General features: G+C 43.8%; 1 protein-coding gene across 1 annotated transcript; it reads left to right on the top strand.

The window, feature by feature from the left end:
• The first annotated feature begins 21,003 nt into the window (after positions 1-21,003).
• Positions 21,004-45,928, top strand: HADH (hydroxyacyl-CoA dehydrogenase). Its single transcript, XM_088479458.1, has 8 exons — positions 21,004-21,471; positions 32,665-32,793; positions 34,996-35,153; positions 35,952-36,078; positions 41,394-41,483; positions 41,787-41,859; positions 45,110-45,226; positions 45,558-45,928. Exons 1-8 carry the CDS (start codon positions 21,346-21,348, stop codon positions 45,674-45,676), a joined length of 939 nt encoding a protein of 312 aa, XP_088335584.1. The 5' UTR covers positions 21,004-21,345; the 3' UTR covers positions 45,677-45,928.
• The last annotated feature ends 21,476 nt before the right edge of the window (positions 45,929-67,404 follow it).

Raw genomic sequence — 67,404 nt, 5'->3', positions numbered from 1 at the left:
ATCGGCCGTCCATTACCGTCCCGCCGGCTTCCTCTGACTTTGCGGGCTGTAGGGCGACTGGTGCAGCGACGTGGGAGGAGCTGAGCATTCACCGTGATGCTGGTGTGTCGGGCGGCCTGGTGAGAGGGGATCAGAGTTCCTGTCATGGGCGCCGCCATGACACTTTCTCTTGTGGCAGTGCTTCCATCCCTGAGTGGTCTGGCCGGTCAGCTGATGCTGTGGACCTATCAGCAGGCTTCCAGGGGTATAAATCCGGCTCATGTTCTCCAGGTAATTGCCTGAACAACCATGGTCGCTTCTAGTGTAAACTAGTGGACTCTCGTTCCAGGTTCCCTTGCTTCCAGTGAGCTATTCCCAGAGCATTCTTCCGAGTAGCAGGGAGTCTAACACCTCAGCCTGTGTACAGTTACTATCGTCCTCCTCGCTATAGTGCCATTTTCCATCTCCGCCTGTGAACTGGTTATTTACCTCTATTGGAGCAGCAGAGCATCTAACACCTCCTCCTCGCTACAGTGCTTCTCCATTTCAGCCTGTAAAACTGGTTACATACCTGTATCCAAGCTGCAGAGCATCTAACACCTCAGCCTGCGTGCAGTTACCACCATCCTCCTCGCTACAGTACTTTTTCATCTCAGCCTGTAAACTGGTCACATACCAGTATTGGAGCAACAGCACGCCTACTTCGCAGTCTGTGTGCCCTTTGCCTATTCACTGCATCTCTCTTACCGGCAATCTGGTATAGTGTGCGCCCAGTCGCATCCCGTGGTGAGTTCTGCTATAGCAGCCAGTTAGACCAGTGTTACCTGTTGTCCTATCTACTAGCATTTCAAGTGCAAAACCCCAAGTCAGGGGTCCTACCCAGTTATTCCCCCATGTGCCCATTCCGGCACTTTCCTTTGGGCCACAGGTATCTGTTTCTCTATTCCCTGCGGGGCTTGGTCACGTAGTCAAAGGACCGCGACCTGCTTACAGGGTGCAGCTCAAGCCCATATCCCGCTTGGAGGGGTCACTGGCGAACACCTCCCAGTGGGTTAGATTCCGCACCATTGACTAGGTCTAGCCAACGACCAAGACCCGTGGATGGGGAGACCATGCGTCCAGGCCCCTCGCCTTCGCTTCCCGCAACCTCAGGCCTCGGCTTTCAATAACCCGCCTCCTAGCGTGACAATAGGACTATTTATAAACGATGAAGCGGGCACTCTTACAGGTCTTTCCCTGCTTTGTTATAAAAATACCGTCCCCTGTTAAGGAATTTAAATCTCCGGTGTCATCTTTACATTTATAATAGGGCACATTTATTATCTTCCCGTGCCACTTCTACAGAAAAGCGCATTCCTAGGAGAACATTCCTCAATGCAATAAGCAGCTTCAAACATAATCTGGGGGTTGCCTCAATTTCATGATCCATTTAATGGATAAAATTAAATACAGATTCATTTTATAGGGGAGTTTCCAAAAACCTAATGCACTAGGACAGTGGTTCTCAAACTCGGTCCTCAGTACCCCACACAGGTCACGTTTTCCATTTCACCCAGCACGTGCACAGGTGTAGTCATTACACACACTGATACATTTTAGAAGATTCACAAGTGGAGCTAATTATTTCACTTGTGATTTTGTGAGGAGACCAGGAAAACATGCACTGTTTGGGGTCCTGAGGACCGAGTTTGAGAACCTGTTGACTAGGAGTATGAATAGACACACAGCATTATAGGCAGTACTAGGGCCTTCGAGAGCCGACAAGGGCCCGGGTATTGAGGACGGCTTGTCCAAATATGAAAGGCACGGCCACGCCACTTTCCCTGTCACGTATCGTGGTCTTAGCCGCCCATACAGGGCTAAACATTCATTCATTGCTGTGTCTAAAACCTCCAACAGACAAACCCAGTGATTACTGCTCACCTGGCTGTTGACCTGGTCAGCCTGACCAATTAGCTGTTTCCACTCACTATATATTTCCAGGCTTAGGAAAGACTCATTGCCTGAACAACTGTGGGCCTAAAGCTGGCCACACACTAGACCAACTTTCATCCAACTAGTTGACTGGTTGGAATGAAAATCTGGTAACGTATGGGAGTAAATAATGAACAGCAATTTGCTCCTAAATGCCAGAAAACAGATGAAAATGGTCGTTCAGACAAGTTTATTAAATGTTTGATCTAAACAATTTAAACAACAGTTTTTGTTCATTTTCCGGTGTTTGGGAGCAAATAGCTGATTGTCACTTGCTTTCATACCTTACCAGATTTTCATTCCAACCAATCAACTAGTTGGCTGGTTGGATGTAAGTTGGTCTAGTGTGTGGCCAGCTTTATTCAGACCCGGACGCTAATTTGCGCTCGCTCGCTCTGAGCGATGGTCGTCCGTCTGTGCATTCGTATAAGTCGCAGTGCGCGTGCGCAAACTAGTATGAGCGATCAGATTTTACTCGCCCTGAAAAGACTAACCAGTAGAATGAGTGACAGATAGCGCCGTTTGAGGGTGGTAACAGGGGAAGGTTCTTGTGAACGGAGGAGTGGTGCTGCGAAAGCAGGCGTGTCTGACCATCAGAAATGAGTATGCATAATTAGCAAAGTAGCGTCATTGAACACGTCACTTGGTTGTTTTTTACCCTGAACTGCTCGCAGTGCTTGCGGGAGGGTAAGGTCTACCTCGAGCGCTGCGAGCAGCTCTGATGACTCTCGATGTTACAGATTAATCCTTCAAATACCGGAGATGACGTGTGTTGCGAGTGGCAAGGGGGCGTCTTTATACACTAGCAAGCGCTTATTGCCGGGGCTCGCTAAGACATAGAGAGCGTCCTTATGAGATGCAGTGCGAGCGCTTAATTTAAATATCCCTTTGTGCCAGCGAGTGGCCGCAATTTGCGAGCGGGTCTGAATCAGGCCCTGTGTCCTTCCTGTGGATCGTTCCAGGCTCAGTATCTCCTGTGTTTCCAGAGCTTTTTCCTGTGGATACTTTCCTTTCTGAAACTCAACCATTACCCACAAATAAGGAAAGATAAAGGTATCCCTTTAAGCAGGGAAACTGTTTGAAAGGAATGGAACGGGTATGTAATGCCGGCTGTCGAGATGCCTTCTGTCAGAATACAGACAGTGGCATCCCAATGGTTGGCATCCCGACTTACCCTCCCCTCTTCTCCCCCTAACCCTCCCTTATTGTAGCCTAAGCCCTCCTCACCCTGCACCGTAATCCTCCCCGTTAGTGCCTAAACCTAACCCCCGGTAGTGCCTAAACCTAACCCCTCCCCCCCCCAAAACCTAACCCCGCTACGTTTGGCGTCCTTCGACGTTCCATCGTCGAGATTAAGATAGGCGTTGGTATTTCAACGCCTATCTAAAGTCCCTTGCTAGGCTTACCCTGTGGGTATTGAGACCGGCGGCATCGCGGCTGCTGGTCTCATAACTACATCTTGTTTGAAGACTTAAGACCGTAGTGTTCTATGCCACTCTGTTATACACGCTGGAGAAATACCATAATGAGGCCAGAATTACACTGCAAGACAATTTTTTTTAATTGTGCATTCTCTTGTGCTTCAATACAACTGACAAAATACAAATATTCAGCATGCAAAGTTAAAAGAAAAAATTGAATATTGAAATGAATGAGTGTTTATCATCTACCAATCACTTATAGACGCAACTGTATTTGTGTTGTGAAAGGATTGAAATGCCTATAAACTTCATAAGCTGCTAAAGGTATTGTTTTTAGATCATTTGTTGTTGCGTTTACAACAAAATTGATTATAAAACCCATCATACTGCCTTAAAACTCATAGGGGTAAATTTACTAAAGTGAGAGTTTTTAGAAGTGAGTTTTAAAAGAGAAGTTGCCCATAGCAACCAATCAGATTCTACTTAACATTTAACTAGCACCTTCTAGAAGATAATAGCTAGAATCTGATTGGTTGCTATGGGCAACATCACTTCTAAAACTCACTTCTAAAAACTCTCACTTTAGTAAATTTACCCCATATTGTTAATAGATACTGTCATCTTAACACTTTTTCTAAAACATCATCTATAACTGGAATATTGTTTTTTTTGTTTTTGTCCTTGGTGGGCGAAAACGTAATTCACAAGTGTATCTTATTTGATGCCGCTGTTGCCGTAATTTGGCAATAACAAAAGAATGCACATAGCAATGCAAAGGACTGACCAAAATACAGCTGCTTGCTTATTATTGCCTTAGGATAAGTACACATTGGTGTCTGCAATGCATTTCTAAAAGCAGACATAAACTTTAATGCGTTTATGCATTTCATTTAATATGCAGTTTAGATGATAAGCTGTTTTTTTATGGAATTGTTTATTAATTTGGAGACATGTTTAAACGGATGTAGTATGTAATACCGCCGGCCGCATGGTTCTAATCCCGACAGCGGAAGCCCGGCAGGGGTGAAGGTCCAGATCGCTAATAAGGTAAGTATACCTAACCCTATTCTCCCCCCTAACCCTCCCTTACGGGTGCCTAACCCTAACCTCCCTCCCTAGTGCCTAACCCTAACCCCCCAGTACCCACAGCCTAAACCTAAGTCTCGCCCCGGGGGTGCCTAACCCTCCCTTCCCCTAGCCTAAACCTAACCCTCCCGGGGGGGTGCCTAACCCTAAGTCCCCCGGGAGCCCTGAAACGTAACCCTCCCCCCAGCGGCTGTTCGCGCCCGGCTTACCTTCATTCAGTATGCCGGGCGTTGGGCTCCCGGCGCAGGTCTAATAACATGCGTCGGGTTTTCGACGCCTGTCATTAGTACCTTGCCGGGATTTAGACCGTCTGCTTCCTGACTACATCCCGTTTAAACACTTGTCAACTGCATCTCATTGCATTTACAATGAATTATTAAGATGAAACTACATGTTCATGCATCAGACACACGGAAATGGAAGAAGCTTATGCAACGCAAGTTAAACACACGTGAAGATGTAAATATGTATTTTCTGTCCTTTTATTTTCATATCCGTTTCATGTCCTGAAATTGTGTTAAAAACCTTTGTTTATGATGCATTTTTAACAGCAGTGTTAAGGTAGCCTAAAGATATTAGTATTGTCCAGTAACATGGGAAAGGGCAATTACTTGCTAAATTATATGTGCTACATACATATGTTTCTAATTTTGAAGCTTTTACAATTATATTTCTAATGTAAAACAATGAAAATAAAAAGAATTACATGTAATCACTATGGTGTTAATGTATCTACACAGTTCTAGCCAATGCTTTTTTTCTAGGAAAAAGATACTGGTACTCACCTACCATTACTAGTTTTCAGCTAATTTTTTTATTCATTTCTTAAATGTTTTTACTGACTTCTTTCTGTTTCTGAAACTAGTTACAAAAATTTTAATTTATATTATACACACTAAAAAGTGTACCATCATAAGTAATGCAAGATAATAGTCCAGGCGCCAGTGGGGGTGTAAAGGTCTAACTCCCCTGCTGGTATTCAATGCTGCACACCTACAAGAGATTTTGCCACACCTCTATCAACAAAGAAGAAAAAAAAACAGAAGTAGTAGGTGGCGCTTATCATTCACAGCGGGATGCAATCGGGAAGCCGGCTGACATTATACCGACAGCCGGCTTCCCGACTGTCATATCCCGGCGAGGGTGAAATGACCGGCGTCTAGATGTAGACGCCGCTCAGTTAACCGATGCCGCGAGCGGACAGCTGCAGTGGGGGAGGGTTAGGTTTAGGGCTCCTGGGAGGGACTTAGGGTTAGACCCCCCCCCCCGGGAGGTTAGGGTTAGGCTAGGGGAGGAAGGGTTAGGGTTAGGCACCCCCCAGGGGACTTAGGTTTAAGCAGCGGGGAAGGGGGGGGATTAGGGTTAGGCACTTGGGGGGGAAGTTAGGGTTAGGCACCCCTAAGGGAGGGTTAGGGGGGTAGGTTAGGTTAGTCAGTACTTACCTGGGGACGATTGGGATTTCCAGCGCTGTCGGGCTGCCGCTGCCGGGATCTCTTCCTCTGTCGGCCTGACGCTGCCGGGATTCGAACTGCCGGCAATGCGGCCGGCGGTATTACATACCAATTCCTTCACAGCAAGGGATAGTATATCAATGTTTAAAGAATCAAAAATATTATGAGTAATAAACAATCAACAATTATAAAACTCCCTGGAGTTTTAATTACAATATAAAAGAAAATTACATACATCTAATAAAAATCAACAACTGCAAATTAGCTTGTGGAAGGCATCTTTCATAATTCAACCACTATAAGTGGGATCTCGCTATCCAACAGTCTTTGATATATAGCAATACTATTCTGCAAAAGTTCTTAGTAGAAACTTTGTATCGTTGGTAGATAGCAACAAATGTAGCAGGATGTTATAGCTAATAGAGCACTCACAGCCAGAAGTCAATGTTCCCAATGCTCTACAATACTCCAATAGTTGATTTAAAAATTAGGCGTATGGATATATAAATATTGAATAAAGGACAGTCCGAAGTCCCAGCCCTCCACAGTACTCACAATCATTATTGCTATATATCAAAGAATCTGTTGGATAGTTGCAATTTTATTGATGTATTTATAACCCCACTCCCGGGAGTTTTATAATTGTTGATTGTTTATTACTCATAATATTTTTGATTCAATAAACATTGATATACTATCCTTTGCTGTGAATAACAAGAGATATGGTAAGAACTTACCTTTGTTATCTCTGGTCCTGATTCAGAGCCGGACGCTACCCACAGCATATGCGAGCGGCCAAAAAGATGGTCACGATGGTCAAGACCATCGCGACCATTGGGCTTGCGGCGAGACCCTGCGGTAGGGTCTCGGTGACCGCAAGCCCTGGAGTGATTTTGGCTCTATCAGAGCCAAAATCACTCCCACTGACATCACTAGTGATGTCAGTGGGGCCGGACCCTGACGGTAGGCGTTCCCATGGGAACGCCTCCGTCTGGCAGCCATGCCCCCAGCACGCCCACCAAAGGGGGCGTGCTGTCAGTCACCATCGACAGCACGCCCCCTTTGGTGCGAGACCCGGAGCGACAGCTTGGCTGTCGCTGTCCGGGTCTCGCGCATGCGCACAACGGAGCTCCCTCCGTCGTGCGCATGCGCATTGGGTTAACATCGACCCACTTGTGAGCAGGTCTGAATGACCCCCGCTGTTTCTACGAGGTCCATAGGGTCCACAGGGTTGACCTTGGGGTATAGCTGGATCTGGATCCACGGGCACCACACAGTTAAAGTTTTGCTGCTCCCAGAAACAGAGTGTGAGGTGCGCCTTTCAACCAAGGAAAACAATGCTTCCAAACTGGCAGCTCCTATCAAGCAGGATCTGCTACCTGCTACAATATGGAAAAGCAAAAGGAAGTATGTAGGAGCGCTTGTTTGTGATGATAAACAATAGAGTTGGTATAACAAATATTTATTACCAGTTAATAAATTATGACAATGACAACAATAAAATAAAAAATTAGCACAACTCTGTGCAGTATTCAGACCGTCCTTAATTTTGCCCTATTGGAGCCAATCTGCTGCTTAAAAATGTGTCCGTTTCATGTGGGAACACTGGGCCTAATTCAGACCCACTCGCGAGCGCTCGCAAGCGGGTCGATGTTGGCCAAGTGCACATGCGCACGACGGAGGCGGCTCCGTCGTGCACATGCGCGAGTCCCGAATAACGACAGCCAAGCCGTCGTTATGGGTCTCGCACCAAAGGGGGCGTGCTGTCGATGGTGAGTGACAGCACACCCCCTTTTGTGGGCGTGCCGGGGGCGTGGCTGCCCAGACGGAGGCGTTCCCATGGGAACGCCTACCGTCTGTGGCCGGCCCCACTGACATCACTAGTGGGAGTGCTTTTGGCTCTGATAAAGCACTCCAAAAGCACTCCAGGGCTTGCGGCAGACAAGTCTTGACCATCAGATGGTCTTGCGGCAGATGGTCTTGCGGCAGATGGTCTTGACCATCGCGACCATCGTTTTAGCCGCTCACTATAGCTGTGGGTGGTCACTCACAGCTATGCGAGCGGCCAGGAGGCCGCTCTTAAATTCAAAGGGACGGCCCTGATTCAGAGCGAGCGCTCTGTCAGAGCGTCCGGCTCTGAATCAGGGCCACTATCAGAGCCAAAAGCACTCCCACTGACATCACTAGTGATGTCAGTGGGGCCGGCCCCAGACGGTAGGCGTTCCCATGGGAACGCCTCCGTCTGGGCAGCCACGCCCCCAGCACGCCCACTAAAGGGGGTGTGCTGTCAATCACCATTGACAGCACGCCCCCTTTAGTGTGAGACCCATAACGACGGCTTGGCCGTCGTTATTCGGGTCTCGCGCATGCGCACGATGGGGCCGCCTCCGTTGTGCTCATGCGCACTTGGCCAACATCGACCCGCTTGCGAGCGGGTCTGAATCAGGCCCACTGTTCCTAAAAATGGATACAATCCTGGTGTGTACAAGAATGGATAAAGTGTAACTTATTAGGTTACAGTGTGATATTACCAGCAATGGTGGAGTGACTGCAGCGGGGAGCGGTTTGATGAATAGGAATTAATGGTCCTATGAACACCAGGAGCAAGTGATGTGGAGGAAAAAGGTTAAAACCACTTGATGGCAGATATGTAGCTTGCAAATATATAGTTACCAATGGTGTCTCCAATGTCCACAGCCCCGAGTGGAGAGGTGCTATGATAGAGTCTCTGAAAGGAGATACAGCTCTACCACTCGTCAGCGGGAGCGTGGGTGCAGGCTCAGCAGGAGCGTGGATGCTGGCAGGCTGGAGACTGTGTTGCTCTATGCTCCGTAGCTGGCAGGATGCGTCACCTGTGCTGTGGCTTAAACAGCCACAGGGAAGGCTCTCTCCCCTGGCTAGCGTTTAACCGCCCGGACGCCGGTTCCCGTTTCCGGAATGGCACTCCCTGGTGGTCTAGTGGTCTCATGGGGTATGCCTCCTAGGAGGGGGATCCCACCGCCACTTAGCTAGCGCCTCCGGTCTATCCCTAGAGACCGGAGGCAGAAGACTGCACTTTAGAAGGCTGTACACTGCTTGCGGTGACCTGCGGCTTACCTCGTCCCCGGCGGCAGTCAAGGGAGAGCCCAGAGCTGGTGCTAGTGCAGACACTGGGGTCCTGCCGCAATCCACAGATCTGTACTGGCATAGCGGCACCAGCGGGGTTGGAGGACCGGCAGCTTAAACGTGCAATGGACAGTCTGAAACTGCCGCTCTGAAGAATGAAAAGAACAAAAATAATTAACTCTAAAATAAAGCTATGGGGCTGCCAAGCAGCCCCCCCTGCGTTAGGGTGACCCGACTCCGCCCGGGCACCAGCTAAAACTGAGGTGCCTGTGGCTGGGGCAGGGTATAGAGGAGGATGGACCCACTGCATCCTGGGAGCAGCAAAGCTTTAATTGCGTGGTGCCCGTGGATCCAGATCCAGCTATACCCCAAGGTCAACCCTGTGGACCCTATGGACCTCGTAGAAACAGCGGGGGTCATTCAGACCCGCTCACAAGTGGGTTGATGTTAACCCAATGCGCATGCGCACGACGGAGGGAGCTCCGTCGTGCGCATGCGCGAGACCCGGACAGCGACAGCCAAGCTGTCGCTCCGGGTCTCGCACCAAAGGGGGCGTGCTGTCGATGGTGACTGACAGCACGCCCCCTTTGGTGGGCGTGCCGGGGGCGTGGCTGCCAGACGGAGGCGTTCCCATGGGAACGCCTACCGTCAGGGTCCGGCCCCACTGACATCACTAGTGATGTCAGTGAGAGTGATTTTGGCTCTGATAGAGCCAAAATCACTCCAGGGCTTGCGGTCACCGAGACCCTACCGCAGGGTCTCGCCGCAAGCCCGATGGTCGCGATGGTCTTGACCATCGCGACCATCTTTTTGGCCGCTCGCATATGCTGTGGGTAGCGTCCGGCTCTGAATCAGGACCAGAGATAACAAAGGTAAGTTCTTACCATATCTCTTGTTATTCACAGCAAAGGATAGTATATCAATGTTTATTGAATCAAAAATATTATGAGTAATAAACAATCAACAATTATAAAACTCCCGGGAGTGGGGTTATAAATACATCAATAAAATTACAACTATCCAACAGATTCTTTGATATATAGCAATAATGATTGTGAGTACTGTGGAGGGCTGGGACTTCGGACTGTCCTTTATTCAATATTTATATATCCATACGCCTAATTTTTAAATCAACTATTGGAGTATTGTAGAGCATTGGGAACATTGACTTCTGGATCCCCTATGGAGCCTGAAGTAGAAAATAAGCACCACCTACTACTTGTTTTTTTTCATCAAAAAATAATTAAATTTTTTATGTGATCCACATTGTATCATGCCCAATTCTCGCCTGAGACTGGTGTGACACTTTTGTGTCAAAAGTTTAATCAAAAACAACCACCTGGTCTATCTAATAATTATTTAAACCTAATTTTTCCATATCAGAATTCATAATACCTTCGCCAACACCACTACTAAGATTTGATTCAAAGACTCATCAGTAAGGAGTTATTAGTTCTCCCTCCATAAAGCTTCACATTATAGGCCCGATTCTAAGTCACACACTGCCAATGTCGGACGCAGTGGAGCAATTTTTTCTTCTGTGCATGCATCCAGATAGCAGATGCACAGATTCAGAGCTACTGGAGAGGCACAGTCTCAGAATTGTGTTGAAAAATTAGAGAGCCTTCTTGGGTGGTGATAGGGAGGTAGCTTAGTGCACACAGAGATGGTGCATTTTATGGGCATGTTATGGGAGTACCGGTTGCATGTCTGTGAAAGTGATTGCATACACTTAAGAGGCCATACATGGATGGAGAAACTGCACTTGTCATAGGGTTGTTGAATGTTTTCGATGGTGCATCTAAAGACGCACCATTCGGTATTTCAGCATCTATGGATGTGGAAAGTGCTTGTCTCAGACCATGCACATTCAGACGCACGGATGTACATCAGGAAAGGATTTTGTAGCAGCTTTAGCATAAAGCCGCAGATGAGTGACCGCCAAAAGACGCAGATACAGACATAGCTGCGCCGACTCAGAATCAGCCCCTATATGTGAACTTACTTTAATCAGATTCATTTCTATCCTTAAAAATATCTATCCTAAAATGTAGCATTATAACATACCAAGCTAGAATGTGACAAATAAGAACACGGACTCAAGGCTTATTCTTTTTTATAATTTAATATGGAAAAATATCCACAATGCTTAAGTACAAAAACAGTGATATCTTATAATAAAATTACATAAAAAGAATATCACGCAAGACTCTATAATAGTGATAAAAATACAGAATACTTACACATACAGTATATATAAAGGAGGTGCAAAACAGTGTATAAATATAATGAATAGTATTATTGAGTTTTTGTCCAACATATAATCTAACTCGCTTTATATAACAATATCTTTTTTATTTTAAACTGTCACAGTATATGTAAAATAATATTTCACAGTATAGAGCATAAATATGCTAAAACCATTAAATAGATTTCATAAAATATATATATAACCAATTAATCAGTCCCAAAAATACTGACTGTTTTTGTAATATAAAGTGAGTACATGCAAAGCTTGCTCCAGTTATTATAGAAAGTGCATGCAGTCTTTAAACTTATATAGCAGCAGTTTGAGGTGGACAGTGGATTATTACTAGAAGTTTCGGTTCCTTTGTCTTGCCGCAGGGTAATACTAAGAATGAAGTGCAGTTCGCTTTTGTATACCAATAAGGACAGTGTCTAAGTTGCGGCTGCAGCTATGGCTGTTTACCTGCAATGTTTGGCTGCAGTGTATTTGAGCAGCTGTTCCAGTAGAAACAAATCCTGCACTTAGGTTCCAGCTAGCGAGCAGTGAATTCTTTGTTCCGCCCAGAGTAGTTCAGCATCTGCAGCACTCACCTATGCCTTTCATACCTTATATTATCCCTCCATCTCCCCCAGTGCCCACCCTTCTCTTGAATTCACTGGTCAGTTTCAGTGTCAAGCAGGGATTGATTAATAATGGGGCAGCTGGAGCTGCAGCTCCAGGCCCCCCCATCAAAATAGGCCTAAAGCAGGGGTGGGCAATAAGCGGCCCTCCAGCTGTTGTTGAACTACAAATCCCAGCATGCATTGCAACATTTTTAGCATGGCCAAATAGCAAACCTGTTGCAGTGCATCCTGGGATGTGTAGTTTTGCAACATCTGGGGGGCCGCTTATTGCCCACCCATAGCCTAAAGATATGCTCGCTGTGCTGCTGAAGACAGGAACTTATTTTTTTCCTGTTACCAGCAGTCAGTGACCGCCTGAAGCCCCACCCACTCAGACTTCGGTACAGGGGTACAAAGTGACATGTAATGGGGACACTATAGTGTGGCACATATTGTAGAACTGGTGATACTACAGTAGGATAGGGATGCTGAGAGGGGGTGGGATCACGTACTAATTTACCTGGGTCAGGCATTGTCTGTAGTGCCCAGCGAGCTGAGAAAGAGGTGAAATGTCCTAGTCCATAGTGCTCATCATAGGATTTTCGATTTATTTCCTCTGAGAGGCCTTGGCCCCACGTCCCCCTGTATCACTATCCCGCTTTATGTCTCAAGAGCCCTGACTGGGAGCACTGTAAAGATTAAAAAAAACAGATGGTGTGAAGGGGAAAAGTATTGGGATAGTTATATATGTATAGATTTGGGGGAGGTCTGATGCCATGTGGGGAGATTAGATGGGCATTTTAGGGGCATGTATCACAATATGGGGCAGACAGGGTAGCAGGTCCATCATAGCAGGAAGTGGGAGGCAGCAGCACACTGGCAGGTGTCACAAATGGAGAGTGACAGGAGGAAGTTCCGAAGCGCACCTCCGTGGACAGGTTCAAGGAGCCCCATCATCGGGAACGGGCAGGTGGCACCGCGTCCATCACTGCATTGCAGACTGTGCTGAAGGGTGTGGGGCGAGACAGGGTTGAGACTGAGGTGACCAGCAGTATACAGAGTCCAATAAACTTATTATATATATATATATATACACACACACCTACATAATGTATATATGTAGACATATATGCATATATAGACATATATATATATATACACACACACATATTCATACAGTGCTGGCCGGTCTGTACTGAGGGGAGGGGGGGTGATGAAGGTGCAAAGTGCCGGCTTCAGGGGGGGTGGGGGTGGTTTGAAGGTGCCCAGTGCTGTACACCTGTCAAACCGTAACGCAGATGTCCTACGGCGAGCTCAGGAAGGTTCAGTGTAATGAAGACGGTGTCATTACACTGAAATGTTGATTTACCCACCAGTGTCATTTGTTATGGATAGAAGTTCTGCATCTTTTTCCCTGTGTATTGCTAGTTTCTGAGGGCATCCTGTCAAGCTATCTTCCTATGAAAGTGGAGTGCCGGACCATATGTGCTGTTATATAAATATATATGTGTGTACGTGCACCTCCGTGGACAGGTTCAAGGAGCCCCATCATCGGGAACGGGCAGGTGGCACCGCGTCCATCACTGCATTGCAGACTGTGCTGAAGGGTTTGACCATCCTGACTTCTACTGCATACGGCCACCCTCCCCCTGCACCATCACCGCTCCCGCCATTCCATCCCAACTCTCCTCCCATCATTCGAAAGTTTGCCCAATGTCAATAACTAGACATATATATATATATATATATGACAGCAACACTCAGGGCGTCTTGTAATAAACACACAGAGCCATATGTGTTAATACATAAGGCTCTCTGTGTTTTTTACAAGACACCCCGAATGCCGCCGTGTTGCTGTAATATTATTTTCCCTCACCATTCGGGGTAAGGTAATTGGAGGGCACCGGACACAAAATCTTCAGCAAAGAATACGAAGTGTTGGCATCGGAAGCAGTTTTTTTTAATACTGTATATGTATATATATATATATATATATATATATATGTCTGTGTTCAATATATTTATTTATTTAAAACATGCAGAAGTAGGCAGACACTGTCCGCCTACTTCTGTGACATCACAAGTTGGACAGAAGTTGGCTGGTCTGATAAAAAAAAAAGTAGGGTGGTTGGCTGGTCTGATGAAAAGTTGGTTAGATGTGTGAAGTTACCATTTTGGTTGGACAGACAAGTTGGATGGTTGTTAAGTTGGATGGTCGGAGGAAGGTTGGTCTGATGTATAGCCAGCTTTTAGCCACGTATCCACTTACAGATAGTGGAACGACAGTACGATTACAACATTGTAATCTTACAGTCGTTCCTTATCCCCTGCAGTGCCTACACTGAACGATAATGTCATTCAGTGTAGGCAAACTTCCTCATCCCTGAACATGGCCAATCTGTCGTTATCGGCAGATTGACCATCATGTTCAGGCGATGATTGATGTCGTTTGAGTGGCTGCGCTTCACTAGGAAGACAAAATACACTTAACTACAGGGCTGCTGGAATTATGTAGGATTCCCAAGAATTGGGGTATGTGTAATAAAAAAAAGGAAAAAAAACAGCGCTCACAAGTTGTGACACATTCAAAATAGTTTTAGTAAAAACAATCAATAGTAGTACCAAAATATAGTTCAAATAATTGAGATAATTAAGAAATCAAAAGGTATATAATTAAGATGAGCTAATTGTAGTCAGATAGGTGTATTGATATTTAACTTATTGGGAAATTCAGCAACAATGTACCTAATACCGGTATACTGACATAACATTAAACACAGCACAAAAACAATACAAACAATTAGGTGAGAAAAATTGGTCAAAGAGATATACAAGGGAGTACCCTGTTTGAGGTGCTTTAAAAGTCTGGTGGGGATGTTAATGTCCCATAAAGATTGTAAGACCAATGTCTCCTCATATAATTCCAAAAAGGTGAGGTCTCACAATGCAAATAAATTCACGTGTAGGCAGTATTGATTTAGCAGGGAAATGGTGATATGCAAGGAGAGCGTTTTACTCACCCAGTCCTGCAGCGTGTCAATCCTCTGTACAATTAGTGGGTATCTGTATCGATGTCCGAAATTTAGCACAGTAGGCACAATTCCCTTCATGGAAAGGGCTGGCTGTTCACTCATAAGCACGGTCAGCGGTCCGGGATCTGAAGTAGTGTAAGGGTGTCCACCGGCAGACTCGCACACACTGTATTAATACTTGCGTGTGTGACCGATTTTCCACGTGTATGTGGTATATCGATATATCAGGGCAGGCTTCGTCAGGCTCAAGAGGGATGATTGATGTCGGAATACACCAGCGGGAGCACGCATCGCTGGTCGTTTCCGACATTAAACTGCCTGATTTATGCATGATTAATGAGCGATTGAACGATAACGATGTCGTTAACGTTCAATCGCTCATTTGTATCTGCAAGTGGATACGCGGCTTTAGAATACAGAGATCTGAAATATGAAAAGGCCATAATTCTTCACTAATGTATTATACAAAAACCATAGGAGTTCCTTTTAAATTATATCTGATTACTATTTATCATTTGAGACCCAAAATAGATATGAAATCCCAGATTTTACCTTTTCAGGAATGCAAAAGCCCTGGAGGTAGGTGTGTGTGTAAAAGGGCTGGGAATTTAGGGAGTTGTGACAGTCTTCAGGCCAGCAACAATAGCTTCACAGATCTAAGGGCCTGATTCATTACGGAATTGCGATCGCAGCTCCGTAATCGCACACAGGTCTGCTGTGGAATTATGCTAATGAATGCTATCGCAATGCTGCCTCACTGCCAGCATAGAGACACCCACTGCCTCCCACTACCGCTATCTCACATCCGTAATACCTTGCAGTCCTACCTACACATCGGCCCCTCACACACCCCTACTGGGCCCAAACTTCAAAAAGCTTCACATTTTGGAGGTTGCTACATAGGGGTTAGATCGTAGTCCCCATTGATAATAATGGGGACTGCGATCTGCAGTGCTAATTAGCACTTTTACAGAGATTTCTGTGAAATATATTGCATTGTGCCATTAGTACATAGCTACAATACATAAAATAATGCGGAAACTGCAGTTTCTACATCATTTTATGTAAAAAAAACAGCTTGATACATAGGTTCCTAAGAGCCGTATCCAAATAGCCGCATCCAAATAGCCGCAATAATGCGAAAACTTAATGTGTGTTGAGTATTCACACAGCGGGGCTTTTGGTGCGATAATTTTGCCTCCTTTGCCAATGTGCGCTCCCATCTTTAGCGCTATCTTATTCCAAAACACACAATGCATTTGCCCGAAAACTGTCCATGGTGTAACCTGTGAAAAATACAGCAGAAATTGGGGAAATTGTCTGTACCCCATAAACAGGCTAACTGACACAGGAAAACAGTACAGAAGTGTATTAGTGGCCCTAATAAAAGTATTTGGGGTTCTTAAATTGTGTCACATGGCTGTTATATGCATTTTTCTATAGTGGAAAAATTGTAGAAAGCAAGTTTTTTTGGCCAAAATAAATTATGTATTTAAATTGAGGGTTCATTAAAATGGGTGTAAGTATATTTTTGTGTAATTTTAGGGCACTTATAAAAAAATTTTTAAAAATACACCTGGTGCAGCCATCTGCAATGTTTTTAACACACGTCCCATCCATACAGCCCCCCAGAATACAAGATCCAATATTTTAAACTCATTTTCCAAAACTGACATGTCATTATTGACCAACTTAAGGTAATTGAAGAATAATTTGTGCCTGTAATGTCATTAGGGGGGTATCCCAAGTGGTTCGGAACCAAGTCCTGACATTTTTAGCGAAAAATTGGGGTTTTGCACAATCTTTCACCTGCTCTGAGATGGTGAAAGCTTTTCACCAGATTTTGTCTATGGAGAATTCGCACATGCGAAAACCACAGCAATAGGATTGCGTAGTCTGTGAAAAGTTAGCACCGGTGAACTTTCCGCAAAAACTTCGCTTTTCAAGCTTCAAGATGGGAAAGTAAGCCCCAAACATGTCTCCACTGGTATTGGTACTGGGGTTAGGGTGAACAGCCTAATTTATCTTATACAATGTGGTATAAGATAATATAGGACCCCATTCTCCTCCACTGCCAGTTTCATATAGGGATCATAGGGCCAGATACTGAGGTGGGAGTAAAGCAAACAACAGCAAATAACTGTGCACCTGGACAAACCATGTTAATCTGGCTGATTTCAACCCACCAATCTAGAAATCCTAAAGTAGCAGTGGAGAATGGACAGTGTGCTGCATCATATAGCAGTGTATCTGGAGTATAGCCTTGACACCTATCCAGCCAGGAGCAGGTAAGAGGAATTGGTGTGACCCGTATTCAACTTAAAGGCCAAACCAGTATCGGGAGCTGCTTTGTGTTTAGAGATTACAAAAAACTGAGCAGTAGACTGCTGCAATTCCTGGCTCTGTTGGTGAATGTATTGATAATACTCAAAAACCAGCTGCAAGTAATTGTGGTCGGGTTAGGACCACAGAGACAGGGCCGTTTCTAGGGGCAGGCGACCCGTGCAATTGCCTCTGGCAGGTTAGACACCCCTGTACTCAGTAGTCACGGTGGCTGTCATTCTGTGGTCTTTCTAGATCACGCTCCCTTACTGTGATACCACACCCCCTCACGATGACGCCACGCCCACTCCACAATATTACTGCTTCGAGGGGGGGGGGGGCGCATTTTGACTGCTCGCACTGGGAGCCTCAGACCCTAGAAACTGCCCTGCACAGAGATATACCTCTGGTTAAAAGCACAAGATTCACATACAGTCAGGTCCATAAATATTGGGACATTGACAGAATTTTCATATTTTGGCCTCTATTCACCACCACAATGGTTTTGAAATGAAACAAACAAGATGTACTTTAGCTTCCGACTTTCAGATTTCATTTGAGGGTAATTACATCCAAATCGGGTGAACGGTGTAGGAATTACAACGGTTTCAATATGTGCCTCCCACTTTTTAAGGGGCCAAAAGTAATGGGACTATCAACTCAAAAGCTATTTCATGGACAGGTGTGGGCTATTCCCTCATTATTTCATTATCAATTAAGCAGGTAAAAGGTCTGGAGTTGATTCTAGGTGTGACATTTTGCATTTGGAATCAGTTGGTGTCGACTCTCAATATGAGATCCAAAGAGCTGTCACTATCAGTGCAGCAAGCCATCATTAGGCTGAAAAATCAAAACAAACCCATCAGAGAGATAGCAAAAACATTAGGTGTGGCCAAATCAACTGTTTGGAACATTCTTAAAAAGAAAGAACGCACCGGAGAGCTCAGCAACACCAAAGGACCCGGAAGACCACGGAAAACAACTGTGGTGGATGACAGAAGAATTATTTCCCTGGTGAAGAAAAACCCCTTCACAACAGTTGGCCAAATCAAGAACACTCTCCAGGAGGTAGATGTATATGTGTCAAAGTCAACAATCAAGAGAAGACTTCATAAGAGTGAATATAGAGGGTTCACCACAAGATGCAAACCATTGGTGAGCCACAAAAACAGAAAGACCAGATTAGAGTTTGCCAAACAACATCTAAAATAGCCATTACAGTTCTGGAACAACATTCTATGGGCAGATGAGACAAAGATCAACTTGTACCAGAGTGATGGGAAGAGAAGAGTATGGAGAAGGAAAGGAACTGCTCATGATCCAAAACATACCACCTCATCAGTGAAGCATGGTGGTGGTAGTGTCATGGCGTGGGCATGTATGGCTGCCAATGGAACTGGTTCCCTTGTATTTATTGATGTGACTGCTGACAAAAGCAGCATGAATTTTGAAGTGTTTCAGGCAATATTATATGCTCATATTCAGTCAAATGCTTCAGAAGTCATTGGACGGTGCTTCACAGTGCAGATGGACAATGAACCGAAGCATACTGCAAGAGCAACCAAAGAGTTTTTTAAGGCTAAAAAGTGGAATGTTATGCAATGGCCAAGTCAATCACCTGACCTGAATCCGATTGAGCATGCATTTCACTTGATGAAGACAAAACTGAAGGGAAAATGCCCCAAGAACAAGCAGGAACTGAAGACATTTGCAGTAGAGGCCTGGCAGAGCATCACCAGGGATGAAACCCAGCGTCTGGTGATGTCTTTGCGTTCCAGACTTCAGGCTGCAATTGCCTGCAAAGGATTTGCAACAAAGTATTGAAAAGTGAAAGTTAGATTTAGGATTGTTTAGTTTGTCCCATTACTTTTGGCCCCTTAAAAAGTGGGAGGCACATATAGAAACCGTTGTAATTCCTACACCGTTCACCTGATTTGGATGTAATTACCCTCAAATTAAATCTGAAAGTCTGCAGTTAAAGCACATCTTGTTTGTTTCATTTCAAAACCATTGAGGTGGTGAATAGAGGCCAAAATATGAAAATTCTGTCAATGTCCCTATATTTATGGACCTGACTGTATAGTGATTACTGTGCTAGGTTTACAGTTATATTTAGTTTGAAAAAATTTTAATCTAAATCAATAATAAATAAACGTGAGGATTTTTATATATCACGATCATAGTTTTATTTTAAATACAAATATATATAAATATGAGCACATCTTAAAACAGTTCAAAAAAGGGTAATTCACATATAAATAACAAATGACATTTCAGAAATGGTAAAAGTGAACAACTGTTTCTTTTTGCAACATGAACCCAAGCCACATAAAATATACTAATTTGTTACAATTTATAAACAACTTGGTTGTTAATTAGTATCCATTTCAAATACATTCCATCAACACAACAATTGAGATAAAAGCTGATTAATGAGATGTACAGGGGTATTCAATATGGGTGCGATAACATCGTTTTTGCGTTAATATCGGAGGTATGACATCATTATCGCAGGTTTGACTTTTACACCGTATTCAATTTCAAAAACTTATCGCAGTTTTGAAAAGTCTTTGATAAAAAATGGGGATAAGTTTTCACCATTGAATAGGTGTCGAAAAAAAGTGCAGAATTGGGGTTTAGGGGTGCAGGCTTAAAAAAAATAGCCTGCACCCCTGGGAATGACATTTAAAAAAGAACTGTCAAAATTGTTTTTTAAAAAAATATAGGGACACCCCAAAAAATTAATTTCAAAATTGGGGTGGAAAAAAGAATGGGAAAATTTTTTATCAGTTAACAAAAGAATTGGAGGGGGGGGGGGCGCTCCAACATTTCTCACACAGGGTGCTAGTAGACCTGGAGTTGGCCCTGCCCAGATCGCATTGCAGTTGCGATCATTAATAAATGGGGGCCCATGTACCTGGATTGTGCCCTATGCCAAGGGTGGGGAACCTTTTTTCTGCTGAGGGCCATTTTGATATACAGAACATTAATCGCGGGCCTGGTGCAGGCCACACCTCCATCTGTGTGATGTCACACAGGGGCAAGGCCACAATTGCCAATGATTACAGCAATGACCACAGCATCCTGAGGATGGTCCTGGAGCAATAAGGGCAGTGGTGTGACCGTCTGAAGCGTCCTAAGGACGCTCCTGGCGGCACTGCTGCATAGATTTTGGCTTCATGGTGCCAATTCTAGGTACCCTACTAGCCAAATGAGGCTAGCAAAAAAAAAAAAGCTCAGAGGGCCAGACCAAATGATTCCCGGGGCCTTATATGGCCCACGGGCCCGAGGTTCCCCATCCCGGGTATCGGTGAAAGCCGGAACGGACAAGATTCCGGAACGTCGGACTGGGACAGCTCCCTGCAGTGACCTCTGCTGCTGAGGAGCTGTCAGCTGTATAATGCGCGTCCCTGAGTCCCCGTCTGGGGGGTTTGTCAGTGACAGGCAGGGACTCAGCGTTCATTATAGTGGCTCCCTGCCGGACCAGATGCCGGAACGAACCAGCTCTGCTGCAAAGAAGCTGTGTCGGGGGATTGTGTAGTGACAGCCTGTCACTGGGGGGAAGGGAGAGATTACAGCTGGCTCCCTTGGACAGACAGCGCATTACAGCAGAGCTGTTCCGTTCCGGCGTCCCGGCATCTGGTCCGGCAGGGAGTCACTGTAATGATCGATCCCTGCCTGTCACTGACACACCCCCTGGACGGGGTGTTGGGACGCGCATTTTATAGCTGACAGCTCCTCAGCAGCAGAGGTCGCTGCAGGGAACTGTCCCAGTCCGGCGTTCCGGAATCTAGTCCGGTCTGGCTTTCACCTAATCCCCCCATCCCTGCCCTAGGCTGAGAGCTGGCTGCACACAGGAATGGTCCTTTCTCCAACTTGGATCTAGCAACAACCAAGATTTCAGTGGGCATTTCAGGGAGTGGTTAGGCAGGTGCGGGGGTGTCGCTGCAGCACCCCCTATGCCGGCTTCACTCTCTCCCTCCCGCAGGGCCTGCAGCGCTGCCGCTTCCCAGTTCTCACCCTTCCATCCTGAGTGATGCCCCGCCCCCTGCGCTGCGTGCTGGCGTCACCCGCTACCAGTACATTCGCGCAGTTCGCAATTTGTCCTTCGCAGCAGCCCCAGCCATGGCCTCTTTCTGCAATCAGCTCCTCGTACGGAGCATGTCCAGCAGCGCCGCAGCCGGCAAGAAGCTAGTCATCAAACATGTGACGGTGATCGGCGGAGGCCTCATGGGAGCCGGGATAGCCCAGGTAGGAGAGGCTAATAATGTGTGTGTGACAGCCGGAGCTCTCTGCTCTCTCCAAGTAGCAGTAACACACAGATACACTGTGATCTCCAATGCGGGGGTAGGCTGGCTGGGACTTGCAGTTCCACAGCAGCTGAGAGTCCTGGTTTCCCTAAGTGTGTGCGGGTGTGTATGAGACATAAGCAAGTGACCCCAGTTAGCTGTCCCCTGCTCTCCTGTGCTCGTTGGATGTGACCGGTCATTGGGTTAGTGCTGCGACCGCTGGCAGCAGAGGGCAGCCACACGTGGGGAGGGCAGAGCAGTGGCACATATTGTGTGACTGCAGGTGGTGAGACAGCCAGATATACAAAGGAGACGGCAGAAGGGTGAGATTACTGTGCTCACATTGGGGTAGATGTACTAAGCCTTGGAGAGTGATAAAGTACCAACCAATCAACTCCTGTCATTTTTACAGGCTAGTATTTGAAAAATGACAGGAACTGATTGGTTGGCACTTTATCTCTCTCCACTTTATCACTCTCCAAGACTTAGTACTTCTCCTCCATTATCATTTTCTGCCCAGGCTGTGCTCTGCATGGTAACAGTTCACATAAACACAGGGGAAGCTGGCAGGGGCAAGGACACCTATACACACATGCTGGAATACACTGTAGCTATGCTGTGTGCACCTGATCAGAAGGAGGAGGAAAGTCCATGCGAGAGAACCGTGCACACTTGTTCTCCATTTAACCCTTTGAGGACTGTAGATAGTCAAGTGAGTCATGGTAAATTTCTAGACAGATCACATCATATCGATACGATACATCTTGAAGTTATTGATTCAATAACACCCATCTTGTGGTGTCCCATGATATCAGCCTCCTCATCAGTTCATTGCTATACTGCATCTGTGTCCTGGTCTCCAGATACTGCACATGTGCCAATGAAGTCCAGTCTGGGGTGATCCGGCATATGCCTTGTCCCATTGCTGATATGTGTATATATAGTGTGAAGTGGATTGTTTGGTTTCTGTATGTATATAGCGAGTGGACTGTATGTGTATGTCCCTGGAGTGCTGGCTAGAGGGTACACAGTATGGAGAGTAAGGCTGGGTACACACTAGAACAAGATCTTCACGATTTGGCATATTGGAATGACAAATTGTGAAGATCGTTTAGTAGTAAACCAGAAAGCGAGGTTTGGAAAAAAAATCTAAAATATAGATGTATAATGTATAGGAGATATATTGGATGGCTAAAAATAGTATGGACAAATAAAATGAATTATGTAAATAAAATTATGCTATATATAAACAATTGGATGAAAAGCATAAAACGGATCTGCTGCCATATATTCTGTAAAATGACACACTCAAATTTCTAACTATTTAAGATGTTCATAGCCCCTTTAAATGAGTCTATTGTGATTTTCTCCCGTGCTAAGACAAAGTAGAGTTAGAAAAACCTATCCCTACCTTTCCCTATCGTTGAGTTCCCTCTTGGCAGTCAGTCAAGATGGCCAGTGTCTCTCCTTTTCTCTGTTGCCGTGAGTGCCAAAATCACACTGCCGGCTCCTAGATGTTTCTCATCTGGCGGCGTGCCCTGCGCCCGACTCTTTTCATACCGCTCCACGAGGGGAATGGATGTTGCAAATCACTTAGGCTTGGTGTATGTGTACCACCCTTTACCAACGCGTTTCGTTACACAATATAACTTTTATTGTATACCCACAGTTGAACGATCGAGCAGGTCACATACGAGATCTGGTTGGCTGTGCTGCACAGCCGATCAGATGATAATGTGTGCGGGGCTGTGCAGTTTAATGAAGGACGGAACAAGGTATCGTTCCATCATTCATTAAGTCACATAGTGTGTAGGGCAATATTGGATAGTCCGGGGCTAAGGGAATTCATCCTGTCCATCGGCAAGTTTGCCCATCGTTTAGATGTGTACACGGCCTAAGTGTATGTATAGAGTGGTCCACTGTGGCGTATTGGTAATGGGACCCAGCATAGACTTCTCTCTGCAGACCAGATCTATATTTTTTTCCCTGGGGCACCTCTGGCCAGAGTCCATAAAGGGGACGGAGAAGATAGGGAGGACGCAGGAAGGTAGCAATCGTCACTGCTTTTCTCCCGTCAGTAGGCTCATCACGCCATCCTGAGACGGCAAATTGTTTTTGAGAATCCTCTCTGAATCGCTCTCCCCGTACTACTATATGGGAAAGCGATCCTGACATGTTGCTAGGGGAAATCTGATATTTGATCGGATATGATAAAGCTGCAGAGTGAGTAGTTACTTTATGAGAGAGTACTCATTTTAGCTGGCCGGCAATTTCATTATTAGAATTTTTTTTAAAGTGCATGCTGGTCGGAGTAGTTCCAATGATGGGGCATTTAAAAAGGGGTATTATTTCCATATTATTATCTTTGGTAATGCCCAATTATTGGGTCATTTTGGAGACTCCTCTCAAGGGTTTTTTATGTGTTTCATTATTAGGCTGGAGTGTCTAATCTTGTAAGTGCCAAATTTTAAAAGTGCACTTTACATTTTAAATCGAATATTGGCGTTATACAGCGTTAAACAGAAGGGAAAGGAACATACTAGAATCTAACAACAACCAAAACTTTAATTGGACAAAGTTGGAACAACAATTACGAGTTCACATTCTCCTTACTACAAGATCCTGTGGGCTACATGGGATGTAGTTATGTAACCGATGGCCACAAGGCCGCCGGTCACTATACCGTTGGCAGAATGCTGGCTAGGGATTCATGACAGGCGTCGAGATACCGACGCCTGCCATAATCCCGACGCCGGGACCCCAACCCCCCCCCCATCCCGATTGTTGCGGACGGGGTAATTATTCACTTAGCCCGGGGATGAGGGGGGTTAGGTTTAGGGCACCCCGGGGGGATTTAGGGTTAGACACCTCCCTGGAGAAGGTTAGGCTAGGGGAAGGGGGGGGTTAGGTTTAGGGAGCTGGGGGGGGGGGGCGCTAGGTTTAGGTACTAACAGGGGGAGGTTACGGTTAGGCACCCTTAAGGGAGGGTTGGGGGCGGGGAGAGGTAATAGTTAGGATTGGTTACCTCTGCTGTCGGGATTCCATCCTGCCGGGCTAGCCTTGTCGGGATTAGAACTGGCTGCTAAACAGCCGCTGGCATAACAATCCCATTCCGACTACATAACCAGGACTTTCATCACTCAACACCCTGTTTGGTAGCTGCATAAACCTTGTGCCTCACTTGTTGTTATTTGTGCTGGCTCTGTGCGTTCCATATAATCTTACTTGCATATACTGTATCTGTGTTAATGTCAGTTTACCTCTCCTAATAATGTATTTTTACCTTCGCTCTTTTGCTTAGTCTTTTATCATCTAGCTCCTACCACTGTCTACTTAATTATTAAAATTCTGCTCCCACCAAATCTACACTTTGATCATACTCAATAATAAACTTTTGTTGTGCAAACACTTTCTCCCACACTGTACTTTTACTTGCATGTCTAGAAATCTGCACTCTTACATTCTTTCTTCATACCAACTTTACATTTTCTCTTCCCATATTTACCTAATCATCCTTACCATGTTTTCTTCAACTCCCCCCCCCCTTCACTCAGTGTCTACCTAATCTTTTGTTCTGCCCCTTGCTTCCACCTTTATCATTTCCCCCAGGTCTCCTCCACTTCCTCCTCCCTTTATCTCCCCTCCTCTGTCTGCCTTCCTCACCATCCTCTCCCATTACTCCACTTTCATTCTCTTATACTCCATCGGGGTCCTACTACCCCACTGCTCTCCTCCCACCCTCCTCTCCCTGTCACTTTACCCCACCTCCATCCACATCCCAATAATCTCCCTCCCTGCCCACCTTCTACAGGTTCCCCTCCTAGCACCGGAGCCTGCACTATCGCTACACTCTATTCATCTCGTTCCCCCAAATTAATCTAACCTCCACGCTACAGCAATCCTGATAATCTCATTTACATATCTCCAACAAACTGTGGGCCTGATTCAGACCCGCTGGCGAGCGCTATGCGCTCGCCAGCGGGTCGATGGTGGCCCAGTGCGCATGCGCACGACGGAGCCGGCTTCGTCGTGCGCATGCGCGAGACCCGAATAGCGACGGGCAATCCGTCGCTCTGGGTCTCGTACCAAAGGGGGCGTGCTATCGATGTTGAGTGACAGCACGCCCCCTTTGGTGGGCGTGCCGGGGGAGTGGCTGCCCAAATGGAGGCGTTCCCATGTGAACGCCTCCATTTGGAGGCGGCCATACTGACATCACGAGTGATGTCAGTGGGAGAGATTTCGTCTCTGTGAGAGCCGAAATCTCTCTGGGGCTTGCGGCAACGAGACCTTACCACAAGGGTCTCGTCGCAAGCCCGATGGTCTTAACCATCGTGACCATCTTCCTTGCCGTTCGCTATAGCTGTGGGTGGTCACCCACAGCTATGCGAGCGGCCGGGAGGCCGCTCTAAAAAACAAGAAGGCCGGCCCTGATTCAGAGCGAGCGCTCTGTCAGAGCGTCCGGCTCTGAATCAGGGCCTCTGTCCCTCTATCCTGTGCCCTCTGGAATGCAAGGTCAGTCTGTAATATACTGGTCCCCACCCATGACCTTTTCATCTCCAACTCCCTGAATCTCCTAGCCATTACTGAAACCTGATTTTGACACCACTTCTCCTGCAGCTCTCTCTTCTGGGGGCCTCACCTTCTCTCACCCCTGCCAACCTGGGGGTCGCCATGGTGGTGGTGTTGGGGTCCTTCTATTCCCCGGTTACTCATACCAACTCATACCCTCTGAACCATCCCTTACATTCTCTACATTTGAAGTTCATGCTATACGCCTCTTCCAGCCAGTACACATCCGAGTAGCTGTCATTTACCGCCCCCCTGGCCCTCCCTCCAAGTTTCTTGACAACTTTGCTTCCTGGCTCCCTAACTTTCTCTCCTCTGACTTTCCCTCCATTATTCTAGGTGATTTCAATATTCCAGCTGACATCCCCATAGAATCCTCTGCCTGCGAACTCCTCATCCTCACATCTCCATTTGGCCTCTCCTAAAGGACCTCCTCACCCTCCCATGTAAGTGGGCATTTGCTTGATCTGATCTTCACTCACCATTGCAACATTTCTGATTATTCCAATTCCCCCTTTCTGACCATCACCTTCTCTCTTTTAACTTGTCCTTCTCTCCTTCCCCTCCTCTACCTCCAAAAGTCACCATCGCTAAGCGTAACATTGATGCTATTGACACCATTTTCTTTTTTTCCCTGCTTGAATCGCTTCTCTCTCCTGCCCTGTACAAGCTGCTTCCTTATACAATGCCTCCCTTACTTCTGCTCTGTACTCTTTTGCTTTCGGCAGTCACTACTCACACTCGCAGATCTACTCCTCAACCCTGGCATTCCAACTGTTCATGAACCGCTGAGCGACAGTAGAGAAGATCACGCTCTAAGGCAGATTTTCTCCATTTCAAATTTATGCTCTCATCCTATAGTGCTGCTCTCTCCCTCTCTAAACAGTCATATTTCAAGAACCCATCTCCTCTCAGTCCTCTAATCCGCAGCATCTCTTCACCACTTTCAACTCCCTCCTCATCTCCCCTCCTTGCTCTTGCCTTTGACTTTGCTACCTACTTTACATCTAAAATGGATTCCATACGTCAGGGCATCTTATCCAAGCAGTCCCCCAGCCCTCCTCCTTTCCCGATCAACTCTACCAACTCAATCATCCGTCTCCATTGTATCTGCAGAGGAAGTCATGGCCCTTATTCGGGCCATCCCACCCTCCCACATAACCCCACTTTCCACAATTTGTTTATGAATTGGTGGCATAACTATCTCATCTAGCCCCATAGTACGCTGTCTTGGAGTTTATCCTGGACTCATCCCTCTCCTTCAAACCACATATCCAGAACCTCTCGCAGGCCTGTCGTTTCCATCTCAAAAATATTTCTAAGATCAGACCCTATCTCACCCAGGATGCTACTAAAACCCTCACACTCACTGGTCATCTCCAGATTGGACTACTGTAACCTCCTACAATTCCCATCTCTCTCCTCTCCAGTCTGTAGTCAATGCTGCTGCTTGGCACATCTTCCTTTCCAAACTCTCTACATCTGGCTCCCCTTCCCTTTCAGAATCCAATTTAAGGTTTTCGCGCTCGCTTACAAAGCCTTCACCCAATCTTCTCCCATTTACATCTCTGATCTCATCTCCCTTCACTCTTCTGTCTGCCCTCTTCGTTCAATTAATGCAAGCCGCCTTTCATGCCAACTGATTTACTTCCACTCCCGCCTCCCAAGATTTTGCCCGCACTGCTCCCCACCTCTGGAACTCTCGCCATCCCCCCCATCAGACTCTCCACCTCTCTACAATCATTCAAACGGGCTCTCAAGACCCACCACTTCATCAAAGCCTTCCAGCTCTCATCCTAACTTGCTGCACCATGCTCCTTCCTCCCCGTCTGCCCCATCTGTGTCACATCTGTTTGTCTGCCCCTCCATTTTAGAATGTAAGTTCTTACGAGCAGGGCCCTCTACCCTCTTGTGCTTCTCCCTACTTTACTTTCATCTACTTTTTACTCACCACTAGGGCACCTAATACTTGGTTGCTTATGTGGGTGTTATGGTTGCTAATAAAGTATATTATCCATGTCCTTGTCCTGTATTGTTCAGTAAGTCACTGGTCACCTATTTGTTTATGTACTTTATAAGCCGCTGCGGAACACTTGTGGTGCCATATAAATAAATAAATGATGATGATGATAATTATGTTGACATCAAAGAGCAGGGCCGTTGCATAGCACCTCACTGCTCTGTGCCAGCTCCACCCCCGAACATGTGACCTCATGGCACAACAACTAGGGAATGTTGCTTCCATGATGATTGAGTAGCTGCCTGCTGGAACGTCCATTGGGCATTCCAGACTGTTCTGCAAGCGAGTAGCTAACTGCCTGGATTGTCTTTAAGCCGCTCTGGGAGGCTCTGCGGCGGACTTCTAGGTGTGCATGATGCAGTTCCCTGATGGGTTAAAGCTTTTCCCGATCCAAATAGAATTTTTTAAGCTTTGGGTCCCTCTGCTGTAGTGAAAAAACAGATCCACACTTGTAGAAACGAGTGGGATACCCCATGCCCATACAAAACATTGTGCCTGCCCAATAATGCTGCCCTCTTCTAACTGATCAAAGCAGAGTGTTTGTTTGGGAATCCCCTTTGGAACCAGCTTTATTACATGTGGCTTCTCGCAGTTACCACTTTTGATTGTATAGTGGTGAAAGGGAGTCCAGGGGACTCCCTGCTTTGATCCTACATTGATGTCTAAGTACTTCTGAATATCTACTGATGTGTGCAGAAATAAAACAACAATCAATGTTGTGGACCTCAAGTCACCTCAGTTTTGTCAATGGGTGCTACATGTAACCCACCCACACCCGCAAAACACCACGGAAATGAATGGTAAAGCAGTGAGATTTTTTTTAATGATTTTTATAAACATCCTTCAAATCGAAAGTTGCTTGATGAAATAGTAGCATTTGCAAAAAAAAAAAAAAAAATGACATTGAGTCCAAAAGATGACATAGAAAATCATAGATAGTTTCAAAATAGTTTGCCATTCCTTTGTCAATAAAAAAAATTTATTAAAGTCTTAATCAGTAAAATTGATAATTTTATTGCTGTATTTCTGAATTTGTATTACATTGCCCAGCGTTGCTGGGATCCCGACACAGGTGTAATGCTACTTACAGCTTTTTAATTGTGCTTGTGTTACAACTTTAAACTTGCCACTCGCTGTAGCATTATACTCGTGTTGTGATCTCCATATTTTCATGTCAACAAACTCGCTGCATATAGTGAGTTTCAACTTTCCATACCAAACCACTCCAGCCTTGGTCTCGGCCACCATTGTCCGCATTGTCTCGTGTTGTGTTAAAGACCATAAAAAGACGTGGATTGCGACAACTCGTGAATGTGCAATACATTTTTTTTTAACCTAATATATATTAAATATATTAATTTAAACAAGTATATTTACTATAGTGCGGGTTTATAGAAGTGGAGAAGTTGCCCATAGCAACCAATGAGTTTCTACTTATTTATAACCTTCTAGAAGATATATAGCTAGACTCTGGTTGCTATGGGCAACATATCCACTTCTAAAAACCCACACTTTAGTAAATATACCCCTAACACAGAAAAAGGCCCACAGTGTGAAATGGTAAGGTGGAACGTGATCTTTGTATTTGGAAATTGCTACCTATTTTTCAGAAACTAGTCCTCTCACCAAGCATGATTTTCCGGTATTAGGGCTGATCTGTAAAATATACTTGTGCTTATCTGTACAGCAGAGGTGTGCATGCACCATAATCAGTGATTCTGATAAAGGTCTTCAGTGTTCTCCCCAGAAAATGATTGATATGATTGACATTGATAGTTTAAAAAGAGAATAAAAAGGCTGCTTAGATGTTAATGATTAGCTTTGCTGACCTTGAAAATACTGAAGATTTCAGCAGGTTTTTGCTCTTTGGAATTGTTACCGTTCACCTTGGGTCTCTATTGCTTATTGTTGTATTGCCTTTTTTTTCTCCTTTCCTCACCATTGAGATTCATCTTAAAAATATACATTCTGACTTTATCAGGACGTCCTCACTTTCATTTAGGAGAATACATGTTACCTATCTGAAATCATTCTTTGATATTGACTTTTTTGCTTGTCTTCCCAATTAGTACTAGAGTTCAGTAGGAGACACCCCGCCACCAATCAACACTCACTTGGGTTTCCACATTTGGATTTATGGTGGTGAAACACTGACACGCAGCAATAGCTTAATGCCAAATCAGTGGGAATATAATGATTTCACACAGTCCTGTTTTTAGGTTCAAGAAGATGCATACACAAGTCTGCAAATAAACATGTGAGGGACATGGGCAAGTGTTATGTTTAGATCTGAGCAGGACGGTTCAAATATTTCCTCCTTCCCATAACATTTCTGTTAAGAAATAACCACCTAAAAGGTAAAATTAAGTTTAATTATTGCACGCACATAGCTCTCTAGTTGCATAACTTTGTCTAGGAAGTTACTAAACTGGTCTATCCACTAGGTGATTTTGACAGGTGATTGCACGATAACGACGTCGTTATCGTGCAATCGCTTGTTAATCGCCCGCAAATCGGGCATGTAAATGTCAAAAACCAGCAATGCGCGTGCCCTCTGGTCGTTTTTGCCATCTATCATCGCCTGTACATGCTGGTCAACCTGACGGTCCCTTCAGGTTCAGCATGTACGGGGAAGAGACAGCAATGAAGAGAGCACCTAGCAAATACTGTGAGCTGGGTACAGTCACCTCTGCCTCCTTCCGCCTTCCTTGTGTTCTCTGCATGACACAGCACACAACTCAGCCACTGCCGAAGGGAAACGACACAGTCACAGCCTGATGACGCTGGACACTCGCATGTGATCTCATGCCTAGAGTGAACGTTCAGTCTAGGAACATCACTAGACATAGAAACGACAGCTCTCGTTTCTATGTCTATTAGTGGATAGGCCTAATTACTTTTCCAGTAGTTTCCTGTAGTGATCAACTGCTCAGTAAAATTCCCCTTATTCTGTATAGTACATAAAATTCTCATAATGTATACTTTAAGAACAAGTATTAAAAAAACACAAAAAGTAAATAACTAATTTTAGTAAGCCTGTCATGGTTGGGTATGGGATACCGCCGTTAAGAATACAGACTCTGGCATCCCGACCAGGTTAGAATGCCGACGCTCCCAGGTAAGTAAGCCTAACCAGCGATTAAACTGGTCCTAGAGAAGTGGTGCAACTCACCACCCCCCTCTGCGCTTGTTTAAAAAAAGGGACAGCGTGCGCCAAAAAAGGGGCGTGGTTACACAATAGTATTTAAAATTACACCACACAGTAGCACAATTTTGATTCACCCCTGATTCGCAGTACACTGCGTAGTGTCCCTTATTCATGTATGACACAATAATCCCCCTTTTACACAATGCCCACATTTTTGCCCCCAATACACATAATGTCCACAGTAGTAGTGTCCCTTATACAATGCCCACAGCAGTAGAGCCCATTACACATAATGCTCATTGCAGTAGTGGTAGTGCCCTTTATGCAGTATCCACAGTAGTAGTGTCCCCTGAGTAATTCCCCCAGTCGTAGTGCCCCCTATAGTGAAGCCGCTTACACGAAAAAAAACAAATACATACCTTAAGCCCCGCACATGCGTCCGCTGCCTAAAGTCCGCCTGGCTGCTCCTTTAGTCTGAACTATGGGAGAGACGTCATGAGGTCTCTCCCGTAGTGCACTGCGGAAGCCGGAGCTGAGGAGTGAACTCCAGCCTCTGGCTGGCGCTGTGATGAAGGAGCCGGGTGCCTGCTGGTAACAAAATCTCAGCGGGCGCCCGGCAAACGGAGCCTCCCTGCGGCGCCGGGCTGAGTGGGTCAGAGGAGGCGGAACTGGTTCAGTCTTCAAATAGAAGTGACGAAACGCAGTTCCAGCCCACTTTAACCCCTAACTCTCCCTCCCCCTAGTGCTTAAAAATAACTATCCTTCCCTGCAGCCTAAACCCAACCTCCACCCTCCTCGTGCAGCCTAACCCTCCCCCTAGTGCTTAACCCCAGTACTTGCCTTAGAGATTCCGGCGATCGGGATGCCAGCACCGGAATTCTGACAAGTGTCGGGATTTTGCAGTTGGCATTCTGACCGCATCCCGTCTGTCAGAATGGGTGTATTTATTACATGTCCAGGATACTATGTCCTCATAAATTATCATGCTTAATATAACATTCAGCTTTAGCCTACATTGCTAATTAGGCATGCAGAGTGCAGGATACACTAAATCTGCACAGCAAATGAAATTATGCATCATTAATATAAATAAAACCGATATATCTTTAAGAACATTAAACACATGGGCAAAAACAAAGGATCTGTTTTCTGTGCACTTCCCACACATTTTTCACATCTGAAAGACATACATACAGTATGTCTTAATGACACTTATTAAAAATTATTTATCTTTTTTCTGGAGAGCCAGTGCTTTACTTTAAAAAAGGGGGAAAATGGCAAGCCATGTAATATGCAAACATGCAGAAAAATGCCTGAACGAAAATATTCCTATGCATTGGGTTTAAATTGATTCTCGTATATATGCTTTATCATTTCCTGAAAATACACTTCTTCACATCACATGTCGTTGTTCTTTGCAGGTGGCTGCAGCTACAGGTCATACTGTAGTATTAGTGGACCAGACTGAGGACATCTTAAAAAAATCTGCCAAAAGTATTGAAGACAGCTTGAAAAGAGTCTCCAAGAAAATGTTTGCAGACAAGCCTGAGGTGACATTCTGGTATTTTATTTCTGTTTTAAAATATTTTATGGTTATTGAGGAATAAATATATAACAGATGTGCACTTATAGGACCTGATTCACTACGGATCGCAATATTGCGTACGCACACAGTTCAATTGCAATAGTATGCTAATCCATTGCGATCGCAATGCAAACTCAGCACAACATAAGGACGCCCACTTTACATTGCACACATCTGGAATACTGGCAGAATAGCAAAACCATCAGTACAATTGAGTACTATCGCAGTCTCACGCACACTTGCACAAGTCCTGACCTTACTCACAAATTGCTAACAACCACGCACGCTATGAGACCTCAGGCTGCGTAAGGCATCGCTGTGGATAATTTATGCATGCCCCTGCACTGGCATGCCTGCGTTTCCCCGACCACCCCACACCCCCGTCACCACCCACAAACGGTGCTTCCTGTCAATCACTCTGCGGGGGGTCCAATTAGCCTCTGCGATCACAGTCCAGATCGCAATAGCTAGTTTGCGCACTGCGATGCATGTGCAGAATGCAACAATCGGCCGATTGCGTGCGTATTAGCAACTGCGATCAAAAGTGAATCAGACCTTAGTCATTAATTAAAACACTAGCAAAAAAGAAAAGCAACCACCTCACTTGTGCTATGAATTGTTACAAACACTTTGGTAAAGAATCCACCATAGCGGAAAGGCAAGAGTCACCTCCTCCGTTCTACCATCGGTTTACAAACATCCTTTCATTACAAGTTTTTCTTTTTCCCTGTGCATTTAAGCCTCATTTATGTCCTAAATGAAAAGTGAGACGACTAGAACATATTTCAGGCATCCATATTGTACATTTAAATGTTTGTGGTTGGGTTTTGTTTTTTTGTAGAAATCTGCCTCCTATACAATGTGCCTCCTATACAATGTGCCCGGAAGGTGCAATAAGTATAGGCTCAGTCCTCTTGTCCTGCACTATTGTGTGAGTATACAGCTTTTTTGGGATGGCAAAATGCTCTGCAGCACTCCCCTCTAAAGGCACACGTCTCTGTAAATATGCCCTGCACACCTGATGTCTCATTCTAGAAATTATGTCCCAAAATAGTACTAAAGGCTATTTTATGAGCTCCCTGGGGGGTTACAGATGAAAATTAAAAACTGCACCCATAGTCAGTGTAAAGCACGCTGGGCTTTAAACATGGCCATCAAATGAGACTCAAGACTGGGTACTAACAGACAGATACAGAGCTAAGAGGGTCATCCCATCAGGACATGACATCTTTAGCAGCCCTGACGAACCCTGGAAGCTAGAAGAGCAAATACATGTGCTTCCCATAAAAGTGGATATGCATAAAAATAGGGACATGACATTAAAAGCGCTGCGGAATATGTGTGCGCTATATAAATAACTGATAATAAATAAATTAAAAGGTGTAATGTATGTTCTGAGGCTGCATTATTTATGGGATAATATAGTACTGAAATGGTGAACGTTTAGAAGCAGTAGAACATTTAGGACCTGATTCTGAGTTGTGAGCAAAGCATAAAAACCAGTAATGTTACAGTTGGACAAATCATGTTGCTTTTTTTTTTTTTTTTTCTTGCATGCAGAGTAAATACCGGTTGCTGCTGCATGTAGCCACAAATGCTGGACAGCTTTATTGTTACTCTGCAATTTAGATTTGAGTTGGCTCACGCCCCCCTCAAATCTAAATCTCTGTACATTTTACATCTGCCCACTTCAATGCAACATGGTATTGCCAAGGCGCAAGGTTACTTGTTTGTTTTGCTTTACTCCCACCTCAGAATCAGCCTACTTTTGTTCTAAGTTATATTGGATTGTATTCAAATAATTTAAGGGGGTTATTCCTAAAAGCTTGGAGAGAAAGAAAGTGAGATAAAGTACCAACCATTCAGTTCCTAACTGTCACTTTACAGGCTGTTTGAAAAATGACAGGAGCTTATTGGTTAGCACTTTATCTCTCTCCAAGCTTTAATGATTACCCCCCTAAGTGTCTAAATTCTCTTCATATTAAGCATCTTCAACGACTCTCAAATACCATTATTAGTCCAGTGGAGCAGTGTAATAATTTGGTATTGTAACGGCTGTGTTCTTTTTATTTTTTTTGCTGACTGTTGCTCTTAGTATGAAAATTTAGTTTAACTCCCTCAATCTGCTTGTGTGTGACTAGCTTTCTTTCTGACTACCGTTTTACAGGCTGCTTCTCAGTTCATTGCGAAAACCTTATCAAACTTCAGCACCAGCACAGACCCTGCAGCCGTGGTACACAGCACTGACCTGGTGGTGGAAGCTATTGTTGAGAACCTGGAAGTGAAAAATGAGCTCTTCAGGAAGCTGGATAAATTTGCCCCAGAGTATGTCACTCCGTCACATTCTACCACATAAATCGGTGTAACCTGAAAAGTGGGCTTCTTCCCAATTCTAGGTGTTAATTGCAAGGTTGTCTAGTTTTACTTGTATGATGCTTATGGCAGTAGTTCTAAAAACCAATGCTTCAAGAACCCCATGCATTTTTTCTTATTCAGTTTATCATTTATACTCCCCAATTGATTATACTCTTATATTGCACAAATAAGTGTGTGTGTGTGTGTGTGTTTCTAGCCTACTTCCTCTCTCAATGTCACTACAAAAGAACTTAATCAAGCAGCCAGTAGTACTGCTCATTTTCCAGTATTGCATGGTGCAGTGCCCTGCAAACCAGCTAACGCTCAGTCCTGCAAGGAGTCTGATAATAATGTTCCCCACCTGATAGCATTACATCAGACAGCAATGTTTCCTAAATAGTGATTATTATTTTGGACAAGTGAACTGATTAGCAAGAAATTGAGTGACTATTCCTTTTCCAGTAGCTAACTTGTCCTGTCATTAGATAATGAAGTGCTGAATGGCTAGGAAAACTAAAACGTGTCATATATAATACACACACGTTCCTCTCATCACACATTGACAGTTCACTTTCTAGACTTAAATAACTGTTTTGTAGCACATTGCCATTGGGTAAAATAGAAAATTGGCATATGGGCCAAATGTATAATATAGATACTGAAACTTTTATATAGCAAGCAGTAGTAAAAGGGGTATTGCTGTATATGACCATAGTATATTTGCCAACTCCTCAATTGGCTGATGTTATTTGCCTGTTCTTGTTACAGACATACCATATTTGCCAGCAACACCTCATCATTGCCAATAACTGATATAGCTAATTCCACTACCAGACAGGACCGGTTTGGGGGACTACACTTCTTCAACCCAGTTCCCATGATGAAGCTTGTAGAGGTAAGTGGGAAAATTTAGTCACTTAAGAGACTGAACTTTGCACATTGGGGCTGATTCAGATTTGGTAATAGAGTAAGATAGTGCAAGTAACTGTGTACCTGGACAAACCATGCTGCAATACAGCTTTATTTTTACACTGCAATTTAAATTTCAGTTTGGACGCACCCCTCCCAAATCTAAATCTCTCCGCACATTTTATATCTGTCCCACCCGCAGTGCAGCATGGTTTTACCAAGATGCACCATTACTTGCTCTGTCTTACTCTATTCCCAAAGCTGAATCAAACCCATTGTCTGTTACTTTAGGAGAATGTAGCCAATAAGTTTTACGCAGCCATAAGGAGAACTAATGTGAAGCACAAGTGCACATATATTTTCACCTAATTTGTAGTTTGCCAGGCTATACCATGAAATTACTATTCAACAAAGCTGGTCTCTGTCATGTAAGTACCATTTGTTATTTAAACCTTCTGAATCTTTCCTTTCTGTATAATCTTGTAGTCTTGTCAAGTATTGAGGTGTTTGAGAATTAAGTTTGTAAATGCAGTGATGTGCTATCTCTCTATATATCTAGATAGCTGTGTACAGTGATATGTCATACATACGGTAAAATAAGCATTGAACACATCAACTTTTTTCACCAAATGTCAGCAACAACCCATGCAATCCACACATGCAAAGACATCGAACCATAGATGTTCATAAATTTAAGTTGTGTAATAATGTGAAATGATACAAGGTAAAAATTAGTGAACACATGCAAAAAGACATGGAAAGCCAAGACACCAGCTGAAATCTATCAGTAATTAGAAAGCAATCCTGCCCCTTGTCAATGCAAATTAATATAAACTGGTTCAATCCCAACTGATGGCATATAAAAAGGGGTCTCATTTTCAAGGTGTCACACAAGAAACTTCTCATGATGGGTAAAAGTAAAGGGTTCTCTCAAGACCTTTGCAACCTTATTGTTGCAAAACATACTGATTGCATTTGTCACAGAAGAATTTCTAAACTTCTGAATGTTCCAGAGAGCACTGTTGGGGCCATAATCTGGAAGTGGAAAGAACATAATTTCATCATAAACCGGCCACGACCAGATGCTCTTCGCAAGATTTCTGACAGAAGAGTGAAAAGAATTATCAGAAGAGTTGTCAAAGAGCCAAGGACCACTTGTGGAGAGCTTCCAAGGACCACTTTTGGAGAGCTTCCAAGGACCAGTTGAGGAGAGCTTCAGAAACCCCTGGAATTAGCAAGTACAGTTGTTTCATAGAAAACAATAAGTAATGCACTCAGTCGGCATGGCCTGTATGTACGCTCACCACGCAAGACTCCATTGCTGAAGAAAAAGCATGTTGAAGCTTGTTTAAAGTTTGTTGCACAACATTTGCACCCGTCTGTGAAATACTGGGCGATTATAGACTAGTCAGATGAGACCAAGATTGAACTCTTTGGATGCCATAACACACACAATGTTCGGAGGAGAAATGGCACTGCATATCACCCCAAAATCACCATACCAACAGTGAAGTTTGGAGGCGGGAACATCATGATGTGGGGCTGTTTTTCAGCATACGGTACTGGCATACTTCATATAATTGAAGGAAGGATGTACTTAGACATTCTTGAAAAATCTTGCTCCCATCTACCAGGTTGCTGAAGATGAAACGAGGGTGGACATTTCAGCAAGACAATGATCCCAAACACACAGCCAAGGACACTCTCAATTGGTTTCAGAGAGAGAAAATAAAGCTGCTATAATGGCCCAGCCAATCACCTGACTTGAATCCAACTGAAAATCTATGGAAAGAACTAAAGATCAGAGTTCATAAGAGACCCACGGAACCTTCGAGATTTGAAGACTGTTTGTATGGAAGAATGGGCCACAATCACACCTGAGCAATGCATGCGACTAGTTTCTCCATATAGGAGGCATCTTCAAGCTGCCTTTACCAATATAGGGTATTGTAAGAAGCATTAAAAACATTTCAGTAAGCGTGTTCAATACCCTTTTTTTTTTTTCCCTGTCATTTCACATTATTACACATAACTTAATTTATGGACATCTATGGTTTGATTTCTTTGCATGTGTGGATTGCATGGGTTGTTACTGACATTTGGTGAAAATTTCATTACAATAGTCCCATTACAAATATATTTACTGAGAATGTTGATGTGTTCAATACTTATTTTACCCGCTGTGTGTGTGTGTGTGTGTGTATGTATGTATGTATGTATGTATGTATGTATAGTTAAATAATCTAATATATTGTGACAAGAATAGACTGGGTAAAATCCATCAGTATCTTTTATTGCTCACCACAGGCAGGTACACAGGATATGGCAGTTTCACAGGCAAGATGTCACACAATGTCTTCCAATACAGCAATATTTCTTCAGTGGACTCGCACGTCCAGGAACCCTAACACTAGTCACCCCCGGGCCTATAAGCTGGGCGACTATTTCACCGTCAGACTCAGTTTTCCCAGTGTGTTTGCAGTTCTTAAAATGGCTTCCCACAGGTGCCTTTCCAGGCAATGATTGAGGCAACCCCTGAGCTGGACATAACACAATCCCAATGCCATTGTCCAGCATCTTTTCCATTTGAATTTCTGTGTCCTTCACATAACTGCAAATTCTCCTAATCCTTAGGAATTGCGAGTAAGGTAACCCTTTCTTAGCTGCTTCAGGATGATCACTAGTACCATGCAGAAGGGTATTACGGTCTGTGGGCTTGGAGGTAAAGGGTGATATGTATTTCCATATTAGAATCCACAGACACCTCAACATCTAAATAGTGAATTTTTGACTTACTGCTTTGCCAGGTGAATTTAATGGCAGTGTCTTGTTGATTCACATATTCCGTTGATTCCTGGAAACTTTGTTCATCTCCTTGCCACATTATAAAGATGTCGTCGATATAGCAGCAATACCGTATAATGTGATCTGCAATATCTCGCTGTGAGAAAAATAGCTCATTTTCTACTTTGGACATGAATAGATTAGCCAGACTCGGGGCAACGTAGGACCCCATAGCGCAACCAGAGCACTGTAAATAAATCTTGGAATCAAAAAGGAAGTAGTTTCTCATCAACGTGATTTCTAACCATGACATAAAAAAAAATCCAAATCTGGACCTTTGTACAAATTATTATCCACCAGACAGGATGTCACTGCCTCTAAACCTCGTGTATGTGGTATGGAGGTATATAGATTGACCACATCAATGGTACATAACAAAACATTTTGCGGTGCTGGGGTAAAGTCCAGTAACTTGCATAAAAAGGTAGTAGTGCCTTTCAAAAAGGAATCCTGTGCTTGAACTATAGGCTGTAAATAAAAGTCCAAGTATTCCGCTACAGAATAGTACAGACAATCTTTGGCCGCTATTATTGGTCTACCCGGCGGCATTTGTGCATCTTTATGCAATTTGGGTATGGTATAGAAGACAGGAATTACAGGACAATTGGTAAATAGAGCATCGCATTTTGTAAAATATTGTCAAGTTCCTTTTTAAAAGAATCCGTTGGATCGTCTGAGAGTTGGCGATATGCTTCATTTTTATACGTAACTAAATCTTGAATTACGATGCCCCCGCCTTTATCGGCGGGGCGAATAACTATATCTTGATATTTGCCTATGTTATTCAAGGCTTTATTCTCTTGAGCACTCAGGTTTGTTCTAATACTGTAGGTTTATATTTTTCTTAAATCAATATTTTATCCATCGGTGTCGTGAAATATTTAATGGACAGATTCTGTGAGAGAGGTTCAAAAGAAGATTTTCCAATTCACTGGGAGTATCTGCAAAATGTTCCTTTAGTTTAAGTCTCCTATTGAATTTGTATAAGTCTACTTTAGATTTAAAGAGATCTGGATGATTAGTAGGAACATAGGATAACCCTTTTTTGAGTACCGAATATTCTTCGTTGGATAAACTTCTTGATGACAAATTAAAAATGAATTCCTCCGTTTGTAAATTGTTTTTCCTTTCCCTCGCCCACTGGCTGCCCCTCCGAGTCTTGGATCGTTGGTGGAATCGCTTCTTGCCCTGGTCGTCAAAACAACTTTGCTCGTAGATGCCTCTGCACATTCTGCTTCGCTTGAGCTGATACCCCCACTTGAGGTTTCTGTGTCTAAAAAAGGTTGTTTAGACCGTGGAAATTGTTTACGTGGTCTGTCAAATTTTCTTTCTCTATTGTACGCCCAGCTATATACTCTGAATTCTGCGTAGTTGCGGTTCACAGTCTGTAATTTAGCTTGTTTAAATTGTATCAAGTCGGCTTTATATTTCTCTATTTGACTTTGAAGATTATTAAATAATTCAATGTTGGTGTCTGCTTTTATTTTATCTAAAATAAGATGTTTCAAAATCTTGCATTTTCTCTTTTGTAATGGTTAAGTCTTGAGCAGATTCTTCAACCACCAACAGAATTAAATGAAACGAGCACTTGTTTAACACTGCTGCCCACTTTTTACAAAATTCAGGGTTGTAACGTCCTATTGTTGGGATATTTTTTATACGGAAGCCCTTGGGGGCCGATAAGGTCACTCCGTGCAGGTAGTAGTCTACTTCTTTTTTTTCTTAAATGTAATAACTGTGCAACAAGTTGTTCGGATGTCTCTACTCCTGCTGCTGTCTTTAGATTATCTTTAAACAGTATGCCTTCTGCATCTGTATCTGAGAGGCTAAGTATATCTCCCAAAGGTAGCACTGTGTTAAAAAGAGCCGCTTGCAGAATGCTCCTGATTCGCAGATATAGACATATGAATCTACAATAAGTAGATAGTTGTAAATGCGAGAAGCAGGTTTGCGATAAAATCTTGGTTATATTGCACACACCAAGTCATCAGTTGTATTCGAGCCTGTCATATTTTATTCCTCCTGTGTATGGGTCACAGCTCTTGTGAGACTGAGCGGCGTATGTTTTGTTGAATGAACTGATAGCGCTGCTAACGGCTATTAGCAGCACTATGAGATGTAACTTATTGGAGCAAAACTGCATTGGGTCTTAAATAGACACCTAGGAGTGCATCCAGCTGCCACAAGTATGCCAGGAGTTAGATCCTCTCACAAGTTTCCACTAAACTTTCCTGGCATTGTGTGTGAGGATAAACTCACAATCTGATTGGATGTGATTTGGCAGAATGGAAAATGTAGATAATGTCTACTCTCAACCTCGCCATTGACAGGTAAGACCTCAACCTAACACAATATAAGAAAATACTCTTCACCAGGTTAAGTTCAGCGATATGGGTAAGGGATGATATTTGCCAGCTTGATGCGCCTATATTAAATCTATTTTATCTTTACTTTCAGATTATTAAGACCCCAATGACAAACCAGGCAACTCTTGACTCTCTCACGGATTTCAGTAAAGCACTTGGAAAAATTCCTGTGTCATGTAAGGTAAAGAGGAAAGCGATTTTGGTTTTCAAATGAATAAATTGTACTGACATTAAATAGGGCTTCATGTTTGTGGTTTCTCGCATTCACTGTACAGTACTGCCGCACAGTACGGCCTTTATTGCACCCTTTCATAGAAATCCGGGTCATTAGTCCCTTGTTTCGGCGCTGTTGGTCACACTAGCCAGAATGGATAAGCTTTCCTCAAGGCAATAGTGTGGAGTGCTTCCACTGTAAAGTGCATGTGTGCAGTAAGTCATTTCACTCTTCCCTTTGTGTGAATTAATATTCTTACTTCTTCATTAGGACACTCCTGGGTTCATTGTTAACCGGCTCCTGGTGCCTTACTTAATGGAATCAGTCCGGCTTTATGAGCGAGGTACGTTACCGCATTCTCTCTGTGTGGCAATCGGCCCAATGGTGTGCAGACGGGAAGCCGGCGGACGCGACCACGACGGCCGGCTTCACGACTGCTTTATCCCGGCTAGGGTTAAATGACAGGCGTCTAAATTTAGACGCCTGCTATTTTACTGTCTCCAATCGAAGTGATGCCGGGCACTGCTGCGGACAGCCGCGGGGGGGGGGGGGGGAGGGTTAGGATTAGGGCTCCCGGGGGGGACTTAGGGACTCGCAGGTCCCCCCTTAGGGTTAGGCACCCCCGGGGGGGGACTTGGTTTTAGGCGGCGGGGAAGGGGGGGTTAGGTTTAGGCACCCCTCAGGAGGGTTAGGGGGAGGAGGTTAGGTCAGTAAATACTTACCTAGGGACGATCTGGCTTTTCCGGTGGTAATTCATACCGATTCTGGCCCAATAGGTGTCTACATCAATGTTCTGCTGGGTAGATTATTTCATTCCAAATTCAAAAGTATTTATCTAAACTGGTGTGCAGGTAACTGTGTAGGCAGGTGTGTAGCCTTATAGTAATCAATAAGAAATCTGATTTCGTTTTCTAAGCTGTAAATGCTTAGGCTCTCCAATTGAAAACTGCACCAATTTTTTTTATATTCTTATAGAAGATGTCACTTAAGCAGGTTTTCTGCCTTGACGGCTGTAATAGTCTGTCTTGCTTTTGGCACGTAGTGATTAAATAGCATGGTGAAAACTACTTAGAGCAGATGTTCCCAAACTCCACCTTTACAGTCCAGGTTTTAAGGCTATCCATGCTTGAGCTCAGATTACTTAGTATCTCAGTCAGTTTGCTTTAACCATCGGGACTCAAGCATGGATATCCTTAAAAGCTGGACTATAATGCCGGAGTTTGGGAAACTCTGGCTTAGAGGTAGAGCTATATTGGGGTAGATGTGTTGTTTTTCTTCCCTGTAGGAGAATGTTCTGAAGTGTTGAACTTTTTCCCAAGCTACTTTTCCTGGCGAATGGATAATGTGCACATGACAGTGCCTTAAGGGCTTGTACACATAGGCATAGAGAAAACAAGAAACTTAAACTTTGTCCTTGCTTTGTAAAGCTTCCCTGTGTAGTGCGCTATGAGGGAGATGTATCAAGCCTTTTGAATAGTGGAGCAGTTGATCATTGCAACCAATTAGCTCCTAGCTAGCAGTTAAGTGCATTCTATAAAATGATAGGTAGAAGCTGATTGGCTGCCTCTACCTATCATTAGTCCAGTTCTGCACTCTTTAGAAGGCTTGTTACATCTCCGCCTACGTATTTAAGACGTGCTCCTGTAGCACTGTATTATGTTACCAAGCAGTAATTCTTTTGAATGCCGCAGGCAATGTTGAAACTTATTTGTACTTGCTTACATTTATTTATATTTTTAACTGTCGGTGTTAAAGTGCGTCTGTCCTGCTTTAAGAGTGCCCATTGAGACTTAATATTAACCTTATGCATTTATGGAATAATGAGGGATTCTAAGCAGATAGGACTATCTCCTGATCCTTTCATTTATGATCATTGCACCTTGTCCTGTGCAGGGTTCCAAACTGCTGTTGTACTCTTGGCAATTTACTACAGTATGAAATTCTAGCTGTGGTCTTTCTGGCCACAATCGGTTTACTTTCTTCAGCAAAATGAAGCTTTCATATCCCAAAGACACTGGATCTGTCTGTCACAATACAGTACCTGTTGTGTGCCATTAATAATAATTTCACACATACAAGTATGCATTTAGCATAGGGCGCTTGATGCGTTTTCTGTGTTTCTGTACATACTGTAGTTGGTGATATGCTCTGTAAACATATTTGGCAACAAAGAAGCTCAGCGTTCCCCTGGCTAATGTAGGCGAGTGCTCCTATGCTGATAGCCTAAAGCTATTTATATACACGGTCGGATAAAATGACGGTCTGACTGGCATTTTATCTGAGCCTGTAACCCATCAGATATCGTGGCCATACACTGAGATATTGCACAGTGTATTGGTCCCGATATCTAGTTTCCTCGACTGGGGAGGAAACCTTTCCCAGCTCCTTTCCTGTGAAGGAACAGGGGAAATGGGCAGTCGGCCCCAGCAGTGCATACACTACCAGATATGGCTAACCAATGATCGGATCAGTTGGGCACGTTGGAAGATTTTTCAATCCAGACTATTCGATCATCACTGATCAGTCGTGGGAATACACTATGCAATTATTGGCTTCATCCGCCAATGATTGCATAATATATGCCCTGTGTAACTTCAAAACTGCTCAGATGCTACCATTTTAATTTAATGCATTAGTGTTCTCTTGCTGCTATAGAAGGCATTAATCTATATTTTTAAGCCTGAAAAATAAAAAGACTGGGTCACCTTTTTTGTTATATTTGCATTCTAATGCATTTTATGTACTTTCTCCCAAACAAACTTTTTTTTTTTTTTATATTATTAAATATTGCCTTCAATCAGTACTAAAGCTTATGCCATTATGCCACTGGCATACAAAATGAATTACTGATATTCGTGTTGGAATGTGACCAGTGCAAAAACTAGTAAAAGCGGCTGGCACAGGGGTGAGAAAACACTCTGCTACAAAGGGGATATATTACGTTATGGAAACTTAAATCTTTTGTGCTTTTCCGATCCTCCTTGTAAAAGTATTGTATAACTTGTCCCTAAATCTTTCCTTTCTCCTCATTTCTTGTATACAAATAGTATGTCCTGTCCTTTCTGATTCCAGACCCTTCTCTTCTCAGCCGCCAGTTTTCCGGACACTTCTTCCCATAATACTCCTGGGATCCTGTTTATTGACTGTTACTCTGCTTGCAGCATCCACTTTTACTAGCCTTCTAATTATAGAATTATTTTGCCTTTTACAAGAATACTAATTATGTATGTTGCATTCAGTGTAACACATAAAGACTTGCAACTTCATTGTTATGCAAACCTTACAGATTATCGCTTGCGTAAACTAGTTGTATTCTTATTTATTCTATTACCGGTGTATTGTACGCTTTCATCTATTCTTTGCACATAAATGTATTGTTACCTGAGTTAATGCAGGTTCACATTGTAAATCGGCTTGTGCAATGGGGGCTTAATGAATTTGTTCCTTGTAACTATATCTAGATTTTCTGTTTCAGTTCAGCTATATTTAATGGAAACTGCTGCCTGACCAATAGAATGTTTAGTATAATTCCTCTGCCTAGTCAGGCAGCATGTGATGTCTGCTCGGTCACATCTGAATATTGCTCTCTGTAGGACATGCATCAAAAGAAGACATTGACGTGGCAATGAAATTGGGAGCTGGATACCCAATGGGTCCCTTTGAGCTGCTGGATTACGTTGGCCTTGACACCAGTAAATACATCATTGATGGTATGCACATATAGAAACCGTTGTAATTCCTACACCGTTCACCTGATTTGGATGTAATTACCCTCAAATTAAATCTGAAAGTCTGCAGTTAAAGCACATCTTGTTTGTTTAATTTGAAAGCCATTGTGGTGGTGAATAGAGGCCAAAATATGAAAATTCTGTCAATGTCCAAATATTTATGCACCTGACTGTATGTATGTGTATGTATGTATGTATGTATGTGTGTGTGTGTGTGTGTATGTATATATATATTTTTTTTATATTATTATTATTATTATTAGCTCTCTATAAATATATATATTTTTTTATTTTTTTTTCCTTGAACATTCAGGTTGGCACCAGATGGAACCTGAAAATCCCCTCTTTGCACCGAGCGAGTTGCTTAATAAACTAGTAGCTGAAAAGAAGTTGGGAAAGAAGACTGGGGAAGGATTTTATAAATATAGATAATTTTGCTCACTGCACTGCTAATGTGTATATATAATTTCTTTTTATAGTCCTTGCTATATGATGATTGTGACACGTGCTTTTCGCTGATTGACATCTCATGTGGTGGTCTGTTATTTCTGCACCATACATGTTCACACACTAGTGCCTTAGAGCAACGATTGTCTATTCATGATTAATATCCTTTTGTACAGCCGCTTACAAACATTAAAGTGTCATAAACGAGCTGAAGTCAATAAAAAGAAAATAAGATTATTGCTGTGTGTGATAACAATATAGCTTGAAAAGGGCCTGAGTAATTTTCTGCACTTGTAACGCTGCAGAATGATCATTCACTATGCTTTACAAATATTAACTGGTGTACAATAGAACCCCTATTATTCTGGGTAAATAGGCATGGGGGGGCTTGTTGCCTGTATAATCAATTTCACAGTTAATGCCAAAATACATTTACAGTATTATGCTTGCCTTTTTAATAGATAAGGCAGTGGTTCCCAAATGTAGGCCCTCATCGTTTTTTTTCACTCCACCCCAGGTCATTTAGGAGATTGTTAGTGGTGAGATGTTCCATTGGTGTCGTCAGGCAGAACTTCACTCATTTTGCTCGCACCCAATAAAGGTAACTTGCTGTGTGTCCGGAAGGGACTTGACACTTTACATTCCCCTGATTGGGGGAAATTTAAATTTCTACCCCTTGGCCAGGATGGCACTTGCCTGGGACGCTGACCAAGGGAGGGGCGCCTCCGCAGGGTCTGTCAGCCGTCTGCAGCTGTGCATTCACATGGGGAGGAGAGCACTATGCCGCTGTTTGCAGGCACATACACATACACAGACTCATACTTGTGGTGCGGCCCCACAATGGTGTGCATTATGAAAAAAACAAGCAGACTGATAACAGTATGTAGTCTAAGCCTGCTTTGGGGAGAGACACTGCCCACTCTACACCAGACTGACCCTGCACTACACTACAAATAGACCCTACCCATACCACATCCCAGACCGACCCTATGCACACTGCACTACATCACAGACTGACCATGCACAGACTACACAACAGATTGAGCCTGTGCACACTATTCCGACTGGCCTTGTGCTTACTGCAGTACATGCACATATTGTATTACACCACAGACTGCTTAGACCCCTAGATACACCCCTGTCCCAATACAGGGTTAGGTAATGCTTACTAATACCACTTTCAGACAAGAAAAATCCCTAAAACCTGGGTTTTTCCCATATCTTTCAACCCGGGAAGGACCCGGGAATTTGCTCCTAACCCCCTTTCACACAGCACATAATTCCCGGGTTGAACCCTTTCACACAGAACACAGATTATCCCTGCAATATACAGTGTGTCATAATAAATGGACTGCTTTTATGGCACACAGAGATGAGGTCATGGAAAGTACAGCCCATGCACTACCATCTTAGCCAATAAGCACTGCTTACTATGCCCGGAATAGAAAAACCCGATTCGGCACCTTTTCAGACAGCCACCAACCCGTGTAAGACCTGGGAAAAACCCAGGTAAATACCTGGGTTGAAGTACCGGGAATTAGGTCCCGTGTTGACCCTTTCAGTCAGAAAAAAAACCTGGGTCGACCCGACTAGAGCCGGAAAATTACCGGGTTCTTTTCTCTGTCTGAAAGGGGTATAATTAGTGTAGGCATTATGCAGAAGAATATTCATTTCTGTTATGCTTCTCTTGACGCTAAAGCTGCCTCAATCAGAATTATGATAGAAGAGGCCTTTGGCTATGTTCCAAAAAAGTGATAGGTACATGCAATATGGGAGAGCTAGCAATGAGTAAACCTCGCACCCCCCAAACCAACATCAATGTTAAATCAACAGCACACACTGCTAAAAAAATTGGTCTACCTACCTGCAATCATCCCTGACATTAATAAATAATCCTAATTTCCCCATATTATATAATTTAGTATTCACATTTAATAAATGGCAATCCTTTTTTCACAAACTCAGTACCACATTCAATTATCAGCCCCTAAACCAGTGATTCCCAACCTTGGTCCTCAAGGCACACTAACAGTCCTGGTTTTAGTGATATCCATGCTTAAGCTCAAATGGTTAAATCAAAATAACTGAGGTACTAATTAAAGGCCCCCATACATCAAAGATTGATTGCAGCAATCGTGCAATCTGCAATCGATTGTGTATAAAAATCTTTCCCTTTTTCAATCGATTGCAATTTGCGCGATTGCTGCAATCAATCTCTGATGTATGGGAGTCTTAAGCCACCTGTGCTCAAGTATGGCTAACCTTAAAATCTGGACTGTTAGTGTGCCTTGAGGACAGTGGTTGGGAATCCCTGCCCTAAACCATCAAATACACTGCCCCATCAATAAATTATTCTCTTGTACTGTTATAGAACTAGCTTCACCTAAACTTCACCAAGTTAATATCCTACAAATAGTTAGCCACATTACAAAAATGAACACACACACACACCCCCCCCGCCCCCCCCCCCCCCCTCTTTACCTTCTTCACTACTTTAAAGGCATTCCTACCTAATATGAACAATGCTGCCTGTTTTTGTGTGCGGACAGCACCAGTCGAGGGGCAACCGTTCGGGTCAATTGATGCTTCCCTTAATGCTTGTTAAGATGAATAATGAGATACATATTCAGTATGGTCAAAGTACTAAGTGCTCTTAATTTATAATAGTTTTGCTGCACACAGTATCTCTGCTTGTTTCCAGGTTCTTCTATTTTAATTTAATTTAATAATTTTTAAGCACAATAAGTCGGTGTAAACACCCAATCCACAGTTCTGTCAACTCCGCATTCCTCCTGCCCAGTATTCTCCACTCCACCCCCCTCCCCCAACTTTTCCCTGGTTATACCACCCTCCCCATTTATTTCCACTATTTGCTCCCCCTCCTATTCCCAATTTACTCCTCTGCATTGAATTTCTTGAACTCTCTCAAATATGGTAAGGCTTGTCTCCACATGTGCTCTGGTGTCCTCTCTTGTTATAAAACTTGAAGTCTCTTGTGCTCTGGGACAGTAGTTTCTCTGTCAACACATTTAAATGTTCAAAGAGAACCCTGTAAAGCAGTGTTTCCCAAACTCATTCCACAGGGAGCACTAGCAGTGCATGGTGTACATTTTTCCTAGTTGGTGCACAGGTGTATTCATTACTGACATACATTTTAAAATATCCACAAGTGGATCTTTTAGTTCTCCAATATTATTAAGTTATTTATATAGCGCACATATTCGGCAGCACTTAAATATGATCACATCTCCTAGCATTGCTCATACCGTCCACTATAACCTATCTAGTGCGCCTAAGAGTGCTACCTCATCTGGTATTCCTGTGGATAGGAGGAACAGTCCCTGGATCTCATGATTATGTTGGTATCAGTTAATTAGTATCTCACCCCTTGTACTTTTAAGTTCCGAAATGTGTATCACATCTACAAGAATGGCTTATCCCTCCCTTCGTAGCCTGTGTAGTGCGCCAAATATGGCTGACTTGTCAGGTATTTTTGTTGGTGGGATGATCAATCTGTGGACCTGGTGACTGGGGGCATTGTATATCATGTATTTGAATTTCATATTAGGTGTTCAACCACTGTAACCATTGTAGTGACCCTCCTTTGTAAGGTGTTCCTTTAATGTATATGTAAAGTGCTTTTAGTCCTCTTGGAGAAATGTACTATATAAATAAATAAATACATATTATAATTATTATTAGAGCTGTGTTCACCTGTGAAATACAGGTTGGCTGACTGCTAAAATTAAACAGTAGAAAAATCATTGCTGTCAGTAAACACTTCTCCCCTCAACACCTGATGTAATAACATCAAGGAGCCTTCAGACATAGAACAGTGTTTATTAACAGTGTATTTATTTATCAGATTACCAAGCATTCTGAATGCATTCACCATATTAGTGCCCTAGTTAATTTTATGTCCCATAGCAGTGCCCTGTTTACAATATGCCACATTGTAGTGCTGAAGGTACACATTATGCTACACAGTGCCCCCAATTCACATGTCATACAGTGCCCCATTACGTATTATGTCACACTGAAGTGTCCCCAGTTCATAATATGCCAAATTGTAGTGACCTAGGTTCATTTTATACCACATATGAGTCCCCACAGTTCATACTGTGCTACATTTCAGTTACCCAAATTCATATGCTACTTCACAGTGCCCTCCAGTTCATATTTTGCCACATTATAGTGTCCTCCTTACGGTCTACTAGGACTCACGGTGTAAGACCTCTAGAATCACTCAGACGAGTGATTCTCGAGATAGTAGAGGCTTACATGGTTAACCTAGGGCCACTAGATGTTATGTGACTGATTGAGGACTGGAAAGGTGAGGTAATCTTGATGAAGTCTACTAGGTAGAGCTTGCGTAGTTGAGAAAGCGGCTAGGACAGCCGAGATGCGGCTAAAGAGGCAAGAGGTGGCTTTGAGGTCTGAGGTGCAGCTATGACTGCTGGGATGCGGCTTTGAGAGCCGATAGGGAAACAAGATGAGGTGGCTTTGAGAGCTGAGGTGCTGGACCACCACCTTGAGGCACCCCAGGGTGCCGCGGCGCACAGTTTGGGAACCACTGGCTTAGGCACTAGCAATCTAAGCTAAGAGTGGTGGTGCTGGGAACACTTTTGTAAGGTAAGAGGAGGGGGGTAATTTTGTTTCTTGTTTGTTTATTTTTTATTTGGCAGTGCTTTTATCATCGGATGTTCTCATTTTACTGTATCTTGCCATCAATTTACATCTGTGTGTTTGTTGCTGCACCGTTATCTCTGCAAACCACAGACGACCCCACCAACAGTTTAACCTGGGATGCTGTCTCTCCAATATTTGAGCCTGCCACTGCCATACCTTAAGGATCACAGACAGATTCTACCACGGTTCACAAGCTCAAGGAACAGGGAGCTTTTAAACAGCAGTTTGTTGTACCACTACTCTATGCTCTAGGTGTATGTAAGTGTTTCATTATACTAATACCCGCAGAGAAAATAATTTTTATCCAGCATCTCATCTTTTATTAACATATTGCACTTCCATTGAAAACTATTCGGGACTTTATGTAACCATTTTAATATAGACAAGTTTTATGCTGAGCATACACTATACAATCATCTGTCCATTCTTGCTCGTTGAAATGAAAAGCTGATAGTAATTTGAGCAAATGACAATCATCAATTTGCTCACAAACACTGAAAAGGTTGTTCAGACAAATTCGTTAAATCAAAACAAATTTACCAATTTGAACAATCGTTTTTGTTCGTTTTCCAGTGTTTGGGGCCATTAGCCACTGAGCATTTTTGTGTTGTCATTTAGAATATTGACATCATTACTATAAGGACTGTCTTTGGACACTTTCCCCTAACCCCCCTATAAGTGCCTAAACCTAACCCCCCTTCCCCCCAGCCTAAACCTGTCTCCCGGGGGGGGAGTGCCTAACCCTAAGTCCCCCTGGGAGCCCTAAAACCTAACCCTCCTTCCCGCCCAGTGCCTGACTAATGGTGGCCATACACGGTAAGATTTTCTGTCCAACCGTCCAACTAGTTGATTGGTTGGAATGAAGATCTGATAACGTATGGGAGTAACTGAGGATCAGCAATTTGCTCCTAAATGCCAGAAAACAGAAGAAAATGGTCGTCGGACAAGTTTGTTAAATGTTTGCTCTAAACATTTTGTTCAAACAACAGTTTTTGTCCATTTTCCTGCGTTTGGGAGCAAATTGCTGTCATTTGCTTTCATTCCTTACCAGATTTTCATTCCAACCAATCAACTAGTTGGATGGCCAGCATTACCTTCGTTTGGCATGCCGGGCATCGGGCTCCCGGCGTAGGTTTAATGACAGGCGTCTGGATTTTTACGCCTGTCATTAGTACCTTGCTGGGATTTGACTGCTGGGAAGCCGGCGGTCGACATTTTGACTGTTGGCTTCCTGACTGCATCCCGTACAGTGTATGCCCAGCATAACTATTGTATTTTTTGTACCTGTTGCCAGGGGCGTAACTATACCTACAGGGGCCCCATAGCAAAAAATGTTATGGGCCACCCTCTCAGCCCGCGGCCCCCAATCTCGTCCCGCTCTTGCCCCCCCCCCCCCCCGGTCTGAGGTCCCCCCGCACCCCGGCTTACCTGATCCATGGTCGCGCTGTGCAGGGCAGACCCACCTTCCCTCCCGGTCGGCTCCATCTCACTGACTGATGTTGGGAGAAGGTGGCCACACCTTCTCCCAGTATCAGCCAATGGGGAGAGCCGGAGCTGACTGGGAAAACCAAGGAGCAGGTAAGTGCAGTAGAGGGGAGAGAGGAGACTGATAGGGAAGTGAGGAGCGTGCGGAGGGAAGGGCAGCGGACAGCGGCCTGGCACCGTAGGTGCAGGGGGAAGGCCGGGCCCCATAGCAGCCGCACCCACGGTAGTTACGCCACTGCCTGTTGCTACATTATTGCTCTAATTTGATACTTAAGTGTATCTGCACACATAGTCAATCCAGATTTGCTCTAAATATATGTAGTGATGCAGGTTTTTTAATTTAACAATTTGTCTTTTTGTTTTTTTTTATATCCGGGGGCTGGATATTATTATTATTATTATTAGTGTACTGTATTTTTATACATTAATTATTCACATTCTTTGGATGTTTTCCCTGTATCTAGTATCAGCACCTAGCATTTATTTTGGTTACTAATGTACAGTCCGGTGCATAAATATTGGGACATTGATAGAATTTTCATATTTTGGCCTCTATTCGCCACCACAATGGCTTTGAAATGAAACAAACAGGATGTGCTTTAACTGCAGACTTTCAGATTTAATTTGAGGGTAATTTCATCCAAATCAGGTGAACGGTATAGGAATTACAACGGTTTCTATATGTGCCTCCCACTTTTTAAGGGGTAACGATACTGGATTTAAACCTCTATATGCTCCTGCCTATACCTTCTAAATCCTGCCTATACCTTCTAGAATTGTCGCTATTTGCGTACGCAGTCATACAGTAAATAAATGCCTTTATACTTTGAAATGTGTTTCCAACGCACAAAGGTTATTATGCAACTTAAAAATAGGTTACACGCTGTGATCTAAAGACAATTTAGCGCAAAGAAGTCATACAGACCCAAGATACAGTTATTACATACGCACGTGCTCTGGGACCAGTTACCGGCATCAACAAGAAACCTCCGTCAACAGCATCAGCAAGAAAACTCCAGATTGGGGTCTGAACATACATTTCATAGACAGGTGTGGGCTATTCCCTCATTATTTCATTATCAATTAAGCAGGTAAAAGGTCTGGAGTTGATTCTAGGTGTGATATTTGCATTTGGAATCAGTTGCTGTCGACTCTCAATATGAGATCCAAAGAGCTGTCACTATCAGTGAAGCAAGCCATCATTAGGCTGAAAAATCAAAACAAACCCATCAGAGAGATAGCAAAACATTAGGTCTGGCCAAATCAACTGTTGGGAACATTCTTAAAAAGAAAGAATGCATCGGAGAGCTCAGCAACACCAAAAGACCCGGAAGACCACGGAAAACAACTGTGGTGGATGACAGAAGAATTATTTCCCTGGTGAAGAAAAACCCCTTCACAACAGTTGGGCAAATCAAGAACACTCTGTAGGAGGTAGGTGTATATGTGTCAAAGCCAACAATCAAGAGAAGACTTCACAAGAGTGAATATAGAGGGTTCACCACAAGATGTAAACCATTGGTGAGCCTCAAAAACAGGAAGACCAGCTTAGAGTTTGCCAAACAACATCTAAAAAAGCCATTACAATTCTGGAACAACATCCTATGGACAGATCAACTTGTACCAGAGTGATGGGAAGAGAAGAGTATGGAGAAGGAAAGGAACTGCTCATGATCCAAAACATACCATCTCATCAGTGAAGCATGGTGGTGGTACTGTCATGGCGTGGGCATGTATGGCTGCCAATGGAACTGGTTCCCTTGTATTTATTGATGATGTGACTGCTGACAAAAGCAGCAGAATTAATTCTGAAGTGTTTCGGGCAATACTATGTGCTCATATTCAGTCAAATGCTTCAGAACTCATTGGAAGGCGCTTCACAGTGCAGATGGACAATGACCCGAAGTATACTGCAAAAGCAACCAAAGAGTTTTTTAAGGCTAAAAAGTGGAATGTTATGCAATGGCCAAGTCAATCCCCTGACCTGAATCCGATTGAGCATGCATTTCACTTGATGAAGACAAAACTGAAGGGAACATGCCCCAAGAACAAGCTGGAACTGAAGACATTTGCAGTAGAGGCCTGGCAGAGCATCACCAGGGATGAAACCCAGCGTCTGGTGATGTCTATGCTTTCCAGACTTCAGGCTGTAATTGCCTGCGAAGGATTTGCAACAGAGTATTAAAAAGTGAAAGTTAGATTTAGGATTGTTTAGTTTGTCCCATTACTTTTGGCCCCTTAAAAAGTGGGAGGCACATATAGAAACCGTTGTAATTCCTACACCGTTCACCTGATTTGGATGTAATTACCTTCAAATTAAATCTGAAAGTCTGCAGTTAAAGCACATCTTGTTTGTTTCATTTCAAAGCCATTGTGGTGGTGAATAGAGGCCAAAATATGAAAATTCTGTCAATGTCCCAATATTTATGCACCTGACTGTATTTGGAGAGGATGGGCATCCCTTTATTGCCAATGGCAGCAGGTGCTTTGATTTCAGGTTGAACAAAATTGTCAGTGTTCTGGGGCGTCCAGTTCTTTTTTGTGATTGATTGACATTTACAAATGATATGTAGGCTGGTGCAGCTGCTGCTGATGACTAGTACCTAACCAAGCATATAGATAGGGTGTGCAAGCACTGCAAAGAATCGCATTTATGTCTGTGAATGCAATGTGTGAGGAACTATGGATGACCTGCATTCTGCTCAGGATCAGACTCTGGGCCTGATTCAGAGCCGGACGCTATTTGCGCTCGCTCGTTCAGAAAAAGGGGCCGGCTATTTAAATTGAGCGCTCGCTCTTTGCGGTATGTTGACGCCTCTATGAGCGAGCGAATGAAACATGCGCTTGCTATTTTGTAAAGACGCCCCTTTGCCGTTCGCATCATAAGTCATCGCCGCTATTTATTAGATTAATCGAGTACATCGAAAGGCGTCTGGACTGCTCGCAGTGCTTGTGGTTGGATTTTCTTACCGCAATCATGCGAACAGTTCAGGCTAAGAGACAACCAAGTGACGTGGCCGATGACGCTGTTTTGTTAATTATGCACACCCTTAAAACGCCCGTTTTGACCGTTTGGCACGCCTGCGTTCGGATCTCCACTCCCCGTTTTCAAGCACCTTCCCCTGTTACCACCCACAAACTCCTCATCCTGTCACTCAAATTAGCAGGCACTCGCTATTTTGCGAACACACGATTTCCGACTGCTCTGACTGGTTGGCGCATGCGCATTACGACCCATACGCATGCGCAGATGTGTCAACATCGCTCGGAGTGAATGAGCGGCCGCTTACGAGCGGCTCTGAATCAGGCCCTCTGTGTGGAAATGAACATGGTGAATTGGCTGTTGCATTATTAGTAGTAGTTGCTAAAGCTGGCCATACACGCTACAATTATCGGGGCGATCCGCCCGATATCTGCGGATAGCCCCGATAATTGCAGCATGTGTGCGGGCAACCAAGGGTTAAATATTGCTTTGTCGGGTGTGCCAGATTGTCCAGCATGCCCGTCCGATGCAATATTTATGGGGTAATCTGTCGGCCGCATCTGGCAGTGTATGCCCAGCCGCGGCCGACAGACAGACATTTCCTGCGTTCCTTCCCATGGAAGGAACAGGGAAATGTCTCCTCCCCCGGGGGCGGAGAGCAGATGTCGGGCTAATACACTGTGAGAGTAATCTCGCAGTGTATGCCGCGGACATCTGCGGCTGGCAGGCTGCCAAATAAAATGTCTGTCGGCCTGACAGGCATTTTATCTGGCGTGTATGCCCAGCTTAAGCATTTGGAACTGAAAACCATACTATGCTGGGATAAAAAGTACCCAAGTTATTTAGGACAATGGCTCAAAATGCCAACTACCAATTATCTGACATCAGTACCCAAATATGAATACTTGGATGTAATGCTTGATCAAAATATTTCATTTGTTTTACATATAGACAACATGATATCCAAACTGGGATCTAAACTGGTCTAGCACTATAAAAACATATTCTGATACACTTTATACTTTACAATCTGCCATGTTGTATTGGTCTGTTGTATTTCAGCTATATAAGCATGTTGACTTTTGTCAGTAATTAGGTCAAGTCAAGTATCCAGGATGTAACTGAAAATAGGAGGTGACTGGACAAATCTGTCAGCCACAAAAGCCGGTCAGGTGAAAAGCATGTGATGCTAAATATTTAAATATACCCAAAGACTGTTATGTATATGACTAAACTGCTGCTATAATAAACACCAAAAAAATGTAAATTTACAAATCAGTTTGTTGTTTTAACTCAAAAGGGTGATAGGCAAAAATGTTTGTTTTGACAGCAATGGGCCTTTCTGTTTCATTACCCTAATCATTATAAAAGTGGTTATATGCTGTGGTTTGTTTCTGGTCTGAGACAGTCTTCACAGCAGCTTATCACTGGAGGCAGAAGAGTCCAGACACAGGAGAGCACAGGACTTTCGAGAAGCTGCCAGAATCCTAACCATACATTTTTTTTTAATGCCAGGGGCAATATAGAAAACAGATCCCCAGCCGCAAACCAATAACCTAAAATATTAATTTACCTGCATCTCCACCCCACCCTTCCCCTTTGCTCCCTGGCAGCAAGCTCTACTTGCATAGCACTAGTTATCAGTGACGTGCAGTGAGGTCAATGGCTTAGGAGGCACACATGGAGATGGGTCTGAGTGCCGGGAGCCTGTGTTGCCTCCTACTCATTATAACTCTCCCCTCACTACACTAAGCTTCAGTGTCCATTGATTTTTTTACCTGCATCAATGTGTCTTCTTTTGCTGCTGCTGACTGATTTTCAATCTCTAAACACTGCAGTGCACTTTCTGGTCACATGACACTCCCAAGGTGTCCATCAGTACTCAAGGCACACCCCCTATACTCAGAGGCATGCCTCTATTAGTGATCTTTCTGTGCAGCTGACTGCCCGTGGTATGGCCCCGCCCCCAGCTCTGCAAGCAGTGTCTGACTATACAGAAGCGAGGCTGAGCTGTTGCTGCAGTCCCGGGGACTTCCACAAAGCTGGTGAGTGTTAACTATAAAAATTATTACAATAAACAAAGAAGATGTTTATGTTATAAATATCTTCTTTGTATTATTCTAATCATTTTTATTTCAGATCTCAGGAGTATCCTCTCCCCTGCCTACCCTAACTGCACGTCCCTGCTAGTTATGACTCTGGAAGCTACTATACTTTTGCTCCTGGAAAATTGTGGGAAGTTCTGTCCCATACTGGCTGTGTACAGCTCCACATTCCAGTTATAAGATGTAATTTTACTGATATTGAATATTTAAGTTTAATCAGTGGGATTTTATCTAATTATTGTAGTGCAAACATTTTACTTTTAAGAAGTGCAGGTACATTTAGTTAAATGCAGATATGAAATTCTGAATTTTTTCAAGTCTTAGCTAACATATTTACGTAGTTCTGGAAAATATAAGCTGAGAGATCTAGGGGTAAATTTACTAAAGGTCGATTTGCAGGTTGATTTGAGGAGTGATTTAGCTCTTCTCAAATCAACTCAACTTGAATGCAGTGAAAAACGTTTTTTCACTGCATTTACTATTCGATTTGTTTTGCGATTTGCAAAACAAATTCGATTTGAGTCGGTTTTGAACAGTGATCTGCTGTTCGATTTGGCATGTCCATATACAAATCGAATGGCAAATCACACTTCAAAACGAACTGCAAATCCCCGACATCATAGAACTGCTTGATGCTTTCACTTTCAGCATGAGCAGTTCGTTCTTGGGGAAAAAATGACATAGGGTCTCCATGTACTCAGTACAACCAACACTGTGCTATGGAAACCAGAGCTTGTTCTGGATTTACAGGGAAAAATTTGCGTAGGGTCTCCCTGTAAATCACAGAACCAGCCCTGGACCCTTTCTAACAGGGGACTGATGCCACAGCCAGTGGAGCCCTATCACCGGGCCCTCCAGCCGCAGCATCAGCCATGACCGCTAGACAGCCCAGGTCAGAGTTCCCTGGGGAGTTGGAGACCCCTCCAAGAAAAGGGCTCTCCCTCTTAAGGATACTGCCTTTGAACCTCTATATACCCCTGCCTATACCTTCTAATATCCTTCCTATAAACCTCTAAGGATGACGCTAATTTGCGTACGCAGTCATCCAGTAAATAAAGACTCCAGACTTAGAACATGTGGTTCCAAAGCACAAAGTATTATTCAAGTAAAAGTACAGCAGTTACATGCTATGATCCTCATATAATCTTAGCGCAAAGAGATTATACAGACCCAAGTACAAATATACATACGCAGCGCTCTCTGGTCCAGATGTTAGGCATCAGCAAGAAACCCCTCGTCAATCAGCATTCAGCACAAAGACTAGGAACCCAGGGTCAGAGCACATATTTATACCCCCCAGAAATAACACAATAGAGAAGTTTGTTGCTAATACCATTTGTCCCAATGGAGAGGGCATATGTTACAAGGCATTTAACAGGTTGATTCAAATAGACACCACCCAGCCTCTAACAACTGGGGGTCTCTGGTTTCCTGCCTCATGCAATCATCCTAACAGTTGTTCATATTATGTACATTTTGTTGCTTGAAGTCTCTGCGGTCCATAAGTTGAGAATGCATGATGCGATCTCCACACCGATGGTACCGGAATACTGTTGAGAGAGTACGCATCAGTACAATTCCAAACATGGCTTACTTATCACGTATAAAACCTTAGTTATGAAATAACCTTTATTTCATAGCAATTATAGTAAATGTGCATACTTGAATCTTATACCTTAAAACTTATTAAACCTTTTATGTGAATATGTAATGTGTAAGTATGCGGGGTGTGATGTAAAGATGCTAGTTAACTTGGGGCAGATGCGTGCGCATGAAGCTAATAAACAGCGTTTTCATACAGGATCTTATGCATTCGCTAATATGCGATTAGTTACCAGTGCAATTGTGCGTATTAATGTGTGTATGAGAAATGGTGCACTTAAGCAGTGTGGTTTGCTGAGCCTTATAGTTCCACACGCCCCCCCCCTCTCTCAGCAGCCCCCACCCTTCCCAGGCTCACAAGTACAGTTCTTTATTCTCCCAGGTTCTTGTGTAAATGCAAATTAGCACAGGTACAAGACCCAAACCTCAGATAACGTTCTTAGCTTTGAAGGTATTTTATTGTAGGAAGCCTGCTAATGTAAGGTGCTACAAATGACCCTCTTGCTGTATTCGAGAAGGGCCACCTGGAGTGAGAGCAGACGTTATGTCCAGGAAGCTTGTCTACACAAGCTAGTTGTCACGTGGCCATTTGCTCTGTTCAGCTAATGCAATCCAATTTTTTTTTGACATACTGTACAGCCATTTCTGAAATATATCCTTTAGGGGAATTATAATAATATACACTTTATCCAGAGCACCCAAACTACGTAAAGTCATGAAATGGGCTTTTGATGAATCGCCGTAACTTATGGCGACGGTCACAGATGCAATTGCATGATGCTAATAGTAATATTGCCACATGTACTAAAGTGTGAGTTTATCGAAAATGGCGCTTAGGCGGCCACTCGCAAAATGGCGTCTTGCGATCTGATTTCCATGATGGCGTCTTGCGGCGATTCAATTTTAAACTGATCTTGTCTCAGCCAATAATCCAGCTTCGACAGCGAACAATATGCTATCACAATCTGATTTTAAAATATAATTTAGGCTTACATTTATATACTATTTAGTGTTATTATGGGATGGCACAAGGTGGTTCTTAGGGGGTCATTCAGACCCACTCGCGAGTGGCAGTACGCTCGCAAGTGGGTCGATGTTCCCCACTGCGCATGCGCATGACGGAGGGAGCTCCGTCGTGCGCATGTGCGAGACCCGGTGAGCTACGGGCTTCCCATCGCTCCGGGTCTCGCACCAAAGGGGGCGTGCTGTCGATGTTGATTGACAGCACGCCCCCTTTGGTGGGCATGCCGGGGGCGTGCCTGCCAGACGGAGGCGTTCCCATGGGAACGTCTACCGTCTGAAGCCGGCCCCACTGACATCACTAGTGATGTCAGTGGGAGTGATTTTGGCTCTGATAGAGCCAAAATCACTCCAGGGCTTGTGGCTGGGAAACCCGACCGCAGGGTTTCCTTCACAAGTCCGATGGTCGCGATGGTCAAGACCATCGCGACCATCTTGTTGGACGCTCGTATATGCTGTGGGTGGTCACCCACAGCTATACGAGCGTCCAGGAGGATGCTCCATTTTAATGGAGGAGGGCCTTGATTCAGAGCGAGTGCTCTGGTCAGAGCGTCCGGCTCTGAATCAGGCCCTTAATCCATCAATAATGTGTCTCTGAGTGGTGACATAAAACTACTATTATACGCACACCACGGATCTTGGAAGATCATGTGAAAGGTGTGGGGATACACCAGTTCTAAAAGGCAGTCTTGAAGGGGAATTGAGACTTTACATTATCTGAGGTGTTTTTAAAAATAACATTTCAATAATACATTCTATGCATGTCTAAATATAATACATTAAATGATGGTATTTCCTAGTTCAGGGTTGTAATGCAGTTCTGTATTTGCCTCGGTATTCATACTGACCACCATCATAATTTAGTTCTTTTGTTTTACTCTATTTTTACATTTTCCACACTTCAACACAATAGGAACACACCGGACACATATGCCAATTATTATGATGACAATCAGTATAAGGATTAAGAATTTGCCTATACTGGCAATCATTTCCTGGACCCATTCCCCTAGGCCTGAGAACCATTTCACTGGGTTCAGCCATGAAACCCATCCTTCTATCTTCTCCCTTACTTCAGCCACTGAAGCATTATGGTTCTTACAAAACTCCCATTTTAGCTGCAGAATTTCATCCATCTTCCGGTCTATCACCTCCTTGGGGTTGCTGGTATCATTGGTGACATAGGTGCAACATTTTACTTCAAATTGGGTGGCCAACGTTACGCAATACCCTCCAGTAACAGCAGTTAAATAATTTAACACTAGCCTGTGTTGCACCAGTTCTTTCTTGTACGCTTGCAATTCTCTCCCTGTATACCTGAATGTGTCATCGTACATCTCGGTGATATTATCTATCAATTTAGCAAGAGCCTGAATATATCTAAAGTTTAATGTACCCCGAGCGATCCTGGTGGGATCCAATGCGACTAAAACTTGAAAGCCAGTTGTCTCACTAATTAACTGAGTGGCTTTGTGCACGTCACCAGGTATCATATTTCGTTTGCCTCTGTGTTCATATTGTGTGTGAAGATATGGTGATGGTGTGTTTTTATGTATACCAAGCATTTCAACATGTGTGAGGGTCATAACTTCTGGGACTACTCTTCCCAGGTAACACAAACCTTTGGAACTCGGGGAGAGCCACTTATACGCTTTTCTTCCACATATCAAATACACATTATCAGGGAGAACATAAGGAATGGTATGCATCATTATCATTAAGCACATTTCCCTTGCAAATAATCCTATTTCTGGGTCTTCCATCTGGTACATGCAAGTTTCTGGCTGTATTATTTTAGCACAATAACCATCTGGCACTTTACCAATAATTTCTTTGGTGGAACTCAATGTATACCGATACCTAAAATGTTTCCCACTAGATTTAATTGAGCGTAACAGATCATGGTTTATGGACTCATTATCAGCTCTTTGTGAGAAGGTCATCGTCTGATTGTTCCCCGTCACTTCCTAACTCCCGGGTTTATTGGAGTTGGTTATGTTTAAACACAAAAGTGATCTATCTACTTGGAATTGATATAGTTTGAAATGAAGTGGTTTGGATGAGAGAAATTTTCCATGCAATGTTTTCCCTTTTTGTAATTCTAAAATTTCCGTGATATTCAGTGGAAATGGCACCAACCCTACATTATGCTGTCCCTGTGGCACATGTGAACACACCCAGCAATCAGTTTGATTTAACACTTTGCCTACCATGCTATGATAATCCTCTAAAGGATACCCACCCCAGTACGGGTTATATTTAGGTTGGCACCGTTGGATATAGTTCTCATCAACTAGGGACCCACAAAGCTCACAAATACAGGAATCTTCAGACGATAAACCTCCACACCGTCCCCGAGTATCCGGAATGACAGCTCTCTTAACAATAACAGTACTAAGATTGGTCAGACACTCCCCTGATTGGCATTGCACTCCTCCTGACTCCACTCCAACAGCACTGCCATCAGCTCCCATTTCCTCAATCGGTCTCCCATCACAGAAACTGGATATTCCCGAACCGACCAGGATGGTGAACACTCTAAAAGAGAATATGAAAATGAACACAGCAGGCCCGTCCATTGCCACAACAAGACCTGCAGATTTCCTTTAGTTCAGGTATCTCACTATGACCTTTTCAATCCTCCCGGAACAAGCTCGCGAGCGACAGGTCCATGCTATCAGCCTTGTCTCAGACTTGTTTCTCCACCGGTTGATTGACCTTTTTGCAGTGAGTGGAATGGACCCAGGTATCTCTCTCAGCCACCTTCAAAGATGTAGTACTTGTCAGCAGCACCTGGTACGGACCGTCCCACCGATCAGTCAAACAACCTGAACGCAAGAAATTTCTGATCATAACATATTCTCCTGGTTCAACATCATGACAGTTAGTTTCAGGCATATCATTGATCAACAATTTCAGTTTCTGCTGCTTTTGCTTTAACTGCTTACTCATTGATATAAGATACTTTACAGTTACCTCGTTGTTACCCTTCAAGTCTTCCTGTGGACTTATAATCAAATGAGGTTGTCTACCGAACAGTATTTCAAATGGGGGCAGATTTAGAGGGGGTCTAGGAGTGGTCCTCATGATTTTACTTAACTTATTTTTAATAGTTCCGTTCATCCTCTCTACCTTGGCACTGGCTTGCGGTCGGTAGGGGGTGTAAAGTTGGCTATTAATACCCATCAGCTTACACATATTTTGAAAAACATCACCTGTGAAATGAGTACCCCTGTCACTCTCAATGATTTTAGGGATACCGTACCTGCATACAAATTCCTGGACTATTTTCTTGGCAGTAAACGCAGCAGTATTAATGGCCGCTGGGGAGGCCTCAACACAATTCGAAAATACATCAGTGCACACTAATACATACTTAAGATTCCTGCAGGGTGGTAATTGGATGAAATCAATTTGTATCACCTGGAAAGGTCCATCAGTCGGTGGAATGTGGGACGGTTCGGTAGGGATCGCTTTCCCTATGTTCTTCCTCAAGCAGGTCAAACAGGACATTGCTATCTTTTCTGCTTGTGAAGAAAAACCTGGTGCGCATCAGTATGCTCTCACCAACTTGCACATACCTTGTTTTCCCAGATGAGTCAGACCGTGTGCTGCCTCAGCCAGGCTGGGGTAATATGCCTTGGGGGCTACTAGTTTACCTTGTCCGTCCCTCCAGAGCCCAGACGACTCTTGTCCACATCCCTTGGACTTCCAAATGGACTTTTCCTGAATTGAACACAAATTTTGCATCTCAATTAATTTCAGCATATCAATTGTTTGGAAAGACATAATTTTTTCAGTGGGAGAAAACATTTTTAACCCTGCTGCCCATTTTGCAGCTTCATCGGTTCTGTTGTTGCCCCGTGACACCGGATCATCCTCACATGTATGGGCTTTACATTTAATTACTACCACCGCTTTGGGCAGTTGGATTGCTTCTAAAAGATGTTTTATGTGTCGGGAATGTGCAACTGGTGTGCCTGCTGCTGTCATAAAATTTCTCAGACGCCATAGAGCCCCAAAATCATGCACAACCCCGAACGCGTACCTCGAGTCAGTAAATGTTAGCAGATTTGCCTGCTTCCAGTTCACACGCTCTAGTTAGTGCTACTAACTCAGCCACCTGGGCTGAGTGAGGAGGACCAAGAGGTTTAGCTTCTATGATGTCTGTGTCATTTACAACAGCATAACCTGTACATAATTCACCTGTGTCTGTTTGTCTATGACAACTCCCATCCATATAAAAAGTCACATCCACATTCTCTAAAGGTGTGTTGTGTATGTCAGGTCTAGCAGTAAAGGTCTGATTCAGATATTCCATACAATCGTGCGCATCATTATGTCCGCTGAACTCACCTCCCGCCAGCAACTCACCTCCTTCCACCCTTTGTACATCATGTTGTACATATGGTAAATACATTGCTGGATTCAGCATGCTGCAACGTTTAACAATGATGTTTGCGGGTGCTATTAGAGCTAGTTCCCATTTGGTAAACCTAGCCGAAGAGACGTGTCTGGTTTGAGCTGAGTTCAACAGAGCAGATACAGTATGGGGAGTGTAGACAATCATATCATGACCCAATACTACGTCCTCACTTTTACTCACCAATAAAGCGGTAGCTGCTACACTTCTCAAACAAGTGGGGAGTGATCTTGCCACAGTGTCCAATTGGGCACTGTAGTATGCTATGGGTCTACTGGCATCACCATGTTTTTGTGTAAGGACACATGCAGCAGAACCATCGGCTTCCGTACAATACAAATCAAAAGGTTTTTCATAATCAGGTATTCCCAATGCAGGAGCTTTTGTCAGACTATCCTTAAGATTAAGGAAAGCCTGTTCTGATTTCTCTGTGTGTATGACATGATCGGGCTTTGAGGAAGAGACTAATTCCTGTAAAGGCAAGGCCAAAATAGAAAAACCTGGGATCCACATTCTACAGTATCCACACATTCCCAAGAAGGTACAAATTTGCTGTTGATTCTGCGGCAGTGTCATGTTCTGTATGGCCTGGATTCTATCATTTGTAAGATGTCGTAACCCCTGGGTTAGGCAGTGTCCCAAATACTTTACTCTGGATTGGCACGGCTGTAGTTTGTCCTTAGCCACCTTGTGTCCTGTATGCAAGAGATGAAGCAACAAAAGTTTAGTATCATTCAAACATGACAAAAACGAGTCAGAACATAGCAATAAATCGTCCACATATTGAATTAGAACAGATCCATTGGCAGGTTGAAAAGATTGTAAACAGTCGTGCAATGCCTGGGAGAAGATACTGGGGCTGTCTATGAAACCTTGGGGTAACCATGTCCATGTGTATTGTACACCTCTGTATGTAAATGCGAATAGATACTGACAGTCAGGGTGGAGAGGCACAGAGAAGAATGCAGAACAGAGGTCAATGACAGTGAAATGGGTTGCATTTGGTGGGATCTGCATCAGGATGACAGCTGGATTTGGCACTACAGGGAATTGGCTCTCTACTACCTTATTAACACCTCTAAGCTCTTGGACCAGCCTATAACCCCTCCCACCACTCTTCTTCACCGGGAAGATGGGACTGTTGGCTACACTAGCTGTACGAACTAAAATTCCCTGTTGCAATAATCGCTCAATTATTGGAAAAACCCCTAATTCTACCTCCTGTTTTAGTGGGTGCTGGGGAATTTTTGGAGCTTGCCTACCGCTTTTTAAATTTACCATTACAGGGCTTACGTTTGCCATTAATCCAGTGTCTTGTCCATCCTTAGTCCAAAGAGAATCTGGAATTCGGTATAACATTTCATCTACCTGAGATTGATTTTCATTTAAACTTGTAGAGTGATACATTATCCTTTGGGGAGTGTCCAACATATCCCGCACCTCATGTGCAACTCTCTCTGGGATATCTAAAAATACACCATCAGGGGTGCAATATATAACACATCCCATCTTACATAACAAGTCTCTACCCAACAGGTTAGTAGGAGTCGCAGAAGCCAGAAGGAAAGAATGCCTGGTATGCAACGGCCCAATAGTAACCTCTGTGGACTTTGTTAAAGGATAATGTTCCACTTTACCTGTTACACCCATTGTTGGTACTGTCTCGTTGGTCACCTGTAAATTAACGGGAGATTTTATCACTGACCTTGTCGCCCCTGTGTCTACAAGAAAAGGATATTCAGTACCAGCTACATCAACCATCATGACCGGTTCTTCCCAAGTACTTCCCGTTAACCTGACTATCTGTAGACTACAGTTATGACCTGGCCCCTAGCGTTGGCTACCATTCTCCAATAAAGCATTTACGGCCACAATTGGAGCTGGTGCCTGCTGGACATTTGCTGGTCTCTGTGCATATCCCTTATGGGGATGTCCAGGTCTTCCCTGGTTTGGGGTTCCTACTCTTTTTACTGTACAGTTTCTACTTAAGTGTCCTGTTTGTTTACAATTAAAACATGTTCATGGATCGGGTGAAGACACGTGTTGTTGTGAGGTTTGAGCAGAGGGTAAAGGTGGTGGATATGGGTAAGGATAGAGAGGGTAAGGGTATTGTGGGGGATATGAGGTTTGTGAGTAGTATGGGACCTGTGGTTGTATAGGGTTTGTGGAATAGAGCTGTGTTTGTTGTTGCGTGGGGTTAGTGAAGGCATATAACTGTTCAGGTGTAAGTGTGTGTGCAGATGCGAGTGTATCTGTTGGCTGTGATGTTACCGTCATTCCCTCCAGAGCTTGTATACTGACAGCCATTAGTTTTTCGCTCTGGGTCTCTCTCTTCTTTGAGATGTTTTTATCATGTTCTATGGCAGATTCTATGAGGGTATCTATTGTGACTCCCCTCCTGCCAGGTTGTGAGGTCTGAACCCGAGTCTTTAAATTCTCTTTCAGACCGTCCATGAGTACCGTGACTATCATTCCCCTGTGGTGAGTGCTATCTTTAATATCTTCTACCCCAGTGTACTGGGTGATAGCCTGCAGAGCCCGGTCGCAATAATCTTCTGCAGATTCACTCTCCTTTTGCTTAATGTTGAAAATTGTGTTCCAGTTAACTACTACCGGAAAATATATACCCAATTGAGTTACAATGCGGGAAATGTTACCTTGGTTTACTTGGTCCGTTAAGGGAACGTCACCATCCAATACACAATCCGTGATAAATTTTGTCACGTCGGTATTGCATGTAGACAGGCCCTTAACACCACACGCCAATCTTTATTAGTTGGCTCATGAGAACTACCCAAATTTCTCAAAAATCTTTGACATTTGGCTAGTTCCTTTTTGGGATCGGGGAAATCATTTATGATGGAATTTAGTTCTGCTCTTGTCCAGGGACAATGCATTACTATTCCCTCGTGGGCACTACACCGTTCGCATCTGCATTTCCATTCGGAACGGTTATTGTCCGAATGGGATGCAGACCGGCAGCGCTGCTACCTTTGACCTTGTTACCTGGCTGGGGGTTTAATCTGCTGCTGCTACGTATGGTATTAACAACTTCCTCTACGGGTGCAGAGGGTGTTAGCACTCCCCTTGCTGTTACCGATGGAGATGGCGGCACCACTCATGATTGTGGTGATGCAGCGTCTATCATTTGCACAGCATGGGAAATGGCAGACATTACAATAGGCTCATCATCCACATAATAAACATTTTCTTTATGGTTGCTTAAGAGAGGGTACAAATTGCTTGTTACATTTTTATGGGTATTTTTGGTAACTGTACTTGCCCCTCCATCCACATAAGGTGGGGGTGGTGAGCGTGAACTGCTGGCAATACTCTCCACAACGCTACCTTGCTGCACGTGCGCGCCATTTTGCGGCTCGCCCGTATTGCAATTCAGCGTCGCGGA

This window comes from Taudactylus pleione, unplaced genomic scaffold (assembly GCF_031769625.1).
Source record: "Taudactylus pleione unplaced genomic scaffold, aTauple2 ptg000236l, whole genome shotgun sequence".
Classification (NCBI taxonomy): Eukaryota; Metazoa; Chordata; class Amphibia; order Anura; family Myobatrachidae; genus Taudactylus; species Taudactylus pleione.
Note: the sequence above shows the minus strand (reverse complement) of the source record. Positions and strands in the feature narration are given on the sequence as shown.

Bases quoted from the DNA above. Each gene is read 5' to 3' on its own strand.
- HADH (XM_088479458.1), top strand. From the start codon at position 21,346: ATGGCCTCTTTCTGCAATCAGCTCCTCGTACGGAGCATGTCCAGCAGC. The intron at 32,794-34,995 runs GTGACATTCTGG...ACCGTTTTACAG, and splicing joins TGTTTGCAGACAAGCCTGAG to GCTGCTTCTCAGTTCATTGC. The intron at 36,079-41,393 runs GTAAGTGGGAAA...CTTTACTTTCAG, and splicing joins CCATGATGAAGCTTGTAGAG to ATTATTAAGACCCCAATGAC.